The following is a 56,589-nucleotide window of genomic DNA, read 5'->3' as shown; positions in this document are numbered from 1 at the left end:
TACATACGAGATTTTATATGTTTACTTGTTTTGTTTTGTTGTTAATGACGAAATATTATTTGCAGGGAAGTGATTGAAAACAAATTGAGAATGTTAAAAAACTTGAAAAGAAGGAGCAGAGGAGATAAAGAAATATAAATGTGACGATGAAAGATAACTAATAATATATGACAATTAACAAAATAAGAGAACTAGAATATTAACCCATATCCGCCTAAGGCATTATACTATGCAAACGCCGTTCGTACCTAGCCACCACACACAAATATTCGCACTAACAGCATTTTTCACTTCACATCTCTCTCGAAGGCACAACAAATATCGGAAAGTTGACAAATTATGTATCAAAAGAAAGAGCATAAAATTGCCTTTATTATGATATAAATTTCAATGCATTTTGACAAATCAAAAAGATATACCAGTTGACCGAAGTCATATATGAGTTATGAAAATATGAATAATAAATATCAACTTGATATTCATTCACAAATCAAAAATATTTTCCTCCTCTGCATTTAGACTTGAATACCATTTTCGAAATATTCAAAGCAAGAGCTTTACAGTGATATATGATACATGCATATTGTGACCTTCTAAGTATGAATAATTGAAGAAGTAAATATATAATACAATTGCTCTGTTTATGATAAATGGTGTCTTTTCCATACAAATATTATCTACTAAGAAGGGAAGATTGTTCTTTACAATATTCTTTGAAATGAGGTACCACATCCACCCCTATCAATGCATATCTTTTAGGATGAACTGACATCAATTTGTTGCAAACATATCACAAATACATATGTATACTTATATAAACAAACGTCATAATTACGAATGTAATGCATTTTCTTTGTAATCCTTTATTTCTTTTCAAAAATAAAGTTATTCAAACATAGTTTTTGTTATTATTTGAATGTTTGTCTACATTACAATGAAAGAAAACTTTCTTGTACTTTTTAAGATTGAATACATGTATTTACATTACAAATGATGAATCAACATTCTGAACCTTGATCAATGAAAATTATTTTCATCAGAGAAATAAAAAGAGTTGTGTTCCCGCCTCCATTTGTGTTTATTTACTGGATTGTGAAGTAAAGGCGTGTCACTCGAAGGAACATCAAACATGAACTATTCACTTACATAATTTTAAGACACATTTGAAAATTGGGAATACATTCGTCATAGAATTAAATCATTCATCAATACACATAAATAGTAATACAACATAAACAAATGTCATAATTACAAACATTATACATTTTCTTTGCAATCCCTCATTTCTTGTGAAAAATAAAGTTATCCAAACATAGTTTTTGTTATTATTTGAATGTTTTCTGCATTACAATGAGAGAAAACTTTCTTGTACTTTGTGAGATTGAATACATGTATTTAATTTGAAATGATGAATCAGCATTCTGAACCTTGATCAATGAAAATTATTTTCATCAGAGAAATAAAAAGAGTTTTGTTCCCGCCTCCATTTGTGTTTATTTACTGGATTGTGAAGTAAAGGCGTGTCACTTGAAGGAACATCAAACATGAACTATTCACTTACATAATTATAAGACACATTTGAAAATTGGGAATACATTTGTCATAGAATAAAATCATTCATCAATACACATAAATAGTAATACAACATAAACAAATGTCATAATTACAAACATTATACATTTTCTTTGTAATCCCTCATTTCTTGTCAAAAATAAAGTTATCCAAACATTGTTTTTGTTATTATTTGAATGTTTTTCTGCGTTACAATGAGAGAAAACCTTCTTGTACTTTGTGAGATTGAATACATGTATTTACATTTGAAATGATGAATCAGCATTCTGAACCTTGATCAATGTAAATAATATTCATGAGAGAAAATAAAAAGAGTTGCGTTCCTGCCTCCATTTTGTATTTATTTACGGAATTGTGTAATGAAGTACGTGTTACTGGCAAGACGTCAAACATGAAATGCATTTCATTTACATCAAAATAACAATGCTTATAGTTACAATCCTCTTACATTATGCGAACAAAAAATATGAAACATAGCCATCTCAGAGTAACTAGTAAATATCACAGAAATAATTGTCCGTTTAGAAATAATACATTCTCGTGATATTCAGTTTGAATTCATTAGTTCAGTTCACCTGTCTTTGATTTATCTCTCTTCAATTGCACACTAACTTCAATTTTTTGCGAGCTTTCTTCTTGTGCTGTCGTTCTGGATCATTGTACGCGAACTTATCCATGTAATGGTAACGACTGAAGCATGGGTCGGGACACATACGCACCTCACACACGGAACAAGTATAAATGGTGTCTACGCGTTGAAGATGGATCTTGCAGGTACTTGCGGTTTCCATTTTCTTCGGTGCATGATTCAAAGTCCTGTTGAACCGCACAACGTTGTCATGTGGAGGAGGGCTTGGTGTTTTCCTGTATGTCCTTCCTGCAATCAAGCTTGTTGAAAGCCTTTCCCTGAAGTCTCGTAGCTTTACCTTTGTATTGTGAGACTTGTTGTACAAGATACATGCGTTCAGTACAGCGATGTCGAGCATGTACCAGATTACTTTATGGTACCACTTTAGAGATTTCGTTTGGCGTTTGTAGCATGCGATTTTTTTGTCTGCGAGGTCTACACCTCCCATGTGTTTGTTGTAGAGACCTACGATATCAGGACGCTCAATCTCTATCCGTGTCCATTGACCATTTCTCTTTGCCATGCGATGGACTGGCTGCGTTTCTTTCTTCAGAGGAACAGTGGAAAGAATATATACCGGCTTCGTATCTTTCCATGTTACACAATATAACTTATCACTCTGCCGCCATAGTGTTTCACCTCTCGCTAGCTGTTTCACCTGTTGTTTTTTCTTTCCCACAGTTTCGCTGGGTAGGTACTTGCGGTTTTCACGAAGAGTTCCTACAGCCATGAATCCTGAAGTGTAGAGTGCATTGAACAATGGGACAGATGTATAGAAATTGTCCATGAAAATAACATGTCCAAAACCACGATAATTCTGGGAGAGATTGGTCACAACATTGAATGTGTTTTGTCGTTCACCCTGAGTTTTGCCTTCATATAAGTCTAAATTCAACACATAGGCAGATTGGGATTCAGCTAGGGCAAAAACTTTCAACCCCCAACGTGTCGGCTTATTCTTCATGAATTGCCTAGCAGGCATCCTCGCTTGTCCCTTTATCATGGATTCATCAATCGCAACATCTCGCTCAGGGTTGTATACCTCTTGGAACTTCGGCACTAAGTAGTTGAAGATGTACCGGATCTTGTAAAACTTGTCGAATCCAGCTAGTTGGCGATTTGTGATGGCGATCTCTTCATCTACGAAATGAATATAACGCAGAACCTGGAGGAATCGGTCGCGTGGAAACACCTCTGGAAAGCCGTCAGTTCTTGTCAGCTTATGTTTCACACTCCAATACTTGCGTATATCACCTTTCAGCTGCAAGAGACCCATGCCGATGATCACACCAAACCAAGTCTCGAGTTCAGCACGGGTAACAGGATACCACTTCATTTTGTGCTTTGTTGGAGATTTTAGTTTTTTTCGCTCGAAGTTCTTGTTGGTAAGCAGTACAATTTCATTCAAAAACTCATCAGTGAACAGGAGTTGAAATGTTTCTGCCTCTGATAATGTCGCGAAATTCCCAGTAGGTCCTGGTTGGGGTCCGGTAAATCGTTTACCTGCTGAGTCTGTCACATTATCAGTCCATTGACGGGGTGGTGTTCGTGATCGATCTCGTACACGTCTGCGACCAGGGGGCCGACCTCTTGCCTTTTTGCGTCCACGCTCAGCAATGAGTTGTTGTTCTGCTTCCTCATCAGATGACTCAGGTGCAGATGGCATTGCTTCATCTGAATCTTCATCATCAGGTTGTGCCGGACTTTGTGGAGGTGAAATTTGAATGGGCACAGGGTTTGGAATTGCTGTACAAATCCTGGCAGTAGATCTAGAAGTACTGGCACTGACACTTGCAACATGATCCGAATCATCACCATCAATATGCGTAGCAAAGTCACTATACGTATCTGACTCTGAGCTTTCCCTGTCATCACCATGATCACTATCCTCTTCATCATCAATTTCATCGAAGTCAAGGTATCCTCCAGCATTCAGTTTGTCTGCAATCTTTTCATTTCTTCTATGAAGTTTGCGAACCAGTTTTAGAGGTATATTGTCAGTTTCTGAATCAGAGGAATCATATTCTGATGATGAAGCCATCGATTGACTTCATAAAGTCTGAGTTTTCCGGCACCACAAGGCTATAAATTGATCGAATAATCTGTCTTTATTCTTACAGCAGAGTAAACAGATGGGACTGAAGTGAATGAAATAACTTACAAATACGATTGTCTTTTTCAAAGTTTATTCGAGAAAAGGTCCAGGAAGTACTCCAAACACGATAAGAGTTCCCAAATACAACGCGGCGATGTTAGCGTGCATTCATAGTCGCCCTGGTAACGAAGGGATCGGTGCCGAAATATGTGAAACAATTGCACATTTATCGAATGGATTTATAGCTTTCTAGACTTCGGTAGCAACAGGTAGGCACTTTTTAGGCGACTCTGACGTGAGGCGGAAGTGAATTCACAGTAAAGGTCACACGAAGCCTAATAAATATTCATGAGGCAAATGTTACTGATGGTCACACACACTCATCTCACTCTACGTTCGCCTCACCTCACTGTATGTTCGCCACATAGTAAATCCAACAGGACTCTGTCTTTGTTTGCATAATTGAATTGTTTTAAATTCTATATTCTAAAGAAGGCCCTATTATTTTCATTAAATTCGTGTTGCGCGCAATAATTTTACGTTCACTCTTGCTAAATAAAATGCTTCATTAAGATAAATAACGTTGATTGTTTTAATGCAGTATAATTATGGTACATCATTCTACGTTCGCCTCACCTCACTGTATACGTTCGCCACATAATTCTCTCACATGCCAACATGATTTAGTTTGCATTGAATTGTTTTTTAATTATATAGTCCAGATTAATAGGCCTATAGGAATATAATTATTGTGTCAAATCTCATGTTAGTGACCTGTAAAGAAATCATTAAGAGAAGTGAAACATAAATGTTTCAATTTCTTATAGGCCTAGTACCTCACTCTACGTTCGCCTCACCTCACTGTACGTTTGCCACATAATTCTCTCTACATCAGGTAATCCAACATGATTTTGTTTGGATTGAATTGTTTTTAATTCTATAGTTCCCAATTAATAGGCCTATAGGAATGTAATTATTGTGCAAAATCTTATGTTAAAACCTGAATACAGAAGAGAAAAATGGAACATAAATGTTTTAATTCACGTAGGACCTACATACCTCACTCTACGTTCGCCTCACCTCATTGTAAGTTCGCCACATCATTCTCTCTACCGTTCAACATGACTTTGTTTGCATTTAATTGTTTTTAATTCTTTATTGGCCGGATTAATAGAACTATAGGAATATAATTATTGTGCCAAATCTCAGAACCTTAATATCTAATAAATGAAACATTCATGTTTTAATTATATATGCCTACATCACTCTACATTCGCCACATAATTCCCTTTATCCAGGCATGACCTAATTGTTTGCATTGAAATGTTTTGAATTATATAGTCCAGATTTAGTTATAGGCCTATGATAATTATAAATGCATGTTGTGTATTCTTCTTTTTCTACATACTTGTATTGAGGGTAGCTGCCCTCATGGGGCGTCTCTAAGGGGGATGTGCGGGGTGCGACCACCACCCCCCCCCCCACCCCCACAAGCACATTTATTAAATCTCTGCCAAGATTCGCTGAAAGACTTTCAGTTCAGGTTACAGTTTTAGGTGTGCCAAAAGTTTTTATTATAATGTGTATTGTGTATGTATTATGTATAAAGAAATGTGTCTTTCTTGTACAATCTAAAGCAGCCCCCAACCCCCACCCCACAAAAAATCTCTCCTTGTTTAGTTTGTAAGATTAACAAAAGGAAAGGTTTCTGGTTGTTTAGTGTTAAAAGGTTCTATGGAAATATCAAAGTGATGTCCCTAATATGTATATATACTATTTGTGATGAGGGAAATGCTTGGGGTGGGGTCATATACTTACCTAATGTAAAATACAGGGATGTGCCTCTCTAATACATGAGATGAGAACAAGTTTGGTGTGATGGGAGCTTTAATAAAACAAAAATACATCATATTTCGTTCAAAGAACAGGAGAGTTCCCGGAGACATTAATTACATTTCTGTTAACAACATAGTCCTTCAACGTGTACATTCACTATCCTTTCTTGGTGTTACTATAGACGAATTCCTGGACTGGAAGACCCACATTAAAAATGTAACTTTGAAAGTATCTGGCAGCATTGGAGTATCATCAAAATTAAAATTTACCGTTCCCCAAAATGTTCTAATGTTATTATACAACCCGATAGTATTACCCCATTTATCTTACTGCAATATAGTGTGGGGAAATTGATATTTATCTCATCTAAATAAAATGGAAATACTTCAAAAGAGGGCGATTCGAATTTTAACATATTCAATGTATAATTCTCATACGAGACTATTATTTAGCAGAATGAAGATTCTTCCTGTCCAAGAACTATTTCATGTTTCATTTCCACACTGGTAATCTTCCACACATTTTTCAAAACATGTTTATTAGAAATTCATCCGTTCATTCACATAACACAAGGCAAAAAATGTTATTACACAAACCCCCTGTACGTACTACCCATGCACTGAAATCATTTAGAAATGTGGGAATAAGCAAATGGAATGATTTAAACGAGGATATAAGATCAAGTTAAACTTTGTCTAGGTTTAAAGTTTTGTGCAAAGGGGAACTATTTATTGATTTGTAAAACTGGGTAGGACTATAAGTTTTAATCTCACATTTCGCATTTTTCATGTGTTTCCTCTTCTTCCTTTTTATTTTAAATATTCTACTCTCTTCTTCTCTCTCTCTCTCTCTCTTATAATATGCTTTAAACTACATTGCATTGTGTGTGTGTGTGTGTGTGTGCGCGCGTGTGGGTGTGTGTGTGTGGGTGTGCGTGTGTGTGTGAGAGTGAGTATGGCTGAGTGTGTTTGCAAGATATTTGTAATTGTTTTGTAATAAGTATGAATATACATGTATCTCTTTTTTTTTTTGCTTGTTATAGCATGTTTTTATTATACAGTATGTATTTAATTTGTTAATGGGCCCCATTTACAAGCTCTGCTTCTCAGGGGTTCATAGCCTGTCATCATATTATAATTATTGTTCCAGTACAAGGCAGTGTCATTGTAAATTGTTTTTAATGATTGGCTGAATACATTGAAATTGAATTGAATTATGAATAGAGAGAATATGAGTGGCGAATGTACAGTGAGGTGAGGTGAACGTAGAGTGAGGTGTAGGCCTTTAGTAAATGTAAACATCTACTTCTGTATATTTAGGTCCTAATATGAGATTCGACACAATTAATATATTCATATAGGCCTACTAATCTGGACTATATAATTAAAAAACAATTCAATGCAAACTAAATTATGTTGGATTTTTTAGTGTGAGAGAATTATTTGGCGAACGTACAGTGAGGTGAGGCGAACGTAAAGTGAGGTGTAGGCGAACGTAAAGTGAGGTGTAGGCGAACGTATAGTAAGGTGTAGGCCTATATACAGTGAATTAAAGCATTTATGTTTCTTTTCCCTTAATGACTTCTGTGTTTAGGTTTTAACATGAGATTTTGCACAATAATTATATTCCTATAGGCCTATTAATCGGTGACTATAGAATTCAAAACAATTCAATGCAAACTAAATCATGTTGGATTTATGTGGCGAACGTAGAGTGAGGTGAGGCGAACGTAGAATGAGGTGTCATCATAGAGATATATACTTAATAGTATATATCTCTATGGGTGTCATATACTGAATTAAAACAATCAACGTTGAATTTTATTTAGCAAGAGTAATTATTGCTCGCAACACGTACGAATTTAATGAAAATAATAGGGCTTTCTTTAGAATATAGAATTTAAAACAATTCAATTATGCAAACAAAGACAGAGTCCTGTTGGATTTACTATGTGGCGAACATACAGTGAGGTGAGGCGAACGTAGAGTGAGATGAGTGTGTGTGACCATCAGTAACATTTGCCTCATGAATATTTATTAGGCTTCGTGTGACCTTTACTGTGAATTCACTTCCGCCTCACGTCAGAGTCGCCTAAAAAGTGCCTACCATATTACTGTAGCTTTGTATACAACGACAAACTCGTACAGCATTGTGGGATAGCAGGTCAGAGTTCACAGTGTTATACAAAAGCAATTTAAATGACGTCATTCTCGCGGCAAGCTTGACTACGGAATTTTCCGTACTTCGGCGATTGCAGCATTCGCGGCTTCTACGGGAAATCCCGTAGATCGGCGGATATGGGTTAATAAAATACAATAAACTAGATAGTTTAGAGACTAATTAAGTAAGTGGCCACTATCCACAAATTGCTCTACAACTTGAGATCTTCGGTAAATCGGGATTTTCGATTATCTCCTAATTATAATAATTGCGCTATTCTGATTTTAGATTATCTTCGAATGGATTTTGATCTAGTAAAATGACTTGAGTGATCGATGGAGGGAGAGTTGGTCAATTACGCGATTAACTTTCCAGGGAGTGATGAACAACGGGTCATTTACATTTGGAAGCAACCTCTTTCACCTATATGTTGGCAAGTTGCATGTAAGACTCCGACATTATTTGTGACATAGATTAATTTGAACCTCTAGGCAAAGCTTGTCGGCATATTTCAAAAGAACGACTTCCTTTTTTGTTCACCCTCGTAAAAAAAATATAATTCAATATGTGATTCCCCTTTCTCTCATCCCCCCCTCTCTCTCTCTCTCTCTCTCTCTCTCTCTCTCTCTATCTCTCCCTCTCTCTCTCTCTCTCTCTCTCTCTCTCTCTCTCTCTTTGAGTGTTTTTTATGTGTGTATGTGTGTGGCTGATGTTGCTATGGACAGGCTCCATGTAGGTGTAGGGTGGGGGCGGGTGGGAGGGGGAAAGTTAGCTCATGTGTCCCCCAAGTCAAAATCGTTTTCTACACTTAATCACCCCCATTCCTCCCTCCTCCACTGGAAACCCTTCTCCGGCACCTCCCTGTTTGTTAATTCATACATTCATACTTATTTATTTTAATCTTCTTTTTTTTGTGCTGTTGTTGCTAAACCACACAATCAAAATATTGTGCCCTCCCCAATCCCCAAGTGGTGTGAGGATTTGCGATGTATTTTCAGTTTGCATGTTCCCTTTCAAATCAGGCCTCGGTGTGATTGTTCTTTCTCTGTCTCACTCTCTCTCTCTCTCTCTCTCTCTCTCTCTGTCTCTCTCTCTCTCCCTCTCTCTCTCTCTCTCTCTCTCTCTCTTCCTCTCTCTCTTCTCTCTCTCTCTCTCTCTCTCTCTCTCTCTCTCCCACACACATACACCCACTCTCTCTCTCTCTTCCCAATTACTAGAGCCCTCCTATAGGAAAGTTACTACAACATGGTATACAATAAGATTTAAAGAGATACCAGCTTCATACCCTCCTGGTTAATCGTTGCCTAATAAATGGTTTACGTGTACGATGCATTTCATATTGTATCACGTTATCTACTGACAGCCAGAACTAGACAGCAATAGCATCGTAAGATTGGTTCATATTCTATTTACATTTGAATGTTTTCAGATTAATCCCACAGTCTGTGTTATTTTTATCATCACAAACAATACACTCATTCCTCTTTCCCAATTTCTCTTTCGCTACTCGATTTGAAAGGACAGTTATTATATTGTGTATAAGCTTGACAAATATCTATATTTTGTTAATGTTTATGTCATGCTTTAAAAATGCAAAGAAAACTTTGATATATGTTCCATGTATTACACTTTGTTTAACTCTTCTTGTTTGCAATCTTTAATTATTTTGTACAGTGTCTCTCAGTAAAGCAGTTTTAATACTGAAAGAGCTACCCTGATTAAGTCAAAAAAAATAAATAAATAAAAAAATAAAACGACTAATTGTTTCATGAACCCCCCCCCCCCCCCCCCCCAGATTGTCCGCTATAAAAAGTAGACTAATGTAGACTCTATTTCACGCGTTGATTTCGTAAACCCTCCTCAAAGTTATGACAAGGTCAAAAAGGAATATAAAAATATAGAATTCCAGCTTATTCCCTTCCCGTTATATATGTTACGCAATGAGGGGTTAAAACAATAGGTCCCATTAATATCTATCATTAATCGTAGATGAATGGAGGCAGTGAATAAACCTATTAAATCTTACGGAGTCATATGCAATATGAAAGATATATACCACGAAAACAATGTCACCGCCTTCCGAAAAAAAGCTTTTCCTGATGGAATCGAGTAGGTTTCTTATTCATTTTTTGTAATGCTCATAAAACATAACGGCACATGAAATACACGGAATCATGTGACCCCAATACGACGATCCGTGTCCAACAACAGGCAGATATCTTAATATAGCTAAACCAATTTCATTCATCTAAAACAAGGATTCTTTCCCCCATCTCTTCTCGACTGAAAATTAAATATTGATGAGAATTCAATTCCGGCATGCATGATGGCAGAAATTCATGCTTTTGAAAGATCAAAATAGAATTGATTCATCGCAGATCTCCCAATTCGGTGTTTCGTAGGCCATTTTTGACGTAAACTTCTCAAGAAATGCGAATATACTTCCCTCGAGAACCATCTAAAATTTAATTTATTTTTCATCCACGGCACACTAAGGCAGTATTGGGCCATTTTTTGTTTTTCTTTTCTGTTTTGTTTTTACAAATACAGGATATCTTTCTCAAATGTAATCACAACATATTTTGTTATTAGATGAATGTAATCACTTTATTGAAACTTCTGCAATAAAAGAACACGTAAATTATGACAAAGGCATAAACGAAAAGGAGAGCATACTAAGAACAGCACAGGACTTGATTGATGGTAGAGCAGGTAACATTAAAACAAATACAAATCATGAAAAAATAACTTTTAAACATTACAAAAATGGCAGTTATACTGATTGGGTAACCACGTAATGTGATAAAGGTAATAAAGTCATGAAAAATATAGAAATACGGTAAATACTAAGTTTTTCATACAATCAGGGGTAATCTAGACAAAATGTAATTCATATCCTGACACTGTCACTGCCCCCCCCCCCCCCCTCACCACCACATAGGATATTAAAGTAAAGGAACATATAGATTTGAAGTAATGAGTATAGTGATGTAGTGATGACGATGGGCATAATAGTGCATCAGGCCTACTACAATCATACTAACAACGTGGTACACAGAGAAGGTTTTGGGCTTCCCATTGTATTTTGTATAATAGATAAAAAAAAATTAAGAGGTCACTGCTAATTGCGAAATTATCTCGAAAAAATTGAACTTTGTTGGTTTACAAAATTCATTTAGGATGGTTTTCAGTCATTTTGTATTTTCCAAAGAGATAAAACACCGGGAGCCAAAATCGATAGGAAATTATTGTACAGAGTATCCTTCAGCCTTTTCACACACAGCTAAAATTCTATAAACATGATTAGTTTAAAGGGCTTCAAACTAATCACCTTTACATAATCATTCACACAAAGAAATTTCGGTGCGATCGTTAATCTTTTCGTGATTAACTACTGCTCGTAAAATGCGCAGTAGCGCCATTGCGCATTGAAGGTCATGTCATATCAATCAAAGCGCACGCTCCATCCAGTTTAAACACGTCTGAAACACGTTTAAACACGAATAACCTTTCACACACAAAATGTCAAGCTCTCTAGATACGAACTTCGTATCTGCAGCCTGCTTTTAGGGGCGTATGAATCGCGACTTCGTATCTATCCCATTATCGTATAAACGATGTTCACACTGGGTAAATTTTCTATAAACATGTTTAAAACTGTTGAGTTAAACACGTTTATACTAATCATCTCTGGATACGATGAATTTTAGCGGTGTGTGAAAAGGCTGCTTGTGATTTAATATCAGTCATAACATAATCACATTCCCCTCCATGACCAACCTGTTTTATATGCGTGTTGTACACTGTGGACCAATTACAAATATATTCTTAATTGTCATTGTTTTACCATGTACAATGCAATCCCATGTACTTTATTTATTTTGTTGGAAATGGAAATAAACGAAATAAAGCAATTTGCAAAAAAATTAATCGAGCAGCTATTCAAATGAACATTAGTATATGTATAAGACATTATTGTCCAGCAATGAGAGACAAAGAGGATAATTGAGCTCTGGATGTCGACTGTAGTCTCATGATTGCATGGTTTTGACAAGCACGGTCAAGATGCCCCCCCCCCCCCAAGACCGTGGGCTAGCCATAGAACACCTCCGATGATCATCAACATTAGAATGGCCAGATGCCCTATTTTTCAAATTTTCTTTTAAAGACTCATTTATTCATAAATGGCTATGCTCACTAGTGCATGAATAGTATGATTCGAAATGCATATCATCTTGAAGGGGATTCATGTAAGTTTGATAAGTTTACATCAAATATTTTTTGCTGATTGCATATACATATATATATATATATATATATATATATATATATATATATATATAATATCTACTTGGAGTGAAGGGAGTAGGGGGAAGAAAGGGAAAGAGGAGGAAAGAAAAAAATAGATTTGGAAGTATAACCCCCTTCCACAGACACACACACTTAAAAAAAATTTTTTTTAACAATTTTGTTTTATTTCTCCAGATGTGCAATACAAACCATAACATACAATTTAATAAAATAAACGTGTTCAATATTGATGCTTTCACATAAACATAATTAAACACAAACTTATTTGCAGTATATAACAAAGTAAACGCACCTAAACATAATATGTCAATTGTAAATGTTATTCACTTATGTACAAAAAAAAAACTTAAACAAATCTGGAGGTAATTTCACTGGAACAATCCTGCCCCCTCCCTACCCCCCTCCATCACACAAATATACTCACCCACCCACACACATACTCACCCACCCACCCCCCCCCCCACGCACACACACTACTCACTCAGTGGATGTATGTTAACATTCTCAACTCAAGAAAAATATACTAAATAAGTTATCCAGGCCGCAAAATAGAGTTACCCTTTTAGCAGGCTCACGGTGGAGAAGAAAAAAACAATCTTAATTAATCTTAAGCTGCTCCCACTTTAAGAAATGTGATCCCAGCTTTCCCATTTTAATTGCTATTTTCTTTTCCTCATCCCTATACTTAATTTTTTTTTCATCTTTTCTAAAGTTGGTACTCGCCCCCCGATCTTGACATAAATGTAACATACTTCACCATGAAAATGATAGTATTACACATTTTTATTCTATATGAACTACCTACCAACCCAACAAATAATATCTCGCCATTCTAAATCTTTAATTTCATCTAACTCAAAAAGTTGTATTAAAGCCTGCCATATCCTTTGAACGCTCCCGAAGGATAAAAATAAATGTTTGTATGTTTCTATTTCCTGCTTACAAAACGAACATAAATTATCACCTACAAAACCAAATCTATGAAGATGCTCATTAGTGTATATGGCTCCATGCAATAATTTAAATTTAAATTTCGTTGTTTTCTAATGAGTATAGTAATTTTTGGTCTAAGAAATATTTCTTTTAATTCTTTATCTATAAAATCATAATCATAAAATCATAATCACACACAAACACACACACACACACCTTTCTCTCCCTCTCTCTCTCTCTCTCTCTCTCTCTATTTCTTCCTCACCATCAATCATATGAAATTCTACTTATCCACCAAGAACATGAATTTATTGATAATCTAAATATTCATGGTAATGGTAACATTTTGATAAGGCGGCTCATATAAAATTGCTATAAATACAAAACTGACATTAATCGCCTAGGTTACAATATAAGGCATGTTTCAAGACCAGTTGGATTTCTATCAAATCATTTGAATAATTCGATTACAGAGTTTGTACAAATTAGGTAGATGGTGGATATCTAGGATGGTGATTTAGCAGATAAATAGCTTAGCTTTGAAAATCATGGATCATTTCGATATAAGACAATTTCCAAGGGAACTATAATATTCATTCGTCTGTCATGTTATCCATCAAATCTACAGTTTCGGGTATTGCACAAAATTTTGATACATTTACATTTAAATTATTTTTTTTGAGTAAACGTGGGGTTAAAGCTGATAATGAAAAAGGGGGAAAACCCTTTGCATAGCTATGATTGCAGTCCAGAAAAATGGTTAAATAACATTAAAGAAAGGGGAACCCCTGGAGCATGGAACAAGAGGAGAGAAACGGGAATATGATGATGTACAAGATGGTTTGAATCCAGGATTTTTACAGAGTGGGGCACAGTATTCCGGTCAAGTTTTGACACAAATCGAATTCAGAATGTTCAACCCTGTTAACCCATACCTAACCTTTACCCTAAACAAAAACCTATACCCAACCTAAAACCAAATCGCAGCCCACACTATGGCCCTATATCTTTCACGAAATGAAGCCCTTGCAGAGCCATTTTTGGCGCAGGAGCAACAGAATAATGTCGGGTCTCTTAAGCCCGCCCCATCCCCCCCCCCCCCCCCCCCCTCAGTGTTATTTAGGGTATTCGTATGCATTTTCCCTCCATTTGAAAGCAACCCCTATCTCACGTGTGTAAAGTCACTACAGGCCGGATTTTTGTGTATTACGGGCCGGACTTTGTTGCGTGAAAAGTACCCCTTTAACGGAGATTTTTTGGAACACGAATGCGGTTCCCCGGAGTAGGGGGGGGGGGCTCTAAAGAGTGGCGAATGTCTAATGTTGGCGAATATCAGGGTTCGCCTCTGCGACATTAAGCGATTTTTAGCGATGTTTAGCGACAATTATTAGCAACCTTATTTTGGGAGAATGTTTGCCAAAGTGTTTGCGAAAGGTAGTTGGCGAATATTTGCGACTGTAAGCAAATGTTAACGACAGTTTTTTCAAAGATTAGCAAATATGTGCAAATCCTATTTGTGAATGTTTGGGACCTTTTGCTAACTCCTGGTACTTAATGGGTCAATTTTATATAGGAGCCATATATGGTAACGTGGTCGCTAGCATTGGCGAATTAAAAAGAAATTCAGCTCACTGTCTTACAGGCGCGGATCCAGGATTTCTTAGGGGGGGGGGCCAAATTTGAAATTATGCGAGCCAAATATTGGTACGTTATGGTGACCAACAGTGACGTAATGCGGGGGGGGGGGGGGGCGAGTTTCCCCCTCCCAGGCTTTGACGTTTCATTATATTATTAGAGAAAGAAGACGATTCGTTATACCGTCCTCGACTCTTTATCCTTGTCTGATTTCAGTTCCCCCCCCCCTTCCCGCGCGAAGCGCGGAAGCTTTGTTTCATTAAATCATTAGAGAAAGAAAACGATTCGTTGTACAGTTCTCGACTCTTAATCCTTGTCTAAATTCATTCCTCCCCCTCCCCCTCCTGCGCGAAGCGCGGAAGCTTTGACGTTTTATTAAACTATTAAAGAAAGGAGACGATTCGTTGTACCGTCCTCGACTCTGTATCCTTGTCTGATTTCAGTTCCCCCCTTTCCGCACGAAGCGCGGAAGCTTTTTACGTTTCATTAAATCATTAGAGAAAGACGATTCGTTGTACTGTTCTCGACTCTTAATCCTTGTCTATTAAATTCAGTCCCCCCCCCCCTCCCCCTCCTGCGCGAAGCGGATGCTTAGACGTTTTATTAAACTATTAAAGAAAGAAGACGATTCGTTATACCGTCCTCGACTCTTTATCCTTGTCTGATTTCAGTTCCCCCCCCCCCCCCTTTCCGCGCGAAGCGCGGAAGCTTTTATGTTTCATTAAATCATTAGAGAAAGACGATTCGTTGTACCGTTCTACACTCTTTATCCTCGTCTGATTTCAGTTCCTCCCCCCCCCCTTTTCCGCGCGAAGCGCAGAAGCTCTTTTTTTAATTAAATCATTAAAGATTCGTATTACCGTTTTCACCTCTGAATGCTCGTCTAAATTCAGCCCTCCCCTCCCCTCCTGCGCGAGGCTTTGACGTAGTATTATTAGAGAAAGAAAACGAAGTGTTGTACCGTTCTCTATACTTCCGATTGGGGGGACCGCCCCCCCCCCCCCCTGGCTACGCGCCTGCGGTCAGATAAATACATCTTGATACCTTGTCCGACCCCGCAAGCTCAGGGGTTTAAGGCAATAAATTTCGGTCAGATAAGCATTTAGGGGCCCGCCTTAGGGCCCCGGGTGGGGTCGAGGCGGCGGAGCCGGCCCCGGAAGCTCAGGGGTTTTAGGCGTTTAATTAAGGTCAGATGAGCATATTTTTTGTGTATACCTTATTATTTTGTGACACTGGCAAGTCACTATTTGGCGTGTGTTTCAGGGGGGCGGAGCCCCAAAAAATCAGGGGTTTAAGGTATTAAATTACCTTCAGATGATCATCTAAGGGTCCGCCGTTGAGCCCTAAATGGAATCCAGGGGGCAAAGCCCCCGGAAGCTTAGGGGTTTTAGGCATTTAATCACGGTCAGATGAACATATTTAACTATTCTTACTTTCTTGCTCTCATTCTATTTTATTTCTCTTTAAAATACTTTTTCAAGAAAAGTGGGGGGGGGGGGACTCGAGGCTTTCGATCCCCGCCGTACTTCGGGCCCTGACATGTAGGAATCTCAAGAATCATATTTTTTGCCTGGTTGTAAATTTAGGAATTTGTCATTTTCCAACAAACACATACAAACGTATAATTTACTAAAAAGTGAGGAAAAATTTCGGAAATTATGTCATTTCAGCAGTATTTGTAATCCACCGTTGTGGAATTGAACCACGTTTGAATTTGATTTCCCCCAAGCCCCCCCCCTATCAGTACGCCAGTATCTCCTCTTTTCCCTTTTTCTTTCCCTTTCCTTCCTTCTCTCTTATTTTTTTTTGATTGGGGGGGGGGGGGTTAACAGCCTGGGAGGCAAGGCCCTTTCGGCCCCCGATCTCCTTCTTCCCCCTTTTCTTTTCTTCTTCCTCTTCTTTCTTTCCCTTTTTCTCCTTTTTCCCTTTCTCCCTTCTTTTCCTTTCTTCTCTCTCTCTTTTTTTTTTTTTTGCGGGGGGGGGGGGGCCAAGGCCCGCTCGGCCCCCCCCCCTGGATCCGCGCCTGCTGTCTTACAACCGTTTGCAAAGGTTAAGGACTGTTTTGCAAACACTCGCAACTGTTTGCGGACTAATAAATCCGCAATTAAAAATTGTTTGCTACAATGAAAATTGTTTGCGAACTTTTTTGTAACCTTTAACGAACCTTTGCCAATCTTTTACGTACTCTGGCGAAACCCCAAATTCGCTACATTCGTAAGAATTCGTCGCTATGTGAGATACCGCCTTTACAGATCGAGGTAGAAAAACGACAACAGCTTTATTGATTCCAAATTATTGCATTAATATTCCCCCAAACAAGATGCGAGAGCTCACCATAATCTTTATGGTCCGTAAACAAATTGCTTTCTTTTCATCCTTTTAGCGTCGCCCGCACGGTCACTGACATTTATAGCCCTGTCGACACGGAACCATCACAGTTTAAAACATTAAAAAAAAAATGCGAAATCTCAAAGTTTTAAACGACGACCTTAGCTTACTAGCAAACCCGAGAGTTTACACGGGACCGAGACAACGAGATGTATAACTGCACGCCGAGCAAGCAGTCGTTCATGCTGGAATAACCTAGAAGTTCATTGCGTCCGCACTGCATATACATTCATGTAAGGAACCCCCCCCCCCCCCCTTCCCTGGTGCTCGTAGTTACTTATCTCTCTCTCTCTCGTGGTTTATAACTTCGAGTAACATTACAGCTCCCAAACCACGAGTGCATCCGCATGGTCCTTAACTACGAAATAACCTGACAACCACAAACCAATCTTAAAGCTGACTGACTGCCGTGTGAAACTCACTTGAATATTGCTCCTGGTTTATAACTTCGAGCAAACTTAAAGGTAAAGACCAGTTATGGTCATGCGATTGCATTGTGAAAGAAACGTTGTGGAATCGATCAGAAAAGGTTGATCATCTATAGCATCTAGCATCCGCAAGGTTCTGGAATCATCAAAATGATAAGAAATTTGGCCCATTCTTCGTAAAGTTACAAGCACTATACACAGAAAGATATATATGGGACTACCCTATATCTCTCACAGACCATGAGAGAAACAAATTTACCAAATATATGAATTAGTAGGCGGTTTCCCGGCAATTTTTTTATCATCATGTATTAGTCAAAACATATTCTTTCACATGATTGGTAATGAGAGCTTCCATTTCATTTTTTGAAATTGGGGCGTTTCCAATACTGGTCTTTACCTTTAACACCACAAGCTAAACTGAAAGTTGATCGATTCCCGTGTGAACCTACCCACCATAACATCCTGGTTTTGTGGTGTTTTGACATGAATGGCATGATTAGTATGATAACATTAATCCTCATATAAAATCTCAATTTATACGTCAAAAGGCCATATTCATTAATAAACGGCATCAAACGGCTTTACAGTAAAATAGACATCAGATGAACAGATTGGTTAAAGTTTGAAGGGGAAGGATATTATCTTGAAAGAATGATTGGACGAGTTCTTGTTGACCTCCTGTAGATTTAAAATGGGTGAAATGGCAATAATTATCCTGTATGATCAGATAACTCTCATATTAGTCCATTCCGAGGTGGTGTGATCCCTGTCGACCAAATATCAATTTTCCACTGTCTTTTCAAAATGGCATTTTTTGTTTTGTTTGTCATGGTAAATAATGATATTTCGTCACCATAACACCCTAGAAAAAAATTACAGTGGACATTACATGTTCGGGTACCTCTCTGCCCGAATATTCTTTTAATTTCAAAAAAATATCCGGGGCTGTTGATGTTGGAAGGAAGAAAAGTTTACCATAATCCCGGCCCCCCCCCCCCCCCACTCTGGGGTCGGAATGACCGCATGCGTGTTACCAAAATGTCCGGTACAGGGGTACTTTTCGTGCGAAAAAGTCCGGCCCGAGAATTGTAAAAAAAGGGGTGTATTTGACTTTTCACCCGGAGATTTCTTTAAAAAGGGGGTGATTTTCTTCTTTTTTTCTCTCATCTCTTTGGACTCCTGAGAAATTATTCTGAATTTAGGGGGGAAAATTGAGCATTTTTTCGTATTTAGGGGGGTCTCCAAGGCAGGAAAAGCCCGCGAAAAGCCCGCGAAAAGCCCGCGAAAAGCCCGCGAAAGGGGGGTTCGGAAATGTTGGCAGTCCTCAGATAGGGGGTGCTTTCAAAAAGAGGGAACGAGCATACGCGTACCCTAAATAACACTGAGTGGGAGGGGGGCCGGGACCATAATGTCAACGTGTTTCATTTTTGCGTGGGAGATGAAATATATCTCGTGTTGTTGTGCGCGTGAGGTATGACTATGAGACGGCAGGCAAACATGTTTGTAAATCATGATGACTGGCTTCTTTCAATATTACACCGTTCTTCCAAATTCATACCAAAAGGTGCCAAGTCCTCATAAAAATGTGACGGATTAAAAGCATCAGTTGTATTTTAACAGATTAGGTATTATGACTTTCGAAAGCTCGACTACAGTTTAAATTTTATATAGAGAGCACTATCGTAAAGCTCTCACGAAATGCCCTCAAGGCATTAAACTAATGTATATTCCATACAAATCATGTTTGGATTACGTTGTAATGTTGGCATATTTCAAAAGATTAATGAAGTTGTCGTTATTTAGTTTCGGGGGGAAGTTTTCACGATCGTTTTATTTTACATTAAAACATAGGATGTAAGTTATGCGTCATTTTGTATTGAGACCAATCTGAATATGACGCCTTATTGAATGCAACGTGAACTGGCAATTAATTTTCCTTTCAAGTTTAACAGAGTGATTACGAAATATGATATTAAAGTAAAGTGCTTCGGAGATTCACAGACATATTATTAATCACAAAATCATCCCATTCCTCAGAAATGAATTAAGAGCCTTCTAGCTCCCAACAGAAAGAGAGAGGTGGGAGTGACCACACAGAGGGAGATGTGATATCATACACTGACAGAAGAGGGGAAAGGGCGGCCATCTTGAGGTATGACTCAAGATGCCTCTATTCTTTATGATTATTTGCCCAGCTTGACTATACCTATTACATCAAGAGATAAATTTCTGTTTGCAAATCCTCTAACCCTAAATTGAAAATATGATCGAAGCGACGGCTCAATGCTTGTTCCAGGAATTCTCATTCGTCGCTAAACTACGATAGAAGGATTAGTGGTATTTTCACCACGATATAAACCTGTCATGACATGACTACAAGCATGGGACTAAGAGATATATTACGAAAGTGTTGTTTTGACTAAAAAGAAGAGAAAGTGAAAGATCAAAGTAGCTTTGAGAAAAGAAATGCAATCTAAAAGAAAGAGAACAAAATCTTTCTTTCATAATTTGTTTGCCATTCCTTTTAAGGGAAATATGCAATAAAGTAATATCCTCTCTGAAATTGCAGATTTGTATGAATAAAATTATAAAATAATGACATGACTGCTCTGAATGTACTTGGGAAGATGTGTCTATCTTTCATTTTGTAGAGAAAATATCATTAATTTACAATTTCTCCCCCAAAATCCCCATCCCTGCATGTCTGTCTCTATTCAAGCATGATAAAAGGTTGCATTTTCAGCATATATTATTCATAGTTTAAATAATTTTGCGTGTAAACAAGCTCCATGACCGAGTTGCCAATTGGTCTCCAAGGAAATAGTAATCTTCATGACCTTAAAATTCATGGCCCTTTTATTTCGATTTATTTCTAATGGGATTCCCCCTCAGCTTCATTTCATGTATCTAACCGTTTGTCTGATATCCTCTACTTCTGCCTAATGGAAGTTTAAGGATGATATTATAATCCTGTAATCTACAATTTCTCTCTCTGAAATTAAATATCTTGTTGCCATCAAGAAACCTTTTTCCCTGAAAAAAACACAAAAAAGTAATTTATAAATCGCATCTATAGATGAGCGCTCTGGTTTTTGTACTAATTCGTTTAGATTACAATTTCTCCTGCGAAATAGGATCATTTAATGGAATAATTTTGACACGCAGTTTTTTTTTCTTTCCATTCCAGAGAAGAACAACTCACATAAACAAATAAACAACAACAAACAAATAAAATACCAAAAACAAGCAAATGTCAATGAAACAATCACAAACATAAATAATGACGATGACAATGACATTAGCTTTAAGGATGACAATAGTGATACTAATACTGATTATGATAATAATAATTAATAATCATTATCATAGTTAAATCAATAATATTATTAATTTTAACAATAATGATAACAAAATAATGATAATAACAATAATGATAATCATCACTATCATCGTCATCATCATTATTATTAATATAATCATCATCACAAATCATAATGCGCCACATATTGATCACTACAAACTATGAGCGATAAAGAAAAATGTAGCTTTTCCAAATTCAACGAGGAAACAATTCAAGTATAATGACTATATATATCTTATATTTCTATATAACAGACATACCCGCACAATTGATTCATAATTTTATTATCTTCCGTTTCTTTACTAGGGTTCCTAGTCATTAAACATTATTATTCGTATTTTATGTTATACGACCATCAGTCAGAACAGGAACAAGATCAACATATAATATTGGTGTTTCTCAGGTCACTTTGAAGCTGTCTAGCTTTGTTGAAACTTCCAATGTTATGATCATAATGGCCATTTCATTTTAATGATGTAATTCATTTTGTGTATCTTTTCCAGTCAATATTACATTTTTATTAATCTTATAATTCATATCAATATTGTTTTTTTGCAATGAATAAATATGAACAAAACAGTCTGTGACTGCTAGTCGTGTACTTTAACAAACCTGTATTGTATGAATTCAATGGAGAAACTATATCTTATTATACATTTTATACCTCTAGAGTTTGAATAGGATCCAACTACCTCTCTTTCACGTTTTAAGGAAAGTCACAAATATGAACCTAATAGGATTCAACTCTTGCAGAATTCATAGACACATTCGAACCCCTGAAGTTTAATGTTACGTCTCAAGGGTATTGCTTAAGTGTCCATTTCCATTTCCATATTCATGTCAATGTCAATGTCAAAATGACACCGCCGCCTTTTCTTGTAGAGATAGCTTCTTTTTTTGGCTTGAACTTCGACAACATCTAGACTAGAATATAAGAAATAAGATGAGATCAAGCATAAGTGGAATACCATCGCCAATTTTCGTCAATTTGTTAGGGGCTTAGACATAAGGCCCCTCCCCTTCATACTGTTATTATATATGTAAGGGGGGCAATTCGAACAATCATTTCCTATAGCACGCTGTAAACAAAAATCACTTTACCATATTGTTGAAGCTGTTGTATGATTCTACATTTATTGATATGCTTTTCTGCATTTGATATTTTTTGGCGCCGTTCACGTAAAATATTCCACAGATGATTTCACTTTTCATTCTGTTGGCAGCCTGACATACAACATTCAAACAAAACGTATACTTAGAACAAATAATTTGTCAGTATCATTTACGTTTCTTTCAAGCAACTTCTTTCATTTTTTGCTCAACCTTTTTGAAGGTCAATGAAAACAAGAGAATTTGTTGTATGGCTGATTTGATGGATACTCAATACGAATAGAATTGTATATTAATCGTTTATTTCATAAACAAGCTATTTTGCCCTCAGAATTCAATATTTAAATCCAGTTAGTACGTTTCTTGTCTAAATGACGTATCGCCTTAATCAATGGGTTTTTATTATATTCATAGTGTTCGGGAATAAGTCACACCACCACATGATTAATATTTATTTAGATATAAGCATCATCATGGAAGCAATTACAAAACAAAAGTAAAAGTAAAAGTAATAATGGAATATTTTGTTCGTGGAAGAAAAGAGCAAGGACGAAGTAGAATACTATAGTTGTTGTTTATTTTCGGGTTTTCCTCTTCTATTGTGAAGTAACGTGTATGCATTACTTAGTGGCGTAAAAAAGGTGTGCGTGAGTGAGCGTGAGTGCATGTGTGTATGTGTGTGTGTATGTATGCATTACTTAGTGGAGTAGAAACGATGTGCGTGAGTGTGGGGGAGAAGGTGTAGGCACGTGCGTGTATGTATGTGCGCGTGGGGTGTGCGTGGGTGCGTATGTGTGTGTGTGTGTGTGGGGTAATGCGCTCCAATTTGGGGGTATTCTGAGGAAGCTAGGAACAGTGTGTGGTGGAAGTATGTTCGGGTGGTGTGTGTGTCGCATGTCGGGGAGGGGGGGGGGGTAGTAGTGTGTTTCGTCGCTGTTTTCACGAAGTGACGGTAGTGAAAAAAAAATTGCATTCACTTTGCGTTACGATTTTCCTCACTACCGTCACTTCGTGAAAACAAGGACGGTTTGGTTCGATGGGGTTATTTATGTTACAACTGATTTCATTTTTGTTTTCATCAATAGAATTCATGTCAAGGAAAAACAACTGTATTTTATTTCTAAAATTAATTTGTATTGTTTGGAATCAACAAAAACAAAACTATTAAAGAAACAAAAGTGTGTAGGTGTGCGGAGAAAGGTAGGCCTACCCATCAAATGTTAATGAAACAAAATAGGGAGAAAGAGAGGAAAATAACTGAAAAGAGCAAAACTTAAACATCACAATACGATGAAATGAACAAAAACTACCACGTACCCTCGTCTCGACCCTAGCTTGCCCCGTCGAAATGTATGAACGTGTGAAGACTGTGCCCTAATACCCCCTCCCAACCAGTACTGCAACAGCCCCTTGAATTGATATATTTATTACGAAATATCTCAACTATTGGTTAATAATCTGTTTAAAGGTATACAATTCCAGCTATAGATATAGGTCCGTGTATAAAACAATGCCTTGATAAAGCAAACCGTGTTGTTTGTTTGTTTGTTTGTTGTTTTGTTTTTTATTTATATATGTTTTTTTCTAGGGGGAGGAAGTAGTGGTGAAGATATTAGGGACTTTTAGATTTGCGTGGACTGATACGTGTGACGTCCATTCAAGACAGTGCATTAAAAGGACGTCGATCGTAGCAATCCCCATTGTCTTCGTGCGAATCTGAAAGTCCCTAATATCACAAAGGTGACCTAACGGGGTCATATTTTGGATCCCTGACTACAGAGAGTTGTATATTGGTAGAGTAATATGGACCCAATGGAAGAACAGGACCATTGTGAAAATGGTCCTGAAATGGGCTATCCAACCGTTTGTCTATACTTTACACATTTATTATCATTTGAAATGTGTTTTATATGTATGTTTTATTAAACTTGTATGTTTATATAGATTTCGGAAATAAAACCAAACAAACGTTACGTAACTGACTTTTTACAGGAGGGTAGGGGAGGAATCGGTGGTTTGAACCCAGCTATATGGTGTTACAGAGCAATAATTATATCACACATGACTTTGGGGGAAGGGAAATAGACGAAAAGACGACTACCGTTGAGTATTTGCAAACGTAACATAGACATCTTCATTCTTTCTAATATAAAAACATAGACGTGAGAGAAAATTTAGCTCTAGAGATTCCCCGCGAAGTATTCCTCTTCGATTTACAAGAAGCGGGGTGGTATGACGCAATGGCACTATGATGTATTTTGTCATAACATACTATATAACGTCCAGTTGGTCCGTCGATGGTTCAAGTTGTTCAAAGATGACTGGAGATTCTTCTTTATCATAAAATGACAAAAAAGTATGATAACAAGTTCCCCAATATATTATGTAAAGGAATTTAGGCGAGGCGTCAAAAATAAATATACCAGCCAGCGGCAGCTAACTGCACTTGTGCGTCCTGGCTGCATTTTTTAAATTAGCTCAGCCGGCTACCGCTGGCGGTAGGACCCTCAATTAACTCATGATGTCATCATAATGGTCTCCGAACAAAAGCATGCGCCGGCTGCCGCCTTTCGAATGGAAACCGAGCCTCAGATCCCAGCCTGGCGCAAACCGGCTGGGCTAATAAGTGAAAAATAATTGCCCCAGCCAGGCTTCGGCCGTAATTGCAGCCTCGATGCGCCAATACGTGAGGCGGCAGCCTGCTGGTATCGATATTTTTGACGCCTCGCCTTAATCTCTCTGACGGTTTTAACCCATCGCCTACTGGAACCTGGTGGTCCCTGTGTTAAGCCTATGGGACCTATACAATTCAGTAGTCAACGGGTTAATATGTTCTGTAAGATATAGGTATGTGAATACAATGACAGACATGGTATAACATGACAAAGCAAAATATGATATCTACAAGAGATTAAAAAATACTCCTTTCACAAATAATATACAGTCTGTGGATCCGCTATGTAAGATAGCGTGTGTACGTTAAATGAAATAGATAGTCCGACTGATGGCTAGACATAAAACATATCTTTGGTAATGAAATAGCGAGGAGTGCGACGATGTGAAAGAAATTATTAAAGAGCAAACTACTCGATTTGTTCAAGAGTGTAATCCGAAACAAAGGCGGGAAACATTCATGACAAACTCTGAATTATTGATGGTGTATGCATGTCGTTGAGATCGTTTTGGAAATTATGTACATCGGGGAGCAATAACTTGTCTCAATGGAATGTGAACAAAAATCCTTGTCTAAGTTTGCTTTTGTTATAAAAACAGGATGTTTCTTTAAACTAAAAACGTCGACATCAAATTTTACGACTAGGTTCTGCATTCGTATATAGGGAGGTACCTGCAGAAATGTGTAATACATCCGCCCCTATATTATCTTCCATCATCAAACCCTGTCTCTGTCTATCTGTCTGTCTTTTCTCTCTCTCTCTCTCTCTCTCCATCTCTCTCCCACTCCCTCTTTCTTGCTCCCTCTCCCTCCCTCACCCTCCCTTCCTCCTCTCTCGTCCTCCCTCTTCCTCTCCCCCTGCCTCCCATCTTCTCTCTCACTCTCTTCCTCCATCTCACTCTCTCTTCCCCTGCTTCGCTCTCTCTCTCTCTCTCTCTCTCTCTCTCTCCCTCCTCTACATTCTTCTAAAAGTTTATATAAATAGAATTGTCTTGATATACATGATGGAACAAATGAATTTTCAGGGGATATGAACCTGTGCAACTCAAATATGTAACCCTTAGTTCTTTAAATTTGCTTAGATTTGAATATCTCTATGGAATATGACCACATTTTCCCCATGAACAAAGGTCGATTTCTATAAGAGATCGATTAAATCGAACACTACCAATGAAAAGGAGAACTTACAATTACCAAAATGTTGACGAAATTTCTTTTGGAATTGGATGACAAAATTATAAAAATGTTGAGGGAAAGATCGTAAAATTTGGCTGTTTTGGGGGTTCGTTCCAACTTTTTTAAATTTACTTACTTATAATTAATGTCTGGAGCTACTTTCTAGTATGTTCTTGACTGAGGTCCTGAATGATGATAGGAATATAAAATGTGCATGGTATTTAAATCCTTCCCGTCTGGGAAATAGGCAAAAGTACACGCATGGCGGCACTAAATTTGTAGAGAATCGGGCCTTTTTTTCGACAGAAAGGCTTACAACGCCCCTTATTTTCATTTATGTTTTTCACATTACAGTTCGGGACCTTAATCAGGAGGAATTTACATCTTTGAAGTTCTATTCCAATTAATGTTTCCAATTGATCTTTCAAAGAAATAATTTGATTCAAAATATTTAAATATTTAAAGAGAAATAACCTAATAACTTATAAAACTGTATGCGTTGATATGTGCAAGGTTTACATGTCTTTAAATGCTCAACAGTTGAAGATTGACGTTTGTTCATTTTAATTTATGTTATTAGAAATTAGTTTGGGTAATAACGGAATCTAAATTTACAGGAAGGAATAAAACTTATAGTGAATGTTCAAACAAATTATATTCATCAAGCGATATTGGTATTTAACAAAAAGGGAAATGTATTATAAATATGCAGCAAGAAAATTAAAATAAAGAAATCTAACAACACACATTTAGTATCCTCGATCCACATGCGTAACACGTTGCCTCTGTCGTTCTTTAAAGTAGACTTGATCTAATGCCAATCTCCTAATAAAAAAAACGTTGTCTTGCTTCAAAAAACCCTTCTAGTAAAGATGAACAAATTAAAACTAACTTCCTAACCAAGATCAGTTTTAGATAATGAAACGGCCTACATCGTTCGATAAAACTAGTATGAAGTAGGTTAGAGAATGATAATATATCCATTTTCATAGTGATGGAGATAAACGCCTGTAAAGTATTATAATGTTGGAGCAAGCAAATTCAAATCAAATGTAGACAAAAAAAAGTCATCTATACAATTGTTTTTGTTTAATTTCTTTTATTTATATTCGACATTTATTTAAACATATATCATAATGTGATATATAATGATATAATATAATACAAAGTAATATAAATTAATATAGAATAAGAGAATTTCTGTACACTAACAATAATTGATTATGCTATAAACCATATACATTCATGACAACACACTACATGTAAATTAATAGAGATTTGTATGTACATATGTTATATATATATATATATATATATATATATATATACTCATCGACACACACATAGACAAGCACATAAACTCTCTCTCTCACTCACCCTCTCTCTCTCTCTCTCTTTCTCTCTCCCTCTCTCTCTCTCTCTGTCTCTCTCTTTCTCTCTCCAAAATGAAAAATACCCTGATAGACTCGACGAGGAACTATTAATTCATCTTGATAATAGCATCGAGGGGGCGCAAAATAATCATGATGTACAACAAAGGTAAACAGGTTTTAATGACTAAGTTAATATCTTTAAAATACAGTGTGTTCACTAATTTCGTTATATTTCGGGCGATGGGAGCAGAAAAGCGCAAGATTTTAACATGTAAACGCTCTAGAGAATGCACTCTCTGTTTTAGTCCTCATTATGAAACATTTTACTATTCGTCGAGTGTAACCTCATAGTTTAAGATCATTAGACATGCACAAATATTGATTACTGTCCCAAATGAATTTAATAGATGCTTTATATGTATCTAGATTCTAGAATAATCACATTCTAATTATTTTGCTCTGTAATTTTGATTCTAATGAAATCCTATAATTTATTCCAACAAATAGATCTTTTCTGAGAAAGTATATAGCAATTTAATCAATTTAAGACTCTCAATACTTATCCCTTGATAATTGCAAATTTGAATACAACATAGTTGATATCTAAAACCGAGTCTTTCGGCTATTCATCATGTATCTAAGCTAATAAAGATGATAAGCAATAAAGATGATTAAAAAAAAGCTTTAGATAAGAACGGTAGATAACCAAAAGCCATGCAAATGCAGCCTGTGGGGACAACACGAATGACGGTATAGTCGTTGTCTAAGATAGTTTATATCTCAAAAACAAAATGTCCCGTATATAATTATTCTACTTATTTAAATTAACCCGATGCAAGGACAAAAGTCACGTTAGACGAAGGGAAATCTTAGAATTGTGAAGTGACTTTTATAACCCAAACTCAGACCCAGCGACGCGTTTAAATTTTAGGATAACAGGGACCAGAAAAGGTGTGGAGAAGTACTAAGGGTTATGCGCGGATGGGTATACCTGTTTAGGGCCGTTCCATTCTCTGATTCCGTAGGTGAACCCCTCTTCGCGTTCCCTTTTGTAGCCCAGACAGTGTGACACGTACCGTACTCCATCAATAACACGATCGCGATTACGATGTTGGTGCCCGTAGACGTGGAGAAACGAGCCCAATGTCCTTACCTGCGCGTCCAATCCATGGCAGCCGGCGTACCGGGTGAAGTTGAAACCTTTTATCGAACCCTGTCTCTTGGGAAGCAACAACGGCTTTCCAAGATGGCGTCGTTCGTGGACGATACACCGATCGTCTTCGATGGTTGACTTCACCAGTTCTTTACGCGGCAGGAAGTGGCTGAATGTGATGACGGGCGCGTCGTAGATTGTCTGCGTGCGCGCGTTATTGAGCTTGCAGAAGAATTTGGCGCGTGGCATACCGAGGTCCTTGGGCCAGGCGCAGTTGTGGTTGTCCATCCAGAGCTGGTTACAGAGCTTGACGTCTTCACGGAGATGACTGGCAGTGATGTGAAGTGAGTCTTGTTTGTCGTCTTCGGGTGTTGCATACCTTGACAAGGATTAACAGATAGAACATCTTATTTCAGTGTCATGCAGTCAACAGTTCCCATTTTATGATTTACAGAAATTGCCTTCATTTTGATCAGGACTTGATGATAGTTTTAATGGATGTACAACAGTCTGTACTCATAAGCGTTAACTTAGACGTTCAACGAGTCAAGTGGTTTGCGAAAAAAAATTAAGAGAAAGCAACCGTGGCTATTCAACAAAAAAAGCATTGATGATAAACATAAAAGATGATATTGTTTAAGGTTTCGTACTGTACTTTCAAAATATTTCATTAGATTGATGGTGCTAAACAAACTCTTTTCTTGATAGAAGCTATACCGACTGAAACGAATATAGCAACGCAGCGAAACATTAAAAGCTACAAATGCAAGTGAATGCATGTTGTATCTCGATATTACTAACCATTCTTTTATATGATATTTGATAAAATCTCATTAATCAAAACTATAATCGAATAATAAATAAATTAGAATAAGTAAAGTCTAATTACCATGAAAATAGCGGGACTATCCACACCGCATCGCCATCTGGCAAGACCTCTCTGCCCGGGTCAGTTCGGACTCCTATTGTCTCACACAGGTCCAGGATCCGGTCAAATTTCTCCACCGAGTTCATGTGATTGTTCATAATGTTCCTATCTTTGACCCACAACTCGTGGTTGCCTGTAAAATGGGAACAGAGAGAGAGAGGGGGGGGGGAAGAGAAACAGATGTCTTCAATATCCACCTTTAATCAAAATATATTTACCCTGCTTTTGTTTACATTTCTGTTTAAAAACTTTTCTTTAGAAAATCAATCATGTTTTTGATGGATTATAAGCAAATACAAAGTAAAAGACTTATCAAGAAAATCAACAGCTTAATATCTAAAAGCAGAGGGAGGCTAGGTGATCTAGGAGACAAATATATAAATAAATATTATCACTACCAGCATGAAATATAGGAAAATCAATCATGTTTTTGATGGATTATAAACAAATACAAAGTAAAAGACAGATCAAGAAAATCAACGGCTTGATATCTAGAAGCAGAGGGAGGCGAGGTTATCTAGAAGACAAATACATAAATAGATCTTATCACTACCAGCATGAATTATAGGAAAATTAGTCATGTTTTTGATGGATTATAAACAAATACAAAGTTAAAGACAGATCAAGAAAATCAACGGCTTGATATCTAGAAGCAGAGGGAGGCGAGGTGATCTAGGAGACAAATATATGAATAGATCTTATCACTACCAGCATGAATTATAGGTTTATTAATGCTAGCACAAGCGGAAGGAATAAATGCGGAGTTTTTTTATACAAAAGGTAATAATAACAAAAGAATTCATACTTGGGATAGGAATTATCATATTTTTGTTGCTCTTGTTTTTGTTGACGTTGATATTATCATTATTATTATTATTATTATTGACACCATCTTCATCCTAATAATTATCATTGCTCTTGTTGTTTGAGTATAGTAGTAGTAGGAGTAGTAATGGTAGCAGTGATAGAAGTAGCAGGAATAGTAGTAGAATTGTAGTAGTAGTAATTGTAGATGTTGTTGTTGTTGTAGTAGTAGTAGTAGTAGTAGTAGTAGTAGTCGTAGTAGTAGAAGTAGTAGTAGTAGTAGTAGTAGTAGTAGTAGTATAAGTAGTAGAGGAAGGAGTAGGAAGAGGGGAGTTGGATTGGGAGTAGGAGAAATAATGGTGGTGGTAATTGTATTGGCAGCAGAAATAGATAAAGAATATATAATAGAATAAGCAAGGAAGAACATTTGCAAGAAAAGGGAGCTCCTAAGCTTGGCAAGGAAAAAACAAAACAAAACAAAATTCCGTTCTTGTATAACGCATATTACGTTATGATGTAACGTCCCTTTGCGATATAATAAGAATAATTATGATGATGATAATACCAATGATAATGTTCAGGGCAGCCTAATCAGCGTCAATGTTGTTCTTCCTGAGGGCCTGCAATTGATATTACCCAATCAATTGACAGGTACCCATTATACACCTATATGTGACGTTAGTGCCGGGTTTGGATTCTTATAGTTTGTGACGCTTCCATCTCAAGTCAAATTACCCATCAAGAACAGTTGACTGCACTGCTTGGTACCGAGTTTATTTATGTGATCTTTCCTAAAAACGTTTTAGTGCCTATGAGAGATATCATCAAAATTATTTTAGTAATTGATGCTTAGTGACATCTGCATTAGATTAGCATTTAAAGAGGCAATCAGATCAGCGAGATAGGGAAAACGAAATAATAATCGTACGCCAAGGTTAATTTTGTGATTGGTATGCTAACGATCTGTTCCTATCTAAGCAGTTAATCAAAGGACTTAATCGGATGCTGCTACGAGAAGAAAAAGTGATGGAAATAAGGATGGGACAAATTAGAAAGCAAATAAATCTTTGTAATCCTAACCTCGTAGAAATTTTGACCGTATCAAAAAGTATGATCCAGTTTTTCTTCAGTATACCATTTTTCAAGAAATAGATGTATGGCTTAAAGGTTGTCTATCATCGTTGATTCGATTTATGATGTAGAATATACTATGAATGATTATAGGGCCGGATTTATTTATTTTTAGTCAATTTGACTCATTTTCACAGGCAGCTCATGTATACCTTAAACGTAATCACGCTCAATGCTTATTGAGCATGTGTTATTCATTCTTGAAAGATTCTGAAATATTTAACGAACATGATAATGTTAACATTTATATTACTCTCAGGTTTTATGATATTCTTTATTCCTTATAAGCTGCATTATTGTTCAGAAGGCATAATGATTAATAGTCGTGAAATGAATTCATTCGTGTCAAGAATAACGAGTTTCAATAATGATAGCAAAAAATGTAATTTTTGTAATCATAATGTGAAAATGTATATTAAGTTTCCACGCATGCCGTTCTATTCGATTACCCGTGATAAACCTTATGTTTTGACCAACGTGCAAACATTATGAAACAAATAGATATTTATCTAAATAGATTTCAGAAGTCATGTCTGTGTCTCAACGTTTTATATGACATTGTTGAATTTTCATTACGCAAACCTGTAAATCTCCGACAAACACCTTTCTCCAATAATAGGGTAAACAATATATAAAGTAAAGAAAAGGGTTATGATATGTACAGATGGCTTTTTCGAGAGTCTAAAATCTACAAAAAGAGAGGCACATCTTTATGTGTTTTTAAGGTATTTCAATTTGTAAACGGAACGCTCCCCCCCCCCCCACCATCATGCCCCCCCCCCCTCCAACCTCCACTGAAGATGAAAATGACGATATTTTAAAAGAAGATGATGTATATCAGGAGATTAGAATCATACACTACCTGGTACAAAGTAAACCGTCTTGAACCTTTTGGTGAGGGTGATGAGACTCGACTTGAGAAGAGGAAGCTTATCTGTGACGTCACCAGCTACTAAGATGACGTCGTTTTCGTACCGATGGAAAGGCAGTCCCTCCAGCCATCGAAGGTTGTCTGGGTGATCGACGTGGAGATCGGATATTGCGAAGATGCGTGCCATGGCGACGTCGATGACGATAACGAAGGTGATACGAAGATGGAAGAGAAGATGACGGCGATTGCAAAATTACTTTTTGGTGGGTTCAGTTGGTTAAAGAAACATCCGGTGTCCAATCTTCATGAAAGAAATAAAGGTCTGGTCTGGAAGTAGAGGTTGAAAGAGGAGCTAAAGCAACGCCGGCTCTCTGAAGAGAGAGTCTTGCAATTGCGGAACCTTTCTCATCGGTGGGCAGAATGGAACAAGAGCTGTACAGAAAAGGGCGGTGGTATAAAAATTAATTCCCTTCTATATAGAAATAGCCGCACACGTTTAGCTGCTCCGTCATAGAATCAGAAAATAAGCATCACTATACTACCTGGCTTGAACAAAATCAGGATCATCGAAAATAAGTCTCAGGTTCAAATACGTTATTGTCGAAGGTGCGTGTTCAGAGCATGTTACAAGAGAAATAATCCAATCAAAATGCAGATATTAAAAGACGATCATAAACTTTTAGTCGGTGTCAAAAGTTAGATAATTTTTATGGAGGAAACGAAATATGGTTGTGCCCGCATCTAACTCGTAAATTAAAAAGTACTGAGCAAGTATAATGTATAATTGGCCGGTAGTAGACAACTGTCAGCTTTCACTGAAAGCTTTAAGCAAAATGACCTTCTTATTGATTAACATCAAGCTCTAGAGATAATTCACAGTTCTTTACGGATAAATTAAATATTTCGCGCATATTTTAATATCTTTACTATCGTTATAATACACATCATGTGATGACTATCATACAACTCGTGAGTTGCATACAAAATTTCCCAACGAATTTCGTCAGACCTGCAAAGATAATGTCATCGTATTCATTTTGACCATAATTGTGACATAAATGGGTAAAACAAGGGGATTTTCCTTTCCCATACTTCATAGCCATGTGATTATCGCAACCAACTTCCTGTGGTTTCGTCTTAGGGGATTCCGAGTATGCTAGGCTAAAGTTGCGTGTATGCGGTGGATGTGTGCGTGTGAGTGTGTGATGTGCGTGTGTGTGTGTGTGTGTGAGTTCAGTGTATGAGTATTGAGGGTGTGAGTTATTTGTTTGTGCGTGTGGGTGTAATGGTGTTATTGGTACGTGTAACTTGATTTGTGTGCGTGGGTGTGTGGAGGAATTTGTGGGGTTATAACTGAAATGAAACTATGATGGTACCCTCTCATCACTGAACTCTCATTCCAGTTATAGGGGCGTCACTTTTCCTTCATCCTCTTCCCTTCTGTCTCTCTCTCTCTCTCTCTATTTTTCTCCTCATTTGTCCCTCCATTTCTCCCCCTCCCCCTTCCCTCTCTAATTCCCTTTTCATTTGTCCTTTCTTTTTCTCCCTCTCTTTTTTTTCTTACTCTCTCCCCTATATTTTCTCTCTTTCTCTCTTGTTCTTAATATTCGCAGATCAACGCTAATTTATCTCCCTATTCCTCACTGTAATGCCTGACATGTATCATATTCCATTTGATGATTATCATATAAATTAATAGCTTTAAAAAATTATAACAAGACATGGAAATGAATATTTGAAAATACGCACCATACAGTTTTGTAAAAAAACAACTCTCGCTCCTATCTCTTATTTGTGGCAAGTTAATTCGTCTTGTCAGTCAGGATTTTTGTTTTGGTATTTGTACTTCAATTGCGTGTGTAAAAACATATTTTGAAATGTAGGTCGGAGGTTGAAATCGAATATGAAACTGGAAGTCATTCCACACCGGATATCCAGTAATCTACTATAATGACGTCGTAGTCATTTATTCGAGATTTTTCCTGGTTCTTCCTGGAGCTAACAGACATTTCTAGTAAATGATGTCACTTAGTAAATCTAAGGGAATTAACCTAAAGGATGTCCGAAAGTCACTACTTTTCCTTTTAAATGTTATCATATAGTATATTTTAAAGCTAAAACGCGTGCTGGTGGAAATAAGCATTCTCATTCCTTTTAACGGTTATATTAGAACACCAATATTCGAACTTGAACTTGGAATTGATCTTGAACTATATTTCCCCCTTTAAAACGCTCAACATAAAAAACAATAACAAAATAGACAATATTGAACAACATGATGAAAGTACAAACAAATATAATGGTTGAAAAGTAAAACATTCAACACAAAATCGAAATTCTTTTTGAAAAGTGGATATATTATCAAAATTCATGATTGTATGAAACCAATCGTGAGATGGTACATATAACGAGATTGAAAAGAAAAATCTGCACAAAAGTCAAGGAGAAGAAAGTTGTATGGATCTCGACAACGGTATTGGATATTATTTGAATTTCCTCTGTAATTACGATAGTATGAATAATAATTGTATAGGAATGCTTGTTTTATTCTTATGCGGAACCGTAAATGACCTTCATAAATGCATATAACGTTTGCAAGTTAGAAGATTCTCATTACATTTGGAGCACTGTGGTATATATGCAAAGGTTCGTGACTCTCATACGACAGGTTGTGGGTTCGATTCGTGCTCGATGTTTACGTCCATAGACAAGGCGATTTTTCCCACATTTGGTCCTCTCTACCCGGGTGTGAATTGATTCTAAGCAATGCTCTGGCTAATATAATTGCAAGGTCGGCAGGTATAGGGCAGTATTAACCCGACGTGGCTATACCACGGGTAAATAAGACACAATCATTACTTAATTAGTTTTAAGCTAATGCTAATTAGTGCAATTGCCTTTTTCTTATACACCCCCCCCCCCCTTTCGTCTGAATGGGTTCTGAAATTTGTATCACTCCTGACACATGGGTAAAATTATACTTATCCGTTTCATCCTGAAAACCTGCCTCTCAAAGGAAACGTTATAATATTCTCTTTGGAAATTATTGACATATTAACAGGGCGTTTATTACCCCCACCCCAAGCTACAATCCTGAAACGGAGATGTCCAGGGGAGGGTGCAATTTATCTGGGACAACTCTTTAAATAGATTTGGAAATTTGGATAATAAAGGATATTTTTATGGCTTAGGGCAGTCATTTAGGATGAAATTGGGAAACCAAAATTTATGACCTATTATCTATTTTTTACACAGCTGCGCACATTTTACAAGGCATTGATGCAGTGTCATATACGTGATCTGTTTTCTTCTCATTTGGGATTTGTAAGTGTTTGCTCATTAGAAATGAGTTACCAGAAGTAGTTTTAAATATGTTTTGGAAAAATACCGAATAACACAGCTACCCCACCAGGTAAGCGTGCTCCTATCACCCTCTAAAAATGAGAACTCTGCCTGCTAATAAATAAATAATAAATTCTTACTTTTGCAGGACCCGAATTTAAGTTGGTTTCAGGAATGCACTTAAACGTTATTTCCTCCAGCATATATTAAATGGCCCCATAGACAGCTATTTGTAATGATTATCTTTGTGACAAATTTCATTGCTGTCAGCTTTTTCATCTCGCACCCATTCCTTGCATGTTTAGGGAATTTGCCAGTCCCATCTACTCTATAGTATTATTCTCCTTCGCTTTCCTTCTCGCTTCACCCCTCTCTCTCTCTCTCTCTCTCTCTCTCTCTCTCTCTTTCTTTCTCTCTGTCCATTCTACTTCTTTCTCTTCCTCTTTTAGCCGCAACAGGTTGTATTTTGTTTCATTTATCTTTTTGTCTCAGTCATTTGTTTGTTTTATGCTTATATGGTATGCCCTGCTTTGGCAAATTCATTGTCCTGGGCCATGTATGCTATATTGTGATATATCTCTGTATAATTACGCTCTATTTGTACCACTGTCTATTTTTATTATGAAATAAATGTTCAAGTTTTTTTTTAAAAGTATTATGCTTTGTTAAATTTGCTTGGAACATGAACAAAAGTAACTAGCCAACAAGAATGTTCCGTCAAAAATAGAGTTTGCGTAGAATCATTCCCTGCCGCCGAAATTGCGTCCTTGAATAAATCAACTCCTTGGCAGAAATTAGCTAATTTATTTCCAACGTAGTGGAGTCTCTCGATGTATTTAAAACATGTTTATTCCAACTCCCCCAAGGTGAGGTAAATATCTGAAAAAATTCCTTGAAATGCTAGAGTGCTAGAGTGCCATAATGGCAGCCATGCTTAAGCCGGGGTAATAATCTTGGAGCGCCAGGAGTGTCATATCTGAGCGCTATTAACAAGAACCACCTATTATTCATAAGTTCGCCTACCATCTTCGAAATTCTTTAATTCAAGTGTTTTCTAAACGAAAAAATCTGACAAAAAATTAATTCGTGAGGTTTCAACGGCTTATGCCCCCCCCCCCCTAAGATCTCCTTCACCTTTTTACCCATAAATCATATATTTTTTATATTTAAGCATTCCTTTTCACTACATGTACGTTAGACCATTTGAAACAATAATACAACCAAAAAAGGGAAGAGCTAGATTATTCCTTATCTCTTGTTTTCATAATTTGTTATGTATTTCATTGTTTTTTTTCTGTTTTTTTAATTATTATTATTATTATTTTTTTTTGTATTTCTAACTACAACTCAACTGTTTCGACTCCCAAAACAAAACACCTAAACTTAAACAAGACCCAATAACAAATGTTTTATCTCTTTTTAGGAAAAATGACATTTCTATAATAAGTTTTGTACACAAATCACGAAAAATGAGCGATTTTCGGGCTGACATGCAAAGACAAAAGTTCACGTGACTTTGTAACTGTAACCCGATTTTCAAAAGAATTGTTTTAAAAGATGCGCAAGACCCGAAATAAAAAGGTCAGCGAGCGGCGGGGCGCCATCCGTATGCGTATATACAAGCAATACGTTAATACAAGCAATACAGTCACTACCAATAATGCTTATAGCAATAATTTTCTGAAATATTCTCACTTTACATCTTATTTATAACTTGTCGTATCTTACTGGAAAATAAAGTCGTAAAAACCTTCCAATATTAAATATATATTATATTGAGATCGACATACCTCTTCCTCAATTTCAATTTGATCAACAAACAAAAATCGGAATTATCCTGCTTAGCTGCTAGGTCGTATCAGATACAGAAAAATGACCTAAGCGATTTACTCAAAAACATGAATTTTATCTCAAATGCATTTCTTAAAGTTCATCCTTTCAACGTTCACAACATAGCATAATATCACACAATTGAACCGTAGTAACCGTAATCACGACCTAAATATGTCACTTTAACAAAGTGAAATATATACAAAATTTCAGGATTGGCCTGTCAAGCAACTAGATCGTATCAAATCTATACAGTAGCTCAATGGAATAACCCAAGATATTTAGTTTTCTCGAAATGTATTTTGATGTTCATCCTTTCAAAGTTCACAACATACACCAACATTACATTAAGAGAAATAGTAGCAATCATAATCCCAATTAAGTTATGTAAATTTGACAAAATACCAAATATGTCAAACTATAAGGTATACACAATTACTTTAAAGGTTTTATTCAAGAACATGGTTTCTCTCTAAAATAATGTTTCCTAAAACTCACCCTTTCAGTGTTCACAACATAAAGTAATAATCTACTCATAGCAATCACACTCACACCCAAAATGTGTTACTCTGCCAAAATGGCAAAATAGAGATTAGCCTGCCAAACTATGAGATATACTCAATCACTCAATAGAGTCATCCAAGAACATGACTTCTCTCTCACATATGTTTATATAATTATCAAATAACTTGCCATTCATCCATTTGAAGAAAAAAAATCATTACAAAATGAAGTTTACAAAATGTCGGCTACTCAACATATTTCTTTGAAAGATTGAAGAAAATCTAATAAAAAACATTTAATTAGGTTCAGTTGCAACAAATATTCACAATATTATGATTTTGTCAATAATTTACCTTGCAGATTTTCTACTTTGAATCTACAGAGATTATCCGAAAGCATTCGACGGTATTAATATTCAAAGTCCTTCAAAATAAGAGCGCAATATCAATATTATATATTTCCTATCATTATAAGATCATCACACTACTTGTAAATCTTTACTTCTTTGTATGACTTGGTTAGGGAGACCCTTTATCACATTTTGTTCTCGATTTAAATAAGAAGCATGAAGATCGCCCCAAGGGCATACATAAATACATAACTATATGTTATTTTGAGAACGTTCGTTTGAAAGTGGGTTAGCACTATCCAGAATACGCGTAAGCAAATAGGCATCCTAATCTCATGAGTAAAACGAGGACAGAGATTCAAGGAAATGAAAGACAAATATCCAAAAATATAAAAACAGTTTTGCGGAAAATTGAGAAAACAAGAACCCATATCAAATAGAAGAGGAACTATAAAAAAGGATTTTAAAGCAATTCGTGATCATAATGAAACGAGAGACGAAGAGAAGGAGAATAGAACGGAAAAGGGGAGGCGTCTTTCCTAGTCGTAGGTGGTATAATCAGCCGTATGATGACGCAATACTTCCACCGTGGTTCATTTTAAGATGTCAGTACTACCAGTCATACAGATTGTAAACATCATCGTCATACAGTCTCCTTTCCCCTTTTTTTCCTTCCAGAAGCTCTCTGTCATCCCACCATTCAAAGCGCACACTCCCACTTAACGTCAACACGTCATTTCTGATGGTTTATCCGCCACTGCATATCGTCGAATCCTCCACCCTCGCAAAGAAGCAAATGTGTGAATAATTGCAGTGATGCGGGAGGCGTTGCGTGGCGGCAAACAAGCTTCGCCCGGACCGCGCCTTTAAATAGAGAAGGTTTGATAATACGCATGACGTCTTCGCACCTTTGGTCCCTCGCCACTTCAGAGTCTCGGAAAACATCGGACATTGAGGGATGACGGGGAGTCCGAACCCCGACGCTAGATCGGTTTAAGGATTGTAATACACTCCTCGCAGAATATTATGCTCGATGAGCGAGAAAAAAAGGACTCCGGAATACCAGGGTCTGTCGCAATGTGAACATATACGAAGGAAAACTTAATGGAGATACTTTATTCTATATTTTTTACAGTTATCAAACAGATTATTCCATAATCATTATTTATAAGACTATTTGCAGTAATTCATTAGGCTTTTATTTGTTTATTATATTCTATTTTATGTTTTTTTAATTTAATGTTACAGTATTCATTATCATCATCGTAAATAGTTCGTAAATTGTATTTTAATGGTTTAATTATGTATGTTATGATCGTCTAAATGCATGAATGTATTGTCGGAGGTGACTCCAAGTTAGATTGGGACGTGCAACAAATAAGTTGACTTCACACAAATCATGTTCAGTGTATATTTATGTTCAGTAGGTAATTATGATCACCGAACTGTGATCTGAAAGGGTTTCTCAGTTCGAGCTCCAGCAGCGGTATTAATGTCCTTTGGCAAGAAATATTATTTACTTTTGCCACTCTCGATCCAGTTGATGTAAATGAATAACTGGTAGTTAAACAATTCCGTAGTGCACCTTATACCTAAACCAAGAGAACATTTTAGGCGCTTTCCTTATCCCTTGATAAGGATACATGCCCATTTTAATTGAATGTTTTGTTTTTGTTGTTGTTGCAAACTGCAAAAGGAGTGCTCTCTTGTATCAAGATGAGATTTTTAATTTCTTTGATAAAGGTTGTTAAAAACAGTGTTCTTAAATACCCAATTAGATTCATCACGTGTACTTATTACACCGAAATGATTTTTATCACCTCAGTTTTCTTTTCAACTGGAAAGGAAACATAGTTTGAGTGATTTGTTATTGTTGAAAATCGTGAAATCTGTACAGGGGAAAAAAAACTGTTTTACAAGTAGTAATGGTTGTCGGATTGTAGGCGTTTTGGGACCCCAAAGACAAAGCGTGTAATTAGACGCAGGTAGCCAACAACGTTGTAATTCTTAAGTTACACTATAAGAAGATTTAATGATCGCTCGGGGATCATTTCGGTCTGAATGTGATCCGTTTTCCTCTACAGGTCGTCCATTTTACTAACACCTCCCCCGTATTGGATACATATTATCATACACTTTCTCGCTCCTTATCGCATCTGACACCTCCCCACCCTGCCATTAGATACATATTATTATACTCCTCGTTGTTACATTATCGCCGCGTTCGCGATCTTTCTCTTTCTTTACTCTTACCATGTTCGTATTGCTGGGGAGCAAGGAGACAGTGAAGGGGCGTAGGACCCTGGGGATTGGAGCTAGCGGGGAGGAAGATAAATAGTAGGGGATAGAAAGAGGTGGAGAGCGAGAGATGGTAAGGTCGTAAATGGATGAGAGTGAGGGAGGGGAGGGAAAGAGAGGGAGAGGAAGAAGATATTGAGATAGAGAGAAGGGAGCGCAAAACGTATTGTGTTGTTGGTTATTATTTCCATGCTCTTAACTACGGTAATAGTAGTTGTTCTCAAATAGATTTTCTCTTGCGTTATTGTCTTATTACGTCCATTTTATTATTCTCGAAGGTTACAAAAAGACTCTGTAGTATTCACGATGGGAGGCTTCATTCTTCTAAAGGTGCTAAATATCCCATAAGCGGATTCTTTTGACGAAAGTAAACATCAACAGCCTTTTTCATTCTGGCTATAACATTGCGTTACTGAAAGCCTCCAATCGCGAAGACAGTTTACGGAGAGGTTGAAAAAGAACATTACCCGTACATCGAACATGGCAATTGAAAAAAAGAAGAACAAAACTATCAAATTACGAGGCAAATTGATATCAAGATAAAGAACAGAGACTCAAAATATACCAGGTAAACAATGTTTGCCAACATGACGCTAATTATGTGTCCGGCAAACTTTGCGAAAAATGATTCGCTCAAAAAGGTGATCTGATTGGAAAACAGTACCCGAGATGGTCGTTTGATTAATCCAAGTTTGGCGGACACAAGATCCTTGTGTTGGCCTAAATTTAGGCTATATTCCTTCTTTTCAGAATCTCACAAAGCTAATACCATTGTTTTAAAATCATAATCCAGAAAGACAAAATTGACAGTAATGGTAGTAAATTTATTGATGCATAGTTGGTTTGCAAATAATTTGTAAGTATAAAGGCATCGAATGAAAATATGATAGAAATTGAGGGTTCGAAATGTTTCCTGAAAGAAGCTTTCATCAAATCCCGACGAACTATACCGATTGGAAACAATTTGTTTCTATTCTTCATATATAACACATCCTTTAATGTCTAAATACAATAAGTAATGGTAGAAACGAACGTTTAACGAACATTTAAAACTGTTTTATACCCAATTAATCTTCAGTAAAGTATGTGTAATTGAGGCAAGATAAAAAGCATCGAGGAAAACCGAGAACAACAGTAAACAATACTTTAAGTGAAGAAAACCCGATATGACAAAGCAAAAAACAAATATTGAAGGAAAATGAGGAAAATTCTATTAATACAACAACTTTTTTTGGGGAAAAAATGTATGTTTCTGTGAAATATAATATTTGGGAAATGCATTTTGACCAGCATGGCCAGGTGTTGAATCAAGAAAGAAATGCATTACGTCGTCATAAAACACAAAGATGATACGAAACACAATGGGTCTAAGCGATTGTGGCTAAATTTAACCGCCGTTTTTCTTCATGAAAATGTTTAATAAACCATAGCGCATTCTGCTTGCATGATTGCGTTTTCCCTGAAATTTCTCTGATACAAAAATATCATATTCATATATCCATTATGCATATAGAAAGGAATTCATGTTTAGAATATGGATCTACAAAAAGGAAATTTTGTAGGAATATATTGGCTGCCCTTTAGATCCAATCAAAAACAAATTTAAGGAACGCCAATATGTTGGTTTTGTATTTCTAACGGAAAACAATGTGAATATCCTAGGTCTATAATCATATGAGCAAGTGCATAGCATGAAATAAGATACACATTATACAAAATATCGTCATATATAGAAATAGCGTTTGGAATTAATCTTTAAAATGATAATATCTGGAACTTTAAGGATCTGGAAACGAGCGAAACGGGCATTACTTTCAGGTTACCCGTTTTCTTAAATATTCGCATATATCACATTCAAGGTGAAGAAGATTCGCTTCTTTTAACGCAAACTGATCAGTAAACTACACAATATCATAAAAACAAACGGAAATATAATTTTGGGTACTTAGTATTCTAATAAGATGAAAAAGGTGTAAAGTCTATCATTTAAAACGAGAGGAACTGGTCAAAATTAGACAGATGTTTATTTTGTTTGCAGGATCAAAGTAAAATATACACCTAATAAACATAATTATATTTCTTGATACTTTTTTCTGTTCAATTTACTTTCTGGTGTTTCAGATAGACATGGCCATAGAGAGGGGAAAATGATTCATACACATCAAGAAATAAGGGTGCAAGTGGTGTGCAGATTTCCATCCACGCGTATTTCACAAAGGGTGCTGCTATTGTAGCAAAATTGTACCTTTATTTCTTAGTGTGTACTGTATGTGTACTGTAGAGGTGTTGTGGTCGAGTGGATACGTCGCCGGACTGCCGATCACAAGGTCCGCGGTTCGAGTCCCGCCGCTGCACTAATGTCCTTTGGCAAGACATTGATCTACATTTGCCACACTCCACCCAGGTGAAGTAAATGGGTACCTGGTAGGAATTTATTCCTTGAAACGCAGCGCGCGTAACAGCTGCACTGCTAAAGCCAGGGTAATTATGCTGCATTATTGTAGAGCGCTTAGAGACTTCTGACAAAGTAAGTGTTAGGCGCTATATAAGCACTGTAATTATTTATTTATTTATTTATTTCACCCACACGTCTTCCCAATTCACTATTTGGGTGTAATCAGCATAACATGTATGAATATCATATAAAGATGGATATAAAGATAAACAAACACCGTTTATTTCATTTTCAAATTTAAAGATAAGACTTTTTTTTGGGGGGGAGGGGGTAGAAATTGATGGATTGAAACAGGTTCTGCTTATCCAACATTGTGTTTCGAAATGCTCTGGGATATTGTGGAATCATACAGACAAGCATAAACGAGTTTAATCAAACTGAATGAAATCAATAAAAACATAACTGTCTTTGGTATCTCTATCAATTTATATACCATCTTTTCAGTATGAAAATTTCATCTTCTTTTCGACATCTTCATAATAATATAACTGCAAATTATGAAACCTCGTCTTAATCTCTGCTATTCTTTATCTCCGAGGGATAGGAAAGTACTAAAATATCGTTTAAACACATTTCTTGTATGATAAAAAAAGGGAATTCGGAAGCTAACTCACTGTCGTGAAGAATATGAAAAGGAATGTTGCATTTGTTCGTTTGGTGAATGCGTGTTTTTTTTTTCTTGTGGGGGGGGGGGGAGTTGGTCAACGATTTCATTTTATAAAGGAATGTATATTATTCCTTTCTTGATCTCTACAACCCTTGCTTCTCAGGGTTCCGGTCATAGAAATGCATTTAATATAAAATTCTGAATTGTTTATAATGCAAAAGATTTGGATCAGGGAAATGTACCCCCCAAAATGAAGAAATAATCTCAAAACTTAATTGGAAATCACTGTCATTAGAACCGCTTGGAAATTATTGCTTGAAAGTATGGGTTTTTGTATAGACACGCTTACACCTTGTGCCCGCCTAATTTTTCGCCAAAAGGGAAAACAAATTATCAGACATGTCGCAAATTCTCTTGATGGAAAAATGGAAAAGGTAGGTTTGCAAGATGATTTCCATTAACGTTTTCCAAAGCACAAATACAACAAGATTGAACTCGTTTAAGCACAGATGAAAATTAGGGGGAAGTTTAATACCATTAAAGCTCCTCATCGAAAAATATCATCAGGTGAGATAATCAATTTATTTTTTAACGGACTTCGTTGTGATTTGTGCTTCTCAGAATATTCTCCCGTCCACCTCCGCTCCAAGGTACTCAGAAATTCGGAAAGATATGATATACGTAGATCGCGCGGACACGATAATACGCGCTCATCATTTTTATTTTGCATATTATATTACGGCATTTTACCACCGCACAGCGACACACTAGTGCCGTGCGCATAATAGTTAGAGCTCAGCTCGAACAGAAAGCAGAGACAGTTTTTCAGATAGGCTGGATGAGATTGAAATAAGAGTGGAGCGGTTTTGAACTTTCTTTTTTGGACTGTTCGGCGACAGCAACGCTTTATAAGGGACAAGGCTCTGTCCGTTTGCAAGGTTTTTATTTCGGTTTTTATGCACAAGGATAGGTGGCAACGGCTTTTTTTCATTCACCTTCGGCAAAAGCTAGAAGAAGGAACCGCATCCTCGATTTGAGGTAAGTGACTGTATTTACCTTTGCTCTTCTCGTAGACCCCATTGCGTATATTCTGATGAGGAGGGGTTAAAACATAATTGATAAAGGATGTTGAATTTTAAGGCAATAATTGATTAAAATCGAAATATTCACGCAAATTAAACTTTCATGTAAGTAAAAAACAACAAAAAAAGGGCGGATAGTCGATCACTCCTCGATGTGAAGGAAGTCCATCCTCAAATAAACTTTGCTCCTCTCGAAGTGGCCATGGTTTATACTCTTCATTGGGAAGGATTAAAATATAATTGTTGATGGATGTTGAATTGTAAGAAAATTAATTATTACAAAACAACATTTTGAGGCAACTCAAAACTTCCTTTAACTAAAAACAATGAAAATGCGGATGGCCATTAGCCCCGGGTTTAAAAGCATTTTTCGAAGAGGCTCATTGTGAAGGAAATCCTATTTTTAAAAAAAAGGGCTTCCTTACATGGGTTTAGGCTTTATCCCTTAAAAAAAAAATTCTAGGTGGTTTCATAATGTCTCTTTTTACGAACTATTTAGATTTATTGTTGCCAATCTTGTATCTACAAATCACCCCGAATTTCGGGATATCGTTGATTTTTTTTAAATGCTCCTAAAAAAGTTCTCCTAATATCGCGATCCGCGTCCATAAAGTGTGGCAAATGGTGTGACTAATGTTATATTCTTTCCGTCGTTTTGCAAGTTGACTTCTCTTCACACTTTACAGTAACAATTAAATAATCCATTTGGGAGCAAGCTAAAGGAAAGAGCACAAGATTTGAGTAGTTTCTGACAACCTTTGGTCGTTTCTCTGATGTTTTACAGCAGCCGCTCAAAAAAAAACTTGCAACATGCAGTCAGATAAAGATCCAATATCGTTTGATTTAATGTTGAATTCTTTCAGTAAAAGTAAGCAGTTATATCATCAAAATGAATCATCTCCGATTGTAATTACATTTAAAATGTTGGAAGTTTCATCAGTTAGTATCAAAATTATATTTAAACAGACTAAAACAATAAACTCGAAATTTCAAATCAGCTCCAACATGGAAAGAATATAATTTTCTTTTGGATTTAAATCGAATTGTGGAATTTTAGTTTTGATATAACTTCAAAATTTCATTTTCAATCATGCGGTAACATGCCTTTGCCTTAAAGGCATAGTGGTTGGTACATATCAAATGATTCCTCCCATAAAAATCAGCTCCCATAAATTAAATTTCTTTTACTCTTTAAAACTACCCTCAGACAAAAGAATGTGAGGTTCCGATGCCAAGACCTCGCGAATGGATTAACAGATGATATTAAAAACCTTGGTATCACTCCGAATCTGTAAAAACAAAAAGTTAAAAACCCTTAATGTTCAATATGCAATTCTTTCCTTAGCCCAGTAATGGTAATATTCCAATAACCACCGTCCCTCTTTTTGTTTAAAATGTTTACTATGTGATGTTACAATTAGTTGGAAAATTACCCCTGACAAGCAGCGTTTGATTTTGTTTGTCCCCATCCAAATACTAGTTTACCATGTTTGTTCACTATATTATCTCCATTTAGTATATTACCTTTTTGTTTTCTTGTGTAGCTTTTGTATTTGATAATATAGACATTTTATTTGCGTGTTTTTGACTGGAATGTTGAAAATAAATAGATGAAATGATTTATTTTTTTCGTTTGGTCTACTGTCGGCATGGTTTCGATCTCTCCGGTGTGACTAGGATGTCTCATCCATGAACTAGTAAACGCCTTTACACATGAAGACAAATCGAGACCTTAACATAAAAAAGACACATCCAGAAAATTAATCCTAATTTTGAAGCTACCATAAACATGTCCGAAAATAACCTAACGCGTTGGGTATATGAAGAGATTGGAGGAAAAAATGGAAATCCTACCACTGGATTATTCCAAGCACCATTCTCGGTGAAAAATCATCTGCGGTGTGTTGTGCATTGTCAGTATGTATGCATATTGCAATATTTATTCATATTTGAGGATGAGTAGTTATTCTAAAGTAAACAATATGAATAGCTTTCAATATTAAGACATACATCATCTTTTTTGGCTTCCTCATTTTATGATAATAACATACGGGAATGAATAAGAAGCACACTCTAGCCAATATAACAAATATCAAAGGGAAGCAAATTGTGCGAAGAAGATTACATTGGCTTAAAGATGGATTCATCATATATGAAATAGTGAATCTATGCTAAAATAATAGAAAACAAAATATTTGTTTGACGCACATACATGTATAACTATTCAGTCCGTATATGCCCTTGATATATTGAAATGTTTTGAAGTCTATCAGTCTGTTCCGTCGTTGTTAATCCTCCTATTTTCATTATTTAAAAAAATACATTTTTCTTCACAAATTATATAACAACTGTTTTGAAAACTAGCAAATAATTACTAAAACGCTACGAATCTAAAAATAATAATACTGCGTCATCGATTTTCTTTTTCTTGCCATCTTGCCATGATAACTTCAATTTTGATACTTGATTAAAGGTTCTTCTTGCGCTGTGCCGAAATGTCCATCAACATATTTGGTGACATAACAAATAATCAATAAACACAAACACGTTGACACTTTCTCGTCTAAAACGTAACAACTGTGGATGATATTGATTACTCGTCCCTAGTCCTTACCTAAAATGTACGTGTATCGAAGCAGCGCCCACAAGGGGGAAATTGACATTTTGGGGGTTTCAATTCCAACAAATTTTGCCCTAGAAAGATAAAATTCCAACCCTTGTGTTCAATTTTGCAATTTATGGTTAATTGGCATTTATCCGAGGCGCAGAACTCCATCTTAAACAAAATTTTGGTAGAAGAATTTGAGAATTAAATCCTTTACAGTTCAAATTTATCCCGGATCCATCGTCAATGACGTGTCATTAGGATGTATTAACAGTTTGTATGTAATATAGCTAAACGTTGATAAATAATTGAAGATGAGATTTCAGCCATTTGGGGGGAAGGGGTAGGTATAACGGGGTCTGCTCGCTATTCATAAGGACCGCTATTTACAAAAGACTGCTATTCATTAAGTGCCGCATTGTGGATAGCGGTCCTTGTGAATAATGGTCCTTATGAATAGCGAGGTAAATTTTCTATGGTTTGCTCGCTATAAGGACCGCTATTCATAAAAGGGTGCTATTCATTTAGTCTCGCGTTATGGATAGCGGTCCTTGTGAATAATGGTCATTATGAATAGTGGTCCTTATGGATAGCGAGCTTGACCCGATATTACCACTATCTGGCCTTTTGACGTTTGTAAGGATTCTCTGCATTCTCTCCGTCTTTTCTTTCTTTCTATCTGTCATTTTGTCATATTATTCATATTCCGTCCTTTTGTTATCAACACTTAAATTTTCTCTTCCTGTCTGTTTCTAGCAACACGATTTTGGATTAATGTATTTCGAAAACACAATGGGACCCAAACCAAAAATAATCACATGATTGGAATCAAAATGCAATAAAAAGGAATCAGATCGATATAATGATTTTTGTTCTTTTAATTCCTTTTCAACGTCGGACAGAAATAATAGAAAGAAAGAAATTGTCAATGTCTGTACGTGTGATTTTGCGATCCATTAAACTGCTAGTGTCATTATTCTTAGTGCATGAATGTGTAACAAAAACTGAATCATCTATATCTATATATTCAAAAATTAAATATACATGAAACGATAACGAATCCCATGCATGATTAAGTGACGTATTATTCTACTTTTGCGCAATGCTTAACTGTTGTTTTGTCTAGACCCCCATGTTTAAGATTGATGTATTCAAACAGTGTGTCAAGGCATTTCTGTACATTTGCCGCTCTCCACCCAGCAGTTAAAGGGTTCCTGTAGGAAAGGGATTCCTTGAATGCTGTGACCACCGAATTAGGTAGCCTCGCAGAGCCGTTGAAATATTGGAGCGCCTTGAGCACGTTACGTGGTGGATTCGTGCGCTGTAAAAGTATATCCGATACTATTATCTTTATTATCAAATTTCGATCTAAGCTTTGCAGTACAGGCCTAACTGCATAGTAATTGATTACTTCTACAAATTCTCCGTAACAAGCTATAATATTCCATCACTTGAGGTCTCTTATTGAGTAGATCAAGGTTTTAAACATGAAATGCATTATATTTAGATTCCCATTGTGAGGTGGATAGGACCATCCCATATCAATAATGACACAATGCATAGATAATAAGCGTCACATTTTCACATTTCTGAAATCAGTGAAAGTAATATCAAGTCAAGTCAAACCAATAAGAACAGTTCACTGCATCTAAAGTTGCAGCAGAAACTGACCATTTCAATTAAATTAAATTCACTGATTGTATTCATTTCCATTTGCATTAAATACAATACAAAGGTATATACAATGATAAGCATTTGCAATATATAAGAAAATGAAAATAGGGAACCAAAAAGATAGCAGCATACACGTGTATATTTTGATGGTATCATATACAATATTAACGAAATGACTTTATTATCCAGAATAGATACATTCCCGAGTTCAGTAAATGCAGAATTATTAATGATGACTTAAACATTATACAAAAATCATATAGAGTATACGAAGAAATATCACAAAGGACGTAATGTTGTAAATTGTATTAGGGAAGCCTCTTTGCTATATTTCGGTAATTTAATTATTTTGTTTCGAATCGGATGTGCTCAGAATTCTAATTTCATCATAATCATGTGAACATTACTATACTGTCAATTTGTAACACTAATCGATTTTCTAATCCTACAGCTTTTACGACATAAAACCTGGAGAGAATGTCAGAATCCTTTTTAAGATTGTACCACAATTGCTTTTCATGAGCCCAATTGAGATCAATACAGATCGACAAGATCGTTGTATCATACCACAATACATTGGATACAATCATTCTCAAAATCTCGAAATGTCAAAAAATTTAGTCCGTTCTATTGGAATATGCATCCATGTACAAATTATTCATGAAAGTTACATTTTGTTTAAATCCCGAATGATTGGAAAGAAAATGTTACATCATTATTGGACATGTGCAGCATATTATTCATGAAAGTTATATTTGTTTAAATCCCGAATCACATTTGATAAAGATCATAACCTCATTAACATTGAATTAGGTTTGATTTCGATATTAGGAGCAAATGATTGGAAAGAAAATGTTTTAAAATTATTGTAAATTTGTGTTTCCTGTCATTTCTTTTCATCGATCATTAAGAAAAGATTTCATCGTGTCATTTTTTCTCAAAAAGCAACACTGATCGAAAACTGTCATAATGTTTGAACGATATTTTCGGTTTTTAAATCACACCTGGATGAAGGGGGAGGGGCGAGAGAAAAAAAATCAAAACGTTTTAGTTTCAGTTTATTGTTTCATATTGCACATTTTTACATTTTGAAATGATTTTACAAAAGAAATGTTATAAACAAACAGGAATTTTATTGACAGAGACTAGAAAAGAAAGTGAGTACCTCTTCAATTTGTTTGCAATCAGTAAATTTTAAAATACTGCATTTAAAAGAAGAGAGAAATATGGCGGAGCCTTGACGGTGAAAGCTACGCTCGTGAGTTACAGAAAGGAAACAAACATATAAAAAATGGAAAAGGAAAAAAAAATCGATAATTTTGTTTTCCCTACATCCCCATCTCCCCTTCCTTTTTGACGATCCCGTGTCCGCCCTTGTGATTTCCACTTCTGTTGTCAGGATAGTGTAATTTCAAGGCAGGATGCGGATGATGTGTCAGAATCAATGTTTAAACACCTTGAGGACCAGGATTCAAGGAGAATCATTCTTTTGCCAGAGGTCAAGAAGGTAAAAATAGATAAGTTTAATTTCCTCTCCTCCCTTCAATTTCACAGATATTATGTTAACGGATTATTGCTTATTGCCATGCTTAGTGCATTGGTATGCGGTTTATTAATATTATTATTCACTCGATAAACACGTATTTGTTTTGATTGATAAGGCTGAAACAATATGAAACAATATATATAAAGAGAATAATAAACATTTCAGTTTATCCTAGCGCTACAGTACCAGCAAAATATACAGCAAGCAATTCTATTAGAATTTTAATTATTCCGTAATAAACAAATCAAGCACAGTTTTCTTCTCATATATTGTGTTTAATCTTTGGTCATATTTTTTGATTGAAATTATCAATACCGGCGAAATAAATGAAAAAATGTTGCTTTACTTATTTAAACTCATTACACAAACTATGCCCTTTAGTAGAAAATTATAATACTTTGGAGAATGAACCAAAACAATTAATCACACAATTTTGAGAAGAATATTGCTTATAAAATTACCCAAAGGTCCTGTCTATATTAATAATTAATATGATTGAATATTCTAATCAGTATTAATGTTGCGGTATAATACCGATTAGCTCTATGACTTACTTGACTTGACTTATGCCGTCCACGCAGGCCGGGGCCTCGTGATGGCTTCTGTATGGTGATGGTATGCCAAGTTTTTCTGTCCGCAGCCAGTCTTGATGCATCTGTCAGCCTTGGTATGGATCTTGCTTTGCAGTCCTCTGAGATGCAGTCAAGCCATCTTTTGGGTGGACGGCCTCTGGGTCGATTTCCTGTGACCTTTCCTTCCACGGCAATTTTGGGGTATCTTGTAGGTTTCATTCTTAGGACGTGGCCGAAATATTTGATTCTTTTAGTGGAGACTTTGTCCATAACATCTTGATCGAGGTTGAGGGATTCTTTGATGTGTGTGTTACGGATCTTATCTAGTCTTGTCACCCCCATTATGCGACGAAGGCATGCCATTTCAAACACTTGAAGTCTGTTGCTATCTTCTTTTTTAACTGTCCAGGATTCCGCCCCATAAAGCAGTATAGAGAGGATGAGTGATTGGTACAGTTGCATCTTCGTGTGGCTACTAATGCTTTTGATGTCCAAATGTTATTTAGCCTTTGGAAAGCTGCCCCTGCTTTCCTGATACGATTCTTAATGTCACTTGTACTTGAGCCGTTTTCTGCTATTTTCCCTCCCAGGTACACAAAATCTTCCACCTGTTTTAGTCTGTCGTTGGCTATGTCAATGTTGAGGTTGCACTTGCTTTTGCTTATAGCTTGCACTTCTGTCTTTGCTATGTTCACCTTGAGACCAAGGTCACAGCTTGCCTTGTAGACTTTATCAACCAGTGTCTGCAGTTCCTCTGGAGTCTCGGCTATCAAGACGATGTCGTCTGCAAAACGTAAGTTGTTTATGCAGGTTCCTTGAATTTTAGCTCCTATTTGGACTTCCTCCATTGCCATGGTCATAACTAGCTCGAGGAGTATGTTGAAAAGTTGTGGGGAGATGGCACACCCTGTCTGACTCCTACGGTTGTCTTGAACCACTCTGTCAGCTCTCCATTTACTCTGACCGTACTCTGGGATTGATCATACAGTGCTTGTAACAGTCGTATCAGCTTGCTTGGATATCCAAAACATCCCATCGCCTTCCACAGGCCCTTCTGCCATACCGAATCAAAAGCCTTCTGAAAGTCGATATAGCAGCAGTACAGCTTCTGTTCTTTTCCAGGTATTTCTCAGCTATTTGTCTTAGCGTGAATATTTGGTCTGTCGTAGCCCTGCCTGGTCTGAATCCTGCCTGGGATTCAGAGAGGATTTCTTCTGTTCTTTTGAGAATTCTTCTTTGTAGGATTGTTGTCATTACTTTTCCTGCATGGGACAGTAGGCTGATACCTCTGTAGTTCCCGCAGTCTAGCTTATCTTTCTTCTTATAGATCGGGGTTATTATTGCTCTTCCCCATTCCTCCGGGAATTTCTCAGACTCCCAAATATGGTTGCAGAGATAGTGAAAGATGTCTGTTCCCGTTTCTCCAGCTGCTTTGATTTCTTCGGAAGTGACTGTATCAAATCCTGGTGCTTTATCCTCAATGAGTTTTTTTATTGCACTTTTAATTTCCTCCTTCAGTATGTTTGGCTCTGGGTCATCTGAAGAGCTGTTGGGTAGACTGTTTGCTACTGTGTCGTTTTTGGGGTTGTGTTCATTGTATAGTTCTTCGTAGTTTTCTTTCCATCTCTTCTTTACTTCTGATATTTCTGTTAGAGTTCTCCCTGTCTTGCTCTTAACTGATTGCATTCTCTTGATGCTGATTTGGTGATTTTCTTAATTGCTGCGTAGACCTCCTTTGATTTAGCAGCTTGGTGTGCACTTTCTACTCTACTGCAAAGGTCTTGGAGCCACGCATCTTTACAGCTCCTAGTCTTCCTCTTTATCTCTCTATTCAGAAAGTTGTACCTTGGTTTCAGTGAAGGGTCGTTTTGTTTGGCTTGTTTGATTTTGCTGCGTTCTTCGCTGAGATCTAGTACTTCTTGTGAGATCCATGCTTCCTGCGGTCTGTTCTTTTTCATTCCCAGAACATCCTTTGCTGTGCTGTTAAATGCTTGCTTGATCTTTTCCCAGATGCTATCTATGTCTAGGTGGGTATCAGAGGATCCAGCAGCGGTCTGAACTTCCCTCCGATTATGGCCTGGTAGTTTTTTGATGTGTTTTCATCTTTCAGTTTCGACACATCGTATCTCTTCATTAAGTTCTGTTCTATACTAAATTCAAAATATAGAATATAACAAAGATTTCATTTTATAAAGTAAAGCAGAAAAACGTTAGTAATTTAAGGTGAGGCAATATCATTACTCATCTAATTGTCTAAACCATCTATAGCGATAGCGAAAGATTTAAAAATGACTTGGAGGCATGATTAAGATTTGGTTAAGTTAAGTCCTTTGATGTATACATTCTAAATCATAGACAAAATTTGTTTAACATCAATTTATCAAAGATTTTTTACGTCAAGATTCAGGCGCCTAGAATTTGGACAAGATCTTCATTTGAGTCCATCTCTATATGTCTCTCTCTCTCTCTTTCCGTCCCTTCCTCCCTTTCCGATGTTTCAAGATTTCTATCATTATAAAACTAGATTTTTTTTGTATCCACCCAAGATTTATAGGTAAACCTGTAATTGTATTTTTTTGAATGGAATGAATCCGAGTATACTATTGGAATCTGATGAAGCAGAATAAACATGCGGCTGAGTTTTGTTTCCTCCTTGATCTAAACTTAATTAGGTTTAAACTTTAATATTCTTCTATACTTAATGCTTTTGATGGATACTCAAACCCACTCGCGTTATCTTTTCATGAACAAGAATTCTATGTTAAGACAAACATATATGTATATGTATCAAAATATTTATAAGGTTCCGCCGAAAATTGAGACATCTATTAAGACGGTATCTAAAAAACAAATTTGTCAAAGTCGGGTAATGCATTTAAGAAAGTTAGTTTGGTATTTAATTAGCTTTTGAAATAATTACTCTTCTACTTCATGATATGTTGTAGTTTTACATGAAACTGAAGCCCCAAAGAAATAGAGGTGCTCTTCAATATTATTTTTAATTGTTATTAATTTATTCCAACCGAAATCAAAACTTTGAATAGCTAATTAGTTCAAGCAGATTTACTTTAGTGCCTCACGTCATTCATTTAATAAATGGAAGAAAATAAAAGGAGAAATGTCACAACTGCCGTCGAAGATATTTGTAAGAAAATCTTTTAAACCATCCCCGGAATTAGTTTTTTCCAATTAATGCTAAACAATTAAAAGCAAAGGTTAAATCATATCTCTTATTGGAAAGAGTAATTGCAGATAATTATGCAAATTCTAAAATTCTTGAGCCTTGGATACGACAACAAAGTCACCGCCGTCGTATAATGAAGTGAATTATCAGAAATAAGAGTTGGTGGATTTTCGATTTTTTTTTTGTTGAATAGTCAAAACTCGTCTTTTACAGTCAGAGAAATATTGTTTAGTTGATACTGGGGGACAACACAAGCTCTTTACCTGAAAACGTACAAAATCTGCTTCTAAAAATACATATATTGCACCGAAAAGCTAATAAGATAATCGTCGTATACTATACGAGACTTCAAGTTCCGTTTTTCGGCACTGCTCGATCTTAGAAAAAGAAAGAGAGAGTGGGGAAAAGAGGAGAGACGGAGAAAAAAGAGGGAGAAGAGAAATGCGAGAAAAAAATAGAATAGAGAGAGAGAGAGAGAGGAAAGAAACAGAGAGAGGGGAGAGGAGATAATTATTGGATGTTTCCCCTTTATACTTCGTAAAAGGAGCAATTTTTCTAAAAAAAAAAGTGGTTAATTTTGTACAAATCAGGGGAGAACCGGGGAGAAACAACGCGAGTGTGCAACTTCTTCTTGAACATGATGACGGGTGCAAGGTTGCACCTCTAATTGTAATTTCTGTCCAACATGGCATCTTCTTGGATCACACAATGGACATAAAATAGCTATTTGAGGGGGCGTTACAAACCCCTTCCGGAACCCTCTAGCGTGGAGCAGGACAGGTGCCTCCTTCTGCTGGGGAGGCGTTTCACAAAACTTGTCATCAGTGACAAATGACAGTTTTTGTTATACGCTACTGATATCCTGCTTGCTTCGATTGGTTATCAGCAGATTTGTCACTGATTTTTGTCATTTGTCATTGAAAAAAGGCTTTGTGAAACAGGTCCTGGTGACCAGGCAAAGGCTACGCCATAGCGTAAACCCTTAACCAGGTAACGAATCGTCTAACTCGGTATTGTCATCAACATAAAGACTTCTGCATACCTTTATAATAATTATAAACGTTTAGAGACACAACTATTCCAATCACACTCGCAAGGTAATCCGTGGAATGAAATTCCATCTTATGGGAAGCTGCAAAATTGACTCAGGATCCCCACATCCGGGGCCCTTTTTTTCAACCAACCCGTATCAACTGTGTTTGTGGTCTTAGAATAGCGATCGAACGTCTGAAGTTTCTTGAGGGAAAGATGCGTCGTTATTTCGAGGTAATCCTATTAACTTTGGCGTGGCGTCGGTAAACACCCCAATTCCTGGAACATGAACGTTTATACATTGTGTATTAAAGGTCTACAGATTTTGGTTGAGCCAGAAGTGCAGTGAAACGGTTCGTGGGAGGGGGCCAATATCTTCAATCCCCATCAAAGAAAATCGCGAGATAAATGTAGAAAATGGATGGAAGAACCCTAAGCCACCCGAAAGCCCTCCAAAGTTCGAACCACTCCTGCAGAAGGCCAGTTAACTATTATACTGTCATACAGAGGTAATTACGCCTCTGGCTCTAAACAGACGTTATGTTGATGAAATCCAGGGTAAACAATTTGTTATTTGTTGGATGTAAAACCTTTGGTGTAGTGTAGGCCTATAGTCTAGTCTTAAGAATGTCAGATGTGTCATCGTTTCAAGATAATCCAATTTACTTGTCGAGAATAAGGTGGAGTCTGTGACCCCCTCCCTCTCCCGATTTTGGGTTACAAACGGTTATACCTGTAGGTCTAATGAAGATTATCTTGAAGAAACCAATGATAAACAATTCGTTATCAAGTAAAGGTTAAAAGTTAGTGTGTAACGATGTCTAGTTACGAGTGCGGTAAACTTTGACGGTTGGATTAAATGCAAGAATAATATTTTTTGAAAAATAAATTTATTTAAAAAACTTGTGTGGAAAAATTAACAACTTAATGCACGATGCG

The 56,589-nt window shown here is 36.5% G+C and overlaps 3 protein-coding genes across 3 annotated transcripts; all 3 read right to left on the bottom strand.

The window, feature by feature from the left end:
• Nucleotides 1-204: 204 nt before the first annotated feature.
• On the bottom strand, nucleotides 205-4,550 carry LOC100890219 (piggyBac transposable element-derived protein 4-like). Its single transcript, XM_003727643.3, has one exon. It carries the CDS (start codon nucleotides 4,239-4,241, stop codon nucleotides 2,169-2,171), a length of 2,073 nt encoding a protein of 690 aa, XP_003727691.1. The 5' UTR covers nucleotides 4,242-4,550; the 3' UTR covers nucleotides 205-2,168.
• A 22,988-nt stretch (nucleotides 4,551-27,538) lies between these two features.
• Nucleotides 27,539-33,213, bottom strand: LOC592338. The gene is made up of 3 exons (XM_791867.5): nucleotides 32,562-33,213; nucleotides 29,726-29,897; nucleotides 27,539-29,215 (listed from the first exon to the last, which is right to left on the bottom strand). Exons 1-3 carry the CDS (start codon nucleotides 32,755-32,757, stop codon nucleotides 28,648-28,650), a joined length of 936 nt encoding a protein of 311 aa, XP_796960.2. The 5' UTR covers nucleotides 32,758-33,213; the 3' UTR covers nucleotides 27,539-28,647.
• Nucleotides 33,214-46,287: 13,074 nt separating this feature from the next.
• LOC115926865 lies at nucleotides 46,288-51,776 on the bottom strand. Its single transcript, XM_030992395.1, has 2 exons — nucleotides 51,417-51,776; nucleotides 46,288-46,326 (listed from the first exon to the last, which is right to left on the bottom strand). Exons 1-2 carry the CDS (start codon nucleotides 51,774-51,776, stop codon nucleotides 46,288-46,290), a joined length of 399 nt encoding a protein of 132 aa, XP_030848255.1.
• Between the last annotated feature and the right edge of the window lie 4,813 nt (nucleotides 51,777-56,589).

The sequence above is a fragment of the Strongylocentrotus purpuratus genome, unplaced genomic scaffold (assembly GCF_000002235.5).
Source record: "Strongylocentrotus purpuratus isolate Spur 01 unplaced genomic scaffold, Spur_5.0 spur5_contig_847, whole genome shotgun sequence".
Taxonomy (NCBI): Eukaryota; Metazoa; Echinodermata; class Echinoidea; order Camarodonta; family Strongylocentrotidae; genus Strongylocentrotus; species Strongylocentrotus purpuratus.
Note: the sequence above shows the minus strand (reverse complement) of the source record. Positions and strands in the feature narration are given on the sequence as shown.

Excerpts from the sequence above, each read along its gene's own strand:
- LOC100890219 (XM_003727643.3), bottom strand. The coding sequence starts at position 4,241 with ATGGCTTCATCATCAGAATATGATTCCTCTGATTCAGAAACTGACAAT.
- LOC592338 (XM_791867.5), bottom strand. The coding sequence starts at position 32,757 with ATGGCACGCATCTTCGCAATATCCGATCTCCACGTCGATCACCCAGAC. Across the intron at positions 29,898-32,561 it reads GACGGTTTACTTTGTACCAG|GCAACCACGAGTTGTGGGTC; the intron begins GTAGTGTATGAT and ends CCCATTTTACAG. Across the intron at positions 29,216-29,725 it reads ATAGTCCCGCTATTTTCATG|GTATGCAACACCCGAAGACG; the intron begins GTAATTAGACTT and ends ATCCTTGTCAAG.
- LOC115926865 (XM_030992395.1), bottom strand. The coding sequence starts at position 51,776 with ATGGGGGTGACAAGACTAGATAAGATCCGTAACACACACATCAAAGAA. Across the intron at positions 46,327-51,416 it reads GACGGCATAAGTCAAGTCAA|ATTCGGAGTGATACCAAGGT; the intron begins GTAAGTCATAGA and ends TTGTTTTTACAG.